At 40.4% G+C, this 72089-nt stretch overlaps 1 protein-coding gene across 2 annotated transcripts; it reads right to left on the minus strand.

The window, feature by feature from the left end:
- Window positions 1-9349: 9349 nt before the first annotated feature.
- Window positions 9350-44218, minus strand: LOC147182234 (neurexophilin-1). Of its 2 annotated transcripts, XR_015090489.1 has the most exons (3): window positions 43712-44218; window positions 9896-13966; window positions 9350-9757 (listed from the first exon to the last, which is right to left on the minus strand). XR_015090489.1 is itself a non-coding variant. In XM_086058941.1 (2 exons), the coding sequence occupies exons 1-2, from the start codon at window positions 43754-43756 to the stop codon at window positions 13193-13195; spliced, it is 819 nt and encodes a 272-aa protein (XP_085915067.1). In that variant the 5' UTR covers window positions 43757-44218; the 3' UTR covers window positions 9350-13192. The 2 variants fall into 2 exon arrangements, 1 of the variants encoding a protein (XP_085915067.1); XM_086058941.1 differs by having other exon boundaries at window positions 9350-13966.
- Between the last annotated feature and the right edge of the window lie 27871 nt (window positions 44219-72089).

Raw genomic sequence — 72089 nt, forward strand, 5'->3', positions numbered from 1 at the left:
GGCCGTTTTTTCTAATGACCATCATTGCCTTAAGCATCAAAGCCTTCTGTATGCTCTAGCATAAAAAACCCGAGGCACGGGCGCCGTAAAGTCGAAACGACCTAGGTCGTGTACGATGTAACAGTCGAGTACTCCCTGTACGACATCTTTGGGAGTATGGTAATATTTACAAAATAACGTTTTTATACATTTTTGAGAGCAAATTAGTTAATTGGAGTAAATCATGTCTATTTGTGGTAGGAGTGAATCATATCCCATAGCATTGTAACTGGCGTGAATCATACCTCATCAGATTGTAAGTGAGGTGAATGATATTGTAACTGTAGTACCTACCAAAAGAAAGATTAGAGTCTCTTCTGTCATCAGGAAAAAAAAGTATATCTCTATCTGTTTCCGTTTTGCAGCAGTTAGAATTAGATTTCAGCTAAGTTTAATCATTATTCACAAATCTGTTCAAATCTGCAACATGGCCCTGGTTGATCTCTTATACTCTGCTGCCACCTGCTGGCCGTTTTTTGTAATAACTACCATTGCTTCATGCATTCTTTTTAGTTCAGAGGCTGCATAAAAGCCTTCTTTATGCTATAGCATTAAAAAAAACACATAAAAAACATATTAATAGAGGGAGTCCTCAAGTTACGGAGGAGTTCCGTTTCTACACCGGCGATGTTACCCCAATTTCGACTTAAGTCGCATTTTACCGTTTAAGTCGATATTTAAATTTAAAAACGTAGCCGTAAGAGCCGGAACCAATATTTCTTGTTTCCGCACAGACATTCATTGCTGGCGGACGGCAGAGTGGAGCTAATTCAACTGTAAAGATGCAGTTTGTCACTTTTTGTCACTCGTGACTGCCACCTCTGGCCCAAAGCATAACTGTAGCATCTGTGTCAGTCTCGTTCATGGTGCACGTGCGAGTACGTGCACAATCTTAAAGCGACAGCCACATTTGACAAAGGAAGACATGACTTCAAATGATGTAAGAAAAACTCCGCCCTTCCCGTCCCCAAAGAAACGGTGGAGTGTGCAGGGTCAGCACGCCCTACTATAAAGGGAAGATAGAAAAAGCTGATAGATGCAGTCAGAGTAAAACAGTCAGGGCTCTTCGTACTCATCTGGGCATTAGTGGAGCGTGCATGATGCAGAAAAGTATTTAATATGACCTTTTTAGATGGCACAATGTACCTTTAAACACAGAAAAGTGAAGCGCCTGATGGACATCCGTTGCTGGAGGTAACAACAACACAACTTTAAATAACATTAAAATGCCGTGATTACTGTGGAAAATTATCGAAAAAGAAGGTGCCGTGAAGTCGAAACGATGTAACTCGAGGACTCCCTGTACGACGTCTTTGGGAGCATGGTAATATTTAAAATAGAACATATTTATACGTTTTTGGGAACAAATGAGTTCAGCTTGGGAGGCAGCCGATCTACTCCCTGAGCCACGAAGCTCCTGCCGTGTGTTAGTATATTGCTCGTGTCAGCTGGTATCTTCCTAACTCTAAGTCAGAGAAACAGTGTAAACGAGTGTAAATACACAGTACGCATCTCTGATTCGCCATCAAAGGGCGCTCGTGACCTCAAAGTCAGCCACGACACCATCAAGCATCCCCCCCAACTAAAAACACCCACATTAAGATGCCGAGCCACGCAAGCACTTAAGTTACCTCTTTTTTGTGTGTCGAAATGTATATTCCATACGCGGCTAGGCCAAATTTGCATTTAAACATTTTCGCCTGTAGTAAAGAGGATGACTGCGAACCCCGCAAGGTGGAATATCAAAGAAGTGCATTAGAATACACCAGCATCTACCGAAACTCAGACACAATCTGTTTCCTCCTCAGGTTATTGAATCGGTGGAGGCTGGTGTCTCGGATCTCACGCGGCTTCGTCTGTCCTTCCTTCCTTTTCTCGGTCTCTCCGTTGGTCTCTTGAGGCCTCCCTGACTTTATGTTTTTTGGATTTGTTGGGGTCTGGATGTTTCTTGGGCTGGGGAGGAGTTCTGGTGGGGGGTGTCTGGTCGGTGCTGGATTTCACCTTCCTTGGTTTTCTTCGGTCCCCTCGGGTCTCCTGGTGTTCGATTTAGGTGAACGGTATAAGATTTTTTTTTCTAATAGGTTTTCTGGTGAGCTAACAAACACACGCACGCACGCACGCACACACACATACTCACCCACACACACACAAAAAAAAAAAAAAAAAAGTATGTATGTATGTATGTATATATGTATATATGTATGTATATATGTGTATATATATATATATATATATTTAAAAAAAAAAAAAAAAAAAAAAAAAAAAAAAAGAGCAATGATGATGACATTTCCGAATGAACAATACTGAGCTCTTAAAAAAAAAAAAAAAAAAAAAAAAAAAAAAAAAAGAATGCTGCAGCGGTGGCGGCGAGGGTGAGCTATGATAATAAATTGCATCTGGATGGACGTGGTATCCAGGTAACAAAAAGCCCATCAGCACTTTCTGTGCCACCGCCGCCGCCGTCGCCATCATTGTGTGTCCGACATGAGCTGGAAGTAGATTGACTGACGTGGGTGAGATTGTTTTATAAATTGACAATGAGCTTCTCGTGTTGCTCTAAAGAAACACGCACACACTTGCAGTAAACATGATGAAAATGTATTTATTTTAAGGGTGAGCCCCCAACACCAAATTTATCTGATTAGTTGGTGTTGACTTATATCTTTGGCACGTAAGTGTAGAAGTATTTGACTAAAAATTAGACTGGAATCTTGGTTAATTACAATATATATGCAAGTCTTGAGTTACAGTCAAACTACATTGAGCGTATCGGGGAATTGTATTTTTTCAATACACACCCATCTGGAAAGGCATGCATTAACAGTATGTGAGTTGTTGGGATTAAAAATCCACAGGACGTCAGCAAATTCACCAAAGGCAAACAATTTACTGCAGCATCTGCTTAGACAATGAAATGAAGATGAGCGGTCTTTATTGTGAACATGAACGATGAATGTCGGCCATAACTACGCCAAAACCAAAACATCCAGCTCGTTTTTCACACAGGCATTCTCCTTTTCCTCCTTTCAGTCGCACCCCAATATTAGTTTCTCCGACAGACAAAAACTTTGGTGTCCATATTTATCATGACAGGACACACAAATAAGTCTCAAAAAGTCTCAAACCATGCCTGAAATTGAACAGGATGAGGTTCTCCCCCAGTCTAGCAAGCTTTATGACCTGTATGTGTGTGTGTGATGAGATATGTATACCATATGAATTGGCTATCCAATATGCGTTGATGCCCTCCAGTATTAATTTAATTCTGGGAATAAAAATGTTCAAAGATGAGACAAGTCCCCCAGAGTTGTTTTCATACTATAATAAGCTAGCAAGGCCTCATACAAGGCGGACTAATGAAGTGTCCAGACACAGGGTGACCCATCACACCTTGATGATATTAAAAATGAGGATTTTAAGGAAATAGATTAAAAACGTCACAATTGTCATGGGAACGGCATAACAGCAGCATCATGTTATTCAGAAGGCTGGCCAAGCTGACAATGAGTCAGCGTCATCCCTTCTGTCTTCTCCCACTCGTTCTCTCTCCTCTCGCATATTTTTTGCACTCGCTACCCCGACAAATGTTGGCTTCCACTTCAAGGTTACCTTCTTATCTGAGCTGCGTTGATATGGGAACGACTGAATCAAAACAAGCTCAAGTACCGTGGTCACGTCAGGTCAAAAAGTGTCAATACTGGACGAAAGGACAGGCGTGTGATGTTACAAATGTAACGTTTGTCATCATGTTTTGACTTAGGCTACTCTTCAATAGTGATGGGAAAACGAAGCTTCGTGAAGCACTTGTGGTATTTTTTGACTCCCCTAGATGGTGCTCTTGGTTTAAATATAAAGGCTAGTGCAAAGGAAATTGATTAAATTTCCACTGCATCTTTCAACCAAGAGTGGCATCTAGAGGAGTCAAAAAATATTACAAGTGCTTCATGAAGCTTCATTTTCCCATCACTACTCTTCAATGCTAAAAACAATCTACCATATGGTAACCCTAAAGGCTCAGAATGAGGCCTGTCACTAATGAATCTTTACACAATCGATTATTCCATCAATTACTCCAGTAATCCCCCCGACCCAACACACCCACACTGATTGCCCAGTTGACTTTTGTTTATCGAAAAAACGTCTGGCAGTGATGAGCAGGCATCTACAAATAACACATTTTACCAAGATTGACACATATTACCAGTAACAATATACCGTACGCACAAGTAATTCATCACGACTGCAATAGTTAAATCGCAATTAATCACAAATTTTATATCTGTTCTAAATGCACAGTAAAATAAAATGTACACCACTTTTTTTTTATACTCTTAACATAAAAGTGGAAAAAATGTTAAACTAATTGATACGGTAATTTTATAATGATGCATAAAATTGAGTTAAAATTAAAAAAGGTGCACTGTAAAAAAATAGTGTGATATTGATTTGTATTGAGGTAATTTTTCTGCCACTAGATGGCATAATTGCATTTGTAAGACGATGACAGCTCAGTGTATTTTCTTTTCATATTAAGAGCTCTTTAACATGAAGTAACTTATAAAATATAATAAAAAATTCTTCACAAATTGTAAAATACAACTTGACCCCACTCTCCACAAATATATGAATTATTATTAAATGTATTACTGCTAAATTTTGACGTGGATGTGTCTGCTGTGTTGCGACTAGAATCCCCCCAGTACAGGCTTTCCAACTAAGGGTCATTAATCGCGCGTTAATTTTAGTGGCGTTAAAGGAACTTTAAATTAACGCACTCATTTTGAAACTCCTGCTTAAAGTAAACAATATTTCTCTATCGCTGCTTAGTAATGTGTTGATAGCGCAAGTTATGCTAAGCTAAGTTAGCTGAAGAATCACCTATCAGCTTTTATCTTCCCTTTATAGTAGCGTGTGCGGACCCTGCACACCGCAGTTTCTTTGGGGAGGGGAGGGGTCGGAGTGTTTCTTACCTCATTTCAAGTCATGTCTTCGTTTGTCAACTGTGGCTGTTGCGTTAAGATCGTGCACGTACTTGCACGCGCACCATGAACGAGCCTGACACAGATGGTGCAGTTGCGCTTTGGGCCAGAGGTGGCAGTCATGAGTAAAAAAGTGACAAACTGCACAAAGATCCTTTAAGCTTGTTTCATTGTTAGTCTACTTAAAAAAAAACACCTAAGCTGAGTTACTAGTGTTCCGATACCGGTATCGGGAGAGACCCCGATACTGCATAAAAACAGTGATATCGGCATCGGCAAGTACTAAGAAGTAACATGCCGATACCATTATTTCCGACGCTAATATAGGACTTTGGATAGAGCCTCTTGTGTCTTGCTCGTGCACGACATTCACTGATGTGTGACATGTTCATTGCATGCCGAGCCAAGATATCCTATTGGCCCTTGAATGCTCTGAACCAATGGCAGGGCAGCTTTTTCATGTTGAAAAAAAAAACAACCTAGGTATTGGTGCGGTATCTGCAAAACTGGGTATTAGAATCAGTATCCAAAAAACTGTATCGGAACAACACTAGTTATTACCTCTTGTAGCAGGCGTCCGGCACATCATCACACCTACACATTCATGTATTACTGTCTCACATCTACTTCAAACGTCATTTTTGTCTTCCTTTAGTTTTTAAGCAACCTCAAAATATGGGCATCATCCTGTTCTTCTTGCTCCATGGAAATCTGTTGAAAGAAGAGTGCGTCCGACAGCAACAAACGTTTGGCCGTACTTTGTTTCCAGGTGTCGCAAATATGGTTTTACAATTATTATCGTTTTTTTTTTTGTGTCAACCAAATTTTGTGGTTGACCACGTTAGTCGAGTCAAGATGGCGCAATACTAGACTGTGTATGCAAATTGAAGAAAGACAGTTGCCTGATGTGACAAACACAAACGCAATGAGGTTTGTCACACAAGATCTTGCTTGGACTCATACAGTCATGCTCACTGTTATTGGCACCCCTTCATTTTTTCCATGATCTCTACAATATATTCGGAAATAAGTGGAAATGTATCCAATTTATATCATCGGGACCTTTTAATTGGATGTCCAAAGTAATTGCACAAAGGAAATCGATTTTCAAATTGCATGATGTCATTCCAAATAAGATATAGAAAACTCAGCATGTGCAGCAATAATGGCACCCCTCTTTGATATTTGGTTGCACACCCTTCCACAGTGACGACAGTTTCCAAACACTTTTCACACATTTCAGCGCATATCAAAGATTTTCAATCGGATTGAGATCAGGGGTCATTGGTGGCCATTTTAAAACCGTATTTGTTTTGCTTTTTAACCATTCCTGTGTGCCTTAGGATGTGTGCTTTGGGTCTTTGTCTTGCTGGAGGACCCATGACCTTCGACTCAAACCAAGTTGTCGAACACTTTTTAGGACATCAACGATCAAGGCCTCCAGTCGCAGATGCAGCAAAGCAGTCCCACAGAATGATGGATCCTCCACCATGCTTAACTGTAAGGAGGGTGTTCTTTTCTGTAAACAAACTGTTGGCGTGCATTGCCGAAAAGCTCTATTTTTGTTTCATCCGTCCACAGAATTGTGGTTTGTCCAGGTACTCCTTGACAAAGGTTAGCTATTCTTTTTTTTAATGTCTGTCTCAGGAATGGTCTTCGCCCATGAAGCCCTGTTTTTGGTTCAGTGTGTGGCGTATGGTGCTTCTTGAAACCATGATGCCAGACTGTTCCAGGTTGACTTTCAGGTCTTTGGATGTTTAACGTGGTGTTTTTTCCACCATTCGCACCAACCGTCGAAGACTTCTGTCATCAGTTCTCTCTTGCTCGTCAAACTTCTTAATAACATTACACACTGCTGAAACAGAATCTTTGGAGATGGCTCTGTACCCTTTGGCGGTCTTGTGTTTGCGAATTATAACCCTTCTGATGTCCTCAGACAGCTCCTTTGCTTACACGATTGTGACAAAACAGGGAATTCTCATTTGTGATTTACCAAAGGTGAGTCACAATGTGTTTCCATACAGATTTACACGAAAGGGTGCTAATACCAGTGACAGAGGACGTTTTAAGGTGTCTATTTTTTGCACCCATTGTTTATTGTTTTAAATTGTTTTGTAATCATGTAATCAAGTTCTCCATAAAAAATGAAACGTTTTAGTTAACTCATTCAGAAGATAATTCCACATTATGTACTTTACCTTCATGGGTGCCAATAATGTTGAGCAGGACTGTATGTAGGGTAAACACAATCCCTAATGAGCCTCCCTTTTCTCTCCCTTTTTCGTCGAAGTCTCCCCCGTCGCTTTATGGCCTAACTGACATTGAATTCAATTTACTTCTTAATTAAATCCCAGACAGGAGTTCAGCTCGGCTTTAAACAAGATAGATTAAGGCGTGGCCGGCAGTGGCGTTCCCAATCTATTCCTTTGCTTCTGTACCCCCCCCCCCTTCCATCCTCTTGTTTCTGAACAGGAGGCCCATCTGGGGATAACCTCCTGATGAAAAAGGAGCAAAAAGATGCAGAACAGCCGTCTAATTGGAGAGGAGCACAGCCAAGTCAAAGGCTTTTTAACCGTCTCTCGCTGCGGGGAAATGACATTTCGGCGTGAGTAATGTTGAGTTGGAGCACGGTCAATTGAGAAAATAACCAGTCGTGGCGCAGAGGGGGATGCGGGGCATGGTGTGCTGTGGGCCAGAAATGGAAAAGTAACCTTCAAGTGGTAGCTGGCACCTGGGAAGAGTGGATGAGGATTTCTAGGACAGGTTAATGATAAAGGCGTCTTCTAAAAGCCATCATAATTGAGCCTTTTTGGCTCTTTAGGGCTACTGTAATGTATGTTAACATTGTGAAAGTCATCATGCTTGACAAATCATGTTACAATTGTCACATTGTGCAACTTTCTTTCTATTTATATGAAGTTTAGTACTGAGTTTCTGCTGTACATACACAGCAAAAATAAATCTTGAAAAGCATTTTGTCTGGCAATTTACAGAAAAATAATCCGAACTAATCAGGCGAGGCGTCATTATGCAACAATATGATGACCCAAAACACAGCTAATATAACAAAGGACCTCATCGGGGGGAAAAGTGGAAAGTCACCAGACCTTAACCCAATGGAGCATGCATTTTACCTCCTAAAGAGGAGACTGATAGACAGGCAAAAATGCTGTGTCAAGATTTTCAAGACTGGTGCCACTTAATCTTCTTCTGGTTGGTCGTTTGTGTCAAAGTGAGAATTTGGGTATTTTGACAACAAGATAAACGAGTGGCAGGCCCCAAGTTGTGTTTGTCACATCAAGCAACAGTTTTTTTGTTTACATACACATTCCAGTGTTGAGCCTTTTTTCCAACACTTTATGGAGGATGCAACAAGAAAAGGAGAGAAGGGAGAGGCTAATTAGCAATTGTGTTTTCGCTTCCCTCCCAGTTGAATTGCTTCCTGCCTGCTAACCACCACTCACACATTCCCTTCATGTTTATCTGCGAGAGCCCCCCGGCGAACGTCATCATCAGCGGAAGAATCAGCAACTCGAGCGTTCCTGACACATTCTTAGCGCAGTAGTAATGGTTTTCAACACTTCAGCCAGCCATTTATTCTGTTCGGGGGAGCCAGAGTCTTTCCCAACTTACTTGGGATGAAATACGGGCTGCACCATTGACTGGTCACCTATCAATTACAGCGCACATATGAAGACGGACAATAATTCTTGTCTTGTATCATTTCGCAATGTTACAACTAAGCCTAGGATGATTTTTAAATGAAAAAAAGCTGAAGTAAAAAAAAAAAAAGTCTCAAACCAGCTGACATATGGTCGCCCTAAAGCATAGGTGTCAAACTCCAGTCCTAAAGGGCCGGGGTCCTGCAAGTTTTGGATGTTTCCCTTCTCCAACACAGCTGATATAATCAGCTCATCAGCAAGCTCTGCATAAGCCCGATAACGATTCTGCTGATTGGAATCAGCTTATGTTGTGGCGATTTTGTCACTTGCTTGTCAACTGAAAATGACATCACAGTTGCTCAGGGCTCAGGTAACAACCAATCACGGCTCAGATTACTTGACTTGACCTGCTCTCCCAGTTTGATCATGTGACATTCGCAAGCTGAGCCGTGATTGGTTTTCTTTAAAGGATAGCAAAATAAAATAAACAAGCTCAAGTATGGTGGCCTTAATGCGTCGCAAAAAGCTCCAAGTTGAGCCTTTCGGGGGATGTAACAAGAAAATGGTGGGAAATGGGAAAGCGAATAAAGTCACACTGTCACTGAGTGGGCACTAAGCCTCTGCCGCCTCCACGGACCTCAAACGAATGAACCATAACACCATCACCGATTAAGGTTTTCAGCACTTTAATGTGAATGTTTTCCCCCCAAAAAAGCACAGTAAATGCCATGTCATCTGCACATTATACTTGATCATCCACGTGACAAACAAAACAAACAAAAAAGCCCCACATTTAAATACCACTTTATTCATATCTGAGTCTTTATATATATATTTATATATTCATATATATGTTTATAGATTTTCTGTTGCTGTCCTTTGCTGAGGTGTCACAGTCTCTAAGGCCAAGTAGATCTGCCAAGCATGGCGTTCACCCCTGGTGTCTCTTAGTCCCACCATCGCAGGTCCGGAGGGTGCCTATTGCTGCTAATCCAAGAAGGTAGCTACAGGGTCCGACTGAAGAAGAGGCTACTACCCGGCATTTCTGCAGTGTATGCGGGAGTGATGCCGGCTTCCCTGTGGGGGTTAGAATTTTCGGGTCAGAGAGGCGTGCGTTTCACATCCTCACAATCCAGTCTTAGCGAAGATACTTTGAACACAGGACAAGATGGGTGCACTTTCATGATGGATGGGAAAAAAAGGATGAGCTCTTACTGCTAAGATCACCGGGGGATTAGCTGGCTCGGCTGCAGTGATCATGGGCGGGTGGGCTGGATGGTGTTGAGGCAAGCACGGGGGAAGGGGGGGTTTGGGGGTTCACAGGCTGGTTATGGGAGGCACCGGGAGGTCAAGGGGGGAATATGGCTGAGGAACATGTGCATCACACGCTCCCCGAGGCGTTGCCTTCTTTCCCACAGTCGCATTTGATGAGACTTTATCTTTATCTCGGCAGAGGTCGTGTTCCGCAAGGGGCTCCACGTGGGTCATCGTTTCATGGCTATGAGGTGCTAATCTTCTGAAACAGCCCTATCCCTCACCCTGAACCATTACCCAGTCCCTAACCCTAAATCTAGCTAATCCCTAAAACCAAACTCCAAATTCCTAGACCTAACCTTATTCCTAAACTTTGCTAACACCAAAACCTATTAAACCCTTACTTCTAATTCTCCTTAACCCTAACCCAAACCTTAAAGGAATACAAGACTTATGAAAGACTAACCAGCTATTCTGTGAAATGGTTCATTTCAACTCTTCCCTGAAAAAATTGTCAAATTATGTTGAGCGATTATGATTTTCTAGCACTTTTTATGAATATTTTTGCATTAAGTACAGTAACGGCCATTTTGGACAGTCACGTGATCATCGCGATGTGTCGCGTGCGTAAAACACGCATAATGACAACAAAGCCACTCACGAAAAATTCTTGCGGACATCAAAGGTGGAATTACGCCCGATAGCAAAGAAGCACTTCTTCAAAAGCAGCACAGCCACGCCGGCCGGCTCATAGCGAGTCGAAGTTGGGGACCGTCTGCAAGTTGCATGTTACAGAGGCTCAAATTATACCAGTCAAGTCACCATTAACCTTATTCACTCTGGAAATGTAAGTTGTGGACTGTAAACATCCGGGTGACTTTTACTCTGCCGGGCCAGCTACATGTTATGTGCTAAGCACGCTTTTGCCCACATTAGGAGAGGCCACCACCCACCGCCCCGCCCCCGCATGGATTGACATGAAACCTGGCGTGCTAAGGATTTTACTTTACTTTACTTTTATTTCCTTGCCCATTATGTCATCAAACTCCCATTGAAATGAACGAATGCGGTTTTCGTTTACGCACGGGATACGTCACCACGATCACGTGACCAGGATAATGGCGCTCACCACGGTTTGTTTTTATTTTGATACTTAATCGGTTGAAAAGAAAATTCAGGGAATGAGATGCCAAAGATATTTTCACTTTTACTCTTTGTAAACAATGCCTAATCCAATACTGGAAAATGAGTTATAAGTCTTGTATCGCTTTAAACTTCTCGAACCCTGACTCCTAGTAGTCCCTAAGTTTCCGAATCGTCAATAACCCTCACTTGTGCCTCTTGACCCCCCCTGACTCGACCCTTATTCCTAATTTTAGCTCCTAACCCTTCCGGCCTGTGACCCTAATTGTTCCCTACCCTCCCTACCACTAATCATCTCTTAACATTTATTCAATGCCTATTAAACATTCCACTCTTTATGAATTAATCAAACTAAATTACAGTAAAAACACTTATTTTCTTTTTGTTTCTTCCTTTTTTAATTTTAAACTGCTGTTGTACTCTATACAGATCGTTTATCTCACATTGCAACGCCAGCAAGGCATTTTAAGGGAGCAAGCCTCTCTGCAAAGGACAATCGTTTTATTTATTTATTTATTTGGGGGGGGGGGGGGGGGGGGTGTTTTTAAGGAAAAAAAGAAGCTCCAGTCAGCAGATATACACCATAATGTATTAGGTTCTTCCTCGGCCAATGCGGCATACTGTGCCCAGACGTCTTTTTTTCCTGCTGATTCTGCCTCAAAGCCACAAAGCAAACAAATGTGTAATTGTCAACAAAGTTCCGTTGATAAACAAAGCAAGCAGTTACTTATCTGGTCAGGGTTTCTGGTAATTGGGTTGGATTTAAATAGTTTTTTGGTGTAATATTAGTTTGGTCATAGTTATTGGATGGAGCCAATCAAACCATTCCGCACCGTAGAAGAGGATCCATATATTTTTTTCATGTTCAAATTAAACCCAAATGGTTAGCAGATGTTAAGTCGTCCATTGCAGCTGAAGGTCCATACTAATTCATTGCTCCGTAGTGCGTTGCCCTCCGCTGTTGTTTATGACAGACATCAGCCGACGGCCATTTATCTTAATGAGAGTGTTTAACTCACAGCTGAACTTGGACCTAAAACATTCCCGCCGTTAATGTCCTGCCAACCATCAAGGAATACGTCCGGGCCCCTTGGTGAAAGCTTAATTAGTTCTAAGGGAGATTAAATTATACGCAATTATTATGATAATATTTTCATTTTCGGGCTGATAACGGGGTGAGCGTTGCGAGCGAGCGTGTTTGTCGGGAGAGAGCAATCTCGCCTGTAACAGTCAAAGTTATCGAGGCGTGAAATCAGAAATCCTGACGGCAACAAAATGTAATCTTTTTTTCCCGCACACACAGAGGGACAAAAGACTGAGCCGCATTCTCTGTTACATCCTACTTTAATTATAAGAGCTAGTTGTGGCGGGCTGCCTGTGTCTATGGCCGCATTTCTACTTTCTGTTTTGGTACAATCCACATTATAAAAGGCCCCAAAAATAACCAACCCTATGTCAATGTGCCAAACAAGGAATTCATTGGATTATATATATATATATATATATTGGTGGACCCTATCATTTGTAACCAGGACTGCGTCTTGAAACAGCGTTTTTGCATTATACATTCAACCGGTGGAAAGTAAATGCTCAATTAGTTCTGCGATCACACGACTCTTTGTCTTTTTGACACTAGCTTGCTGATGTTTAGTGTGAAAGATGCGTAAATGATGGGCTGGGTGGTTGGGGTAGCTCTATGTGAAAGGAGATAGCGGAAAGCCGGGACCAGGATGATAAATTTTGACTTAGACTGCAGACTACTTCAAGCATCCACTGTCCCGCTTCTTTGGGAAAGGCACAGGCTGATAAATCCCGGATCTACTGTGCTACGCCAATTTTGCGGAAACTCTCGTGTGAAACGGGCTGGTGGTAAAGCCAGACTTTTCATGCGGTGAATGGTGCGATGCAGACTGACTAGGGTTGAGGTAAGAACTTGTGTGTTGATGTTCTTGACTGTTTTGTGAGTGCCTCTACCCAACTGCCACGGTATGTGCATATGTATATTGTTTTGGCTTTTGCATATATCTTTTACTCCAGTCAGGCTACACAGTGGCATCAAAATACAACCCGCGATCCAGCTCCACACTACTCCCCCGCCCCACCTAGACAAGTCCCCTATCCCGATGGCAAGTAGGGCATCTCGTTGTGATAGTTGTAGTCCGGGCAGACCTTCTGAACCAGGCGATAGTCTGTGCTGTAAAATGAAATGTAGATGCAGATGACTTTAAAAGGCTTTGAGCAAATCCAGGATACGTGGCTTTGGATCTGCTCCTGGAAGCAGGTCTTGGACGGGTCGTAGTTGCACAGCGAGGTGCGTTTGCTGCGGTCCACCTTTTCATAGTCCACACGGCAGTTGAAGATCTTGGAGTCCTTGGGGTACACCACGCTTTGGCGCTCCAGGTCGAACTCCACCGCCTTGACGGGCGGCACCAAGCTCACTGAGATGTTGCCCTGGCCCGTAGAATTGTGGCGGAAGTAGACGCTAAACGTGCCATTACCGTGATCCACAATCTTGCCGGTGATAAGCAGATTCAGCCGCACCGTCTTGATGTTGGAGTAGAAATCCCCCCAGCCAAACATCTTTTTGAACTTTCCCGTCTTGACGATGGGCCGCCGCTTGACCCGGGAGCCCGAGGCATCTGGTTTAAGCAGGTTGCTGCCCAGCATCTCCCAGAACTCCTGCTTGGAAAACTCCTGCTTGGAGAAGGCGGCCGGCGTGCGGTAGGGCAGCTCTAGCGAGGTGGCGTTGGCGGCCCGACCTCTGCCATGAAGCATCCAGCGGCTCAGTGGCGAGAGGGTTGCCTGGCTGCTCAAGAGACCCACCGTCTTGGAGGAGTCTCCCGAAGAGCTTTTGGTGCTCGAGGAGTCGTCCTCCTGACTCAGGGCCACCTGGACGCAAGGGACAATGGAGGGGAAAACACGGTTAGAGCATAAGTAAGGGACTTGAGTCGCAAAACTTGACTCGTCCGACTAAAATCGGCAAATTTAAGACTTGCTTGGCTTAAACGTATGAAAGACTCGACTTGAGTTTGCTTGTACAACATAGTGTGTCCTTTGTTTTGTTTTTTTGTGTACATGCGCAAGCCTGGCAACCCACCAGTGTGCTGCGATGCGGGGTTCAGAGGCCACCTCATGAAAGCGAGTATCCCAGAGGGAGCTCAGAAGATGATTGCATTTAAATTCAAGGGTTATGTTTTTGAGAAAATTGAAAAAATATATGGCAATATGCAAGGCTTACTTACGTAACTTTGTCTCAGTCTCTATAAACCCACAAAGACAGGTAAGCTAAGCAAGCTTTACAGTTTAGCTACCGGAAGCTGGTCAAATATTAGAGACTAAACAAAATAATGACAGTGTTTTATTTCTAAATTATTTATTTATTATTTTAAAATTAATATCTTTGAAGATAAGTACTGAAAACACGTGAAAAGACTGAGATGTTGAGATGTGGCATTAGTTGTCAGTTGTCCATATATTTTTTCGCGTGGCTAAAACCAAGCACAATTAAGCACTTGGGCTCTTCCCCTTGTAACGCGCACGGGCTGATCGGCCATGGATGGTGCAGCGGGTTGATCTGGTGTCTGGTTAGCCTGCAAGTTAGTTAGCTATTGGCTAGCCCCAAATTGAACATATTTTATTGACAGTTGACGATGGAGTGGGACGTGTTTTCAGCACTTTCAGCAGATACGCCCACAGCATCTGAAAGTTGACAATACATAAAATCTTCACCATTTTTTTGCCCGATTGGGAATGCGTGGCAAAAAAATTCTTATTCACATTAGGCAGGCTTGTTAACTCTGGCTCTTCTCTGTGGTTTGTCACATTTATAAGACATTTTCACTTCACAGGGACTTTGTTGTGAGTTTAATTGAAAGGACTTTAACTTAAAAGGCATTACAGAGACAGGTTTAGAAAAAATTGTGAACGTGTTAGTAGTAGTACAGCTAAACCCCCAGGGCGGTATTGTGACCCGTTTTGGGCTTTTTGACGGTTCTGACTAAGCTATTTCAAAATAAAATAATGCCCACGGATTAACACAAGTTGAGATACTGAGTGCAAAGTGGCCAATATATTGTATGGCTAAGGCAGACTGTTTGACTTTGCTCGATTTCTTGCTTGGCTTCCGCCACAGTAGGTTGAGACGTTTTTTAAAACTTGAAGGTTAAAACTTGAGATGAACTATGTGTCATGGACTGCATATTTATATTGCTTTTATTAGATTTAGCTTTGTTTAGTGTCATGTTCCTGTGTGCTTTTTCATACTCTTTCAGTCCGCTTGTTATGTCTTCTCGTCTTCCCTGCTCGTAGCGTCTAACAATCGCCTCCCTCCAGCCACTTGTCATGTCCAGGTGTGCCTTGTTGTCTCGTCAGTCTCGATTCATTTCCCATTGTCATGTGTTCAATGTCGTGTCACGGCTGCCGTTCAAGATGGTGAGTCTGTTCCTCGTGTCTCTTTGTATTTCAGTTGGTTAGCACTTTGCATGATATGGTTTTGATATCTGATACACCATTACCTTTTATTTGCTCGCTTGCTAAGAGTTTGCCCTGTCGTCCGGCCTTCCTTGCCTGCCACCCTGCACTTGTTTCCACATAGCTTGTTTGCCTGCACACCACTGCAGCGATCACCCTCCCAACCTAAAACGTGACAATATGTGACTTACTCCCATCTCTGGTTATTAGCAAGGGGGTAAGGAACGTGCCACGAAAACAAATGAAAGCTTTAATCAATATTTAATTTACCGTTCACACCTCCGTGGTTGTGTCGGTGACATTTGATCAATGTGATACTGTATAACGTGTATAAATGTTACAAACTCCGGTATTACATTCTTTTGTTGAGATTGGCTGCAAGAGAGAGAGAACAAAAACCTCTCTGGTGTGAGTTATTCCCAGAGCACCCCTGCAATGGAATGCTGGAGATGCCCTGGGGGATCCTGCAATTGATTCAGACAGAAAATCAAAAATTCAAGGTCCGTTAGCCTCGCGGTCTTTGGCGGTTGGGTCGATATATACGCCAGGGCGGGCTATAATCCTGTTAAACAATAAAGCTGTGCTATTAAGAAACGCTCTCCAAAGGTGTTTCTCACACGTCAATGAGCCCGGTCCGCAGGCGCATTTACAAATCTTCATCCCAGGCACCGCTGTAAAATGCTCATAAAATTGATCTTTCAGGCTTTTTTATTTCGTATGTTGCAGTCTTCGGCACACGGCCGTTTTTAGGAGGCCCTTACAAAGTGTTGATGACCTATCACGTCTACAGTGGAGCTCTTTGTTGCCCACAGGAATTACGAGTTAGCCTGTTAGCTCAGTTTTGTAGCCTGGCTATTTGTCTGAATGAAACTTTCATGAGACAAACATGTTAAAACTACAAAACAATAGGAAAATGAACCACAACACTAGAATCAGAATCCTTAGTCTTGTTTCATATCGTATGTATACCACTGTGGAATACGTGGGGTTCATAATCTTATGTCATTTCATGTACCCGGATCAGAAATCAGTTTAGATTCCGTCTCCTTGTGACATGATTTAAAATGTTAATATGGGTCCAAAATAGTAGTTAAAGTTTTAAAGTTGAATTTATGATATTATTTCCTCATATAATCAACTCATGGATAGAATTTGAGATGGAATTTCTTCAAACGACATCAAGTAAAAAACAAACAAGACAAAAAAAAACCAAATATATATATATATATATATATATATAGCCTTAATTGGACGTTTCAAATTATCTCCATGGTGAGTGGCCCAATCTTGATTGTAATTTGAGTGAATCAAACAGTATCCCTTTGCTTTGTTGTTGGAGGCAATTGTGCATCATCACAATTGGAATAAATTGTAATTGTTTGAATTTTATTGTACTGTAATTGGAGTAAACGGCATCGTAATGGGAGTGAATCATCACTGTAAAAAAAAAAACACTAAAATAACAGAAATTCAATGTTTATTGTATTTTACAGATGTTTTCCTATATTTTTAAAATATTTAATTTTCATTTATCTTATATACTGAATGTAAAATAACACGAAATCACTGTAACTGTGAAAACACACAACATTTCTGTTTTTTTTACCACACACCCCCCCCCCCCCCCCACACACACACACACACACACAAACACATTAGAAATACATATATTTATTGTTAAAATATGTTCACAAATGAATCTTAATTTCACAAAAAATTGTCTGTTGTTTGAGGGAATAAACTGTAAAATGCAACTTTACAACTCTGGGGGAAAAAGGCAAAACGTTTAAAATGAATGAGAAATTAAATAGTGATTTTTTGTTTTTGTTTTTTCCAATAAATTCTTTGGTAATTGACTAATGTTTGTATTGAAAATAACTACAATTACTGTAATGTCCTAGATGGTAACAATCATTGACATCATATTAGCATCTTATGAGTTATAAGGAAAGGAGAAAGCTTGAGAGCATGAATGCGCAAAGCAAAGAAGTGGAACGGATGCTGCCTCTGCTTTGGGGCAGCACTACCAACTAAGTATATATTTCTTGTGTTCTAAAATTACAGCAATGACAAAAAACAGTGGTGGCGTGGTTCAGTGGTAGAGTGGTTGTCTAGTATGCCTGAGGTTGTGGGCTCGATCCCTTTTGAGAACATGTCGAAGTATCCTTGAGCAAGATACTGAACTCCTAATGCTGCATCATCAGAAGGTGAATGAGTTATCAAAATGTAAAGCTGTTTGAGAGGCTCGTAAGGTGGAAAAATGCTATATAAATTAATTACCATAACAGTAAGTTTTCAACTGTTTTTTTACGTTTTGAAAGAATAATCACATTGAGGGGTGGGGGTGTGTGTGTGTGTGTGTGTGTGTGTGTGTCGTATACTGTTATATTACTGTACATCAAACACAAATTAATGAAAAACCTATTTCCATTAACTCATTCACTTCCCGCCATTGTCACTGAAGCAACCCCCTTTGCTCCCAGCTGTTTTACTGGATTTTGGTATTGCTATAAAAACATAGAACCTACCAAAAGAAAGATTAGAGTATCTTCTTTCATCAGGATTTTTTTATACATACATTATATTTCTATCTGTTTCCGTTTTGCAGCAATTAGCATTAAAATATAACTAAGTTTCATCATTATTCACAAATCTGTTTAAAACAGAAAATACTTTTTGCAACATGGCCCTGGTTGATCTCTTATACTGTGCTGCTACCCGTTGGCCGTTTTTTGTAATAACTATCATTGCTTTAAGCGTCCTCTTCAGGTCAGAGGCTGCATCAAAGCCTTCTGTATGCTCTGGCATAAATAAATAAAAAAACTTAAAATACATATAAATATGTTTTGGGGATCATGGCAATATTTAAAATAGAAAGTTTTTATAATTTTTTTAGAGCAAATGAGTTAATTGGAGTAAATCATATCTCTGTGGTAGGAGTGAATCATATCCCATTGCATTGTAACTGGTGTGAATCATACCGCATCAGATTGTAATTGATGTGAATCATATTGTGGATGTAGTGAATCATATTGTAATTGGATGAATTGTATCGCATCATAGTTGGTATACACTGAAAAAAGTCATCTTGCACATTTGTAATGGTTACTTAGCTTTAAATTGTAATGTCAACAATGAAAACATTATTTTGGAGTTTTACACCAAAATATCTAATATATAATTATTTTCTTTGTTTAAAACACAAGAAATTGGAAGTTGTCTTTTTAACAAGAGTTATTTACGTAATCTCAGTGAGTCATGTTAAATACACCCATACTATATACAAAAGATTTGTTGTATCTACACAACCGAGAAGTGGGTTGGGGCCACGCGTTCTCGTGACCGTTGCATGATTTGTATGCTTTTTTTGTCTCATTATGTCTTTATGTGCATCATCTTATACCTTTGTTTTATTCTCATTTTGCCTATGAGTGACTCCTTTAGTCCTGATAATTCAACTGAGTGATTTCTGTCCATTCATACACATTTAAAACTGAGAGAAAATTTATTATATTTCTACTTCTGAACTCCCGGGCGTCACGACCCGCCATTTTTGCTCTTCTTGGATGCATTTGTTGACTGAAGAGTGCGCTCAGTGCTGCGAATATTACCTTTGACGGTAAGAGTTATTTAAATTATTTGTTGCGGTGCATTTTGTAAATTTTGTTCATACTTAAGTTAAGTTAAGTTTCGTTAAGTCGACTAACATAAGTAAGTGACTATAAGCAAATGCCTCTAAGACAACTGTAGTACAGTTTTTAAACACTCGTGAACTTTCAAAGTTACGGTAAGGAAAATGGCGTTTTGGTTTAAAAGTCGATAGTTAACATTATGACTGGTTTATAGTTCTATCAGTCTCCAAGTCGCCGTTTACAGCGAGTGTTTGCTTTTTTCACAGCAGCTCTTTTATTGTGAATACAGTTTGCACCTGCAGACAACATAAAACAATTGAATACTCCGTCTCAGCTCAAACTTCCTCGTAATGACTCGCTGCAAGTTACAGACTTTGGAACGACAAAAAAAAAACCTCTGTATTATTTTAAAAGTAGCCATTCGTTTGTTTTTTCGACGACGGGGGCCTGTGTTCGATAGGTTTCAAGGTGAGTTAAGAAATGGGGGCAATAGTAAACTGTACAAATAAGACATGGTTTGGTATGAAACAAAACAGCAACAGATAAGCTACAAATAAATAAATACATCCGAAAATAATGCGACAAATATGTGGGGTTTATTGTATAAAGGTTAAACATATGATTATGTTGCCCATTGTGTATATTTCTTCTATGTCTATATTGTGTCACTGTTTAATGTACCTATACTAATTTTATAATTTTGGTTTGCCGTATTGTTTACTCACTAATATAAAATTATAACTATGCCATTCTATCTTACAGGTAACTGTACCAGGTGAAATTAATCCAAAATTTCAATTCATTAAGGTACGTATGAACATGAAGTAACATGAATTGAAAATACGAACTGTTTAGCACTTTAACCACTCACTCTCATTTCTGTATGTACTGTACTGTATGTTTATACACTATATGTGTATAATAGACTGTATATTTATGTCAATAGGTGTACATATGTATGACAAAAGCAAACTCAAATGATTCGAAAGATTGTGAATGAGAGGAAAACATCTTGGGCAAATGTGCCAGGAAACAAGTTTTGATAAAATGACCAAAACATGTTGAACCCATTTGTGGGCCTATTGTTTTGATCTGATGCCTGTGATGAATCTCAGTTGTAAAACTAAAGAGGAAAATACTACCATAAACATTCACGTAATTAGCATTCTTTACATTACTATACAGGGTTACATTTTTTATTATTTTACAGATTTCTGATGAAAACGATCCCGCAGCCATCCAAGAGGTCCTCAGTACGTTTGTCCTGATCATTTTTGTGCTCAAAACGGGGGACCGTAATCCGTAATGGTCATCGAGGGAACTGAGGTTCTTTTCGGAATCCCTGATGTGGCAAATTTTTGTGCCTTTCTGATGGGCCTTAAGCCCGTATCTTACTAGGCTTGGGAGTAAGGCTGGGCAATAAATGGATTTAATTCCATTAATCATCATTCATAAATCGAACCGTTGAAAATTTGCTAAATCCTGAAATCAAATTGGGTTTTGTCTGCATTATTAAAAGCCATTCTTATGTTCTGTTACATCCAAATGTTATTGTGAGTTGTAATTTTGCACAAGTGGCAGAATGCTAGATGGGTGGTTTACAAGACATGTCTACAATCGCTATCAACTATTATGGCATTTAAGCACAAACTATGAATATTAAGTTTATGTTGAAATTGATTTAGAATCAGGATATTTTATTGTTTGAACATTTTGCACAGGTTTAAAGCAGTTTAAGTAAGATCATGCAGTTTCATTGCCATGTTGGCTATTTCATGTAAATTTGAATTTTATTTAATTCACTGGTTCTTGTGTGTGCACGTGTGTTGGGAGGGGTGGGGACTGAATTCATCATAATTGTGAGGTACTGTTTGTCAATTATTAGATGTCATCTTGTCTCATGAATTTTCCCATACAAGCATTTTCTGCCGTTGGATAACACATTTTGCACAAATTAAAAAAAAAAAAAAGTTGAATGTACAAAACTTTAATTTTTGTCCTGATTAATAAACTTGAAAAGCAGTGGTGTTGTACTGTATGTTTTTATTTGTGACTACAGTTTTCTGTCTATGAAATCCCATTTAGCCAATTCAATGTAAAAAGAAAGATCTAACTTGAAAATTTGTAGTACAGATAATTTTAAAAAGTAAGTTGCTTCTACTCATAAAAGCATATTTTAAAGCTCTAATAAGTAAGTAATCCCAAAGATAACAAGATTGACCTGTGAAACTATAAACTCAAGTAGCATTTACTTGCAAATTTAGATTTTAGGCAATCAAAAACGTATTTTTTTCCCGTGTAACTACTTGATAATTTGATGCAATTAGCTGTCTTACATTTTCTAAGTAGCTTTAGCTCTGAATTTTTTTTCATTGTATGTACTGTATGTGCATATATAATTTTCAACTAAATTTTGGCTCCCAGAAACATCTTCAAAAACAAAAAGCAAACCAAAAAATATGAAAAGAAATATTGGAAAAAACTCTGCGAATGAGTGATTGCCGAAACACTAGTATTCAGTGATGCCCTTTAGTCGAGGAAACATTTATAAAAAATATATATATAAAAAAATAAATAATAATAATAATAATAATAAAAAACATTAAAAAATAAAAATAATAAAAAAAAAAAAAAATGGCCCCTCCATTTTTTTTTTTTTTTTTTGGAGGAATTAATCAAGTCGCCACTCACGGTCAAAAAGCCGCCAGTAGCCCATCCCTGATCTAAAATACCACGTTTTTCCATTCTGTTCACAATAAGATGAGTTCTTTGGAGCTCATTAGAAAATATTTTGCTTGCTGTGAATAGGATTTGGAATCACTGCATGCATTCTGGACTTAAGCGACTTTAAAAACACTTCAAATTTTTTGCTTTTAGCCGCCACAACATCCCAACAGTATGCATACATTTAACGCCAAAAGCGCTCTAACACTTTGTAACGGAATACTTCGGAATACTACTGGAAAAGGTCACTCGAAGATCATCATTCGTTCCTTCAACTCAAATCTCAAAAGAAAAAACTCACAGCTTAATAAAATGCGCAGGGGAAGCCGTTTGTCACCTCAAAATATTTAGCTTTGGAGCATCAAAGCGGTGGAAGATGGGCAGGGGGCTTAGGGGGTTACATACAAAAGGAATAAAGCCCTCATGTCCAATTAGCGCATGCAGTCTTTTAATTAAAAGAGAAAAAGTGGCAGCCGAGAGATGAGACCTCAACGCTGTGCTCAGCGGTGGCTTTTTGAGGCCAGTGTGAACGCCCCAGCAGAGTAATGGGGGATTATTCCGCTGTAATCATCTATATTAGCAGGTAGTTTGCGCTGAAAGCGGCTGTGATGACGCCGTCCTCCGGGAGCAGGACACACGTCTTCTCACTTAAACGATAAGCAAGACAAATACAAGCTGGTACGTGTCTGGGAAAGGAATAGGGGAAACAAAATTCAAATGGGCAGATGGGCCACTTATAGATGAGATTTTAAAAAAACTATTCAATTGTGTATGACAAATTATTCCGCTATTAATTGAATTCTAATTAATACATCTATTATTACCTTAAAGTTAAGGTACAAACCCAATTCCCAAAAAGTTGGGACACTACAAATTGTGAATAAAAACTGAATGCAATTATGTGGAAGTGCCAAATTTTAATATTTTATTCAGAATAGAACATAGAGAACAGATCAAAAGTTTAAACTGAGAATATCATGAGTATAATTTTAAGGGAAAACTATGTTGATTTTAAATTCCATGGTGTCAACAAATCTCCCACTGTGAGGCATCCCCTCTTCTTCTTACAACAGTCTGCAAACGTCTGGGGATCGAGGAGACAAGTTTCGAAAAAGGAATGCTGTCCCATTCTTGTGTAACACGCCTCTCTCGAACTGTTCAACTGTCTTGGGCTTTCTTTGTTGCACCTTCCCCTTTATGATGCGCCCAATGTGCTCTAGAAGTGAAAGAAGTGGACTGCAGGCTGGCCATTTCAATACCCGGCCGGATCCTTTTCCTACGCAGCCATGACGTTGTAATTGGTGCAAGATCTTCTCTGAAAGTGATGATGCCTGGATGGGAGCAGATGTTGTTCTCCAATCTTAATATACCTTTCTGCATTGACGATGCCTTTCCAGATGTGGAAGCTGCCCATGCCACATGCAACCCTGTACCATCACAGATGCAGGCTTATAAACTGAGTGCTGATAACAACTTGGCTTGTCCTTGTCCTCTTTAGTCAGTATGATATAGCGCCCCACAATGTTTTCTGAAAGTATTGCTGAGCCCTTTCTGTGATTTCCCTTACAGTGCACATTCCTGTTTGCGGTGCAGTCACGTTTAAGAGCACGAATTCGGATAATGGGCATCCAGTATGATTTTTCGGCCCTGATCCTTACACACAGATATTGTTCCAGATTCTCTGAATCTTTGGATGATGTTATGCACTGTAGATGATGATTACTTCAACCTTTTTGAAATTTTTCGCTGGTTAACACCTTTCTGACATTTCTCCACTATCTTTCTGCGCAACGTTGGAGGAATTGGTGATTCTCTCCCCATCTTGGCTTCAGAGAGACACTGCCACTCCGAGAAGCTCTTTTTAGACTCCAATCAAGTGGCCAATGGACCTCATAAGTGGTAACAGGTCTTCCAGCTGTTTTTTTATAAGTGCAATTGACTTACGTTTTATTGCTACCCGTCCCAATTTTTTTTTTGATTTGTTGGCACCATGAAATTTACAATCAACATATTTTTCCCTTAAAGTGATACATTTTCTTAGTATAAACTTTTGACCTATCATCTATGTTCTATTCTGAATAAAATATTACAATTTGGCATTTCCACATAATTGCATTCAGTTTTATTCACAATTTGTATAGTGTCCCAACTTTTTGGGAAATGGGTTTGTAAATATGTAACTGACCAATGTACTGCCTTTCGTAATTTAATATAGGCAATTTACCAATAGTTTAATATAATACATATGTGCAGTGGTGCCTTGAGATACAAGTGACCTGACTTAGAAGTTTTAGCCACACTGTTAACCCGAATAAGTTAGAACAAAAAAAAAAATGAGGTAATTGTCGAAATTGTTGCCTCACTTTTTTTTGAGTGGATCAACTCAAAAGATAAAGTTATGCAGAACTTGAATGGTTTGATTACACCAAATTATATTTTTTGATACATAGTTACTTAGATACTTTCTATCTACAGCAACTCAATTATTCTTAGTTACTAACTTATAAATGTTATAAAACCACTGGATTAAGTTAACAGAAGTCCAAACCATGAGTACACAGTGTTCTCACGATGGTCGCAGGAATGCTGGAGCCTATCCCAGCTGTCTTCGGGAAGTAGGCGGGTACACCCTGAACTGGTTGCCAGCCAATCGCAGGGCACACACAGACAATTTAGGGACAATTCAGTGTTCAATTAATATATACCATGCATATTTTTCGGAATGTGGGAGAAAACTGGAGCACCCGGAGAAAACCCACGCAGGAACGTAGAGAACATGCAACCTCCAGCCAGGAAGGCCAGAGGGCCGGATTCAATCTCACAACCTCTGGACTAGGAAGCAGACATGTTAACCTTTCGGCCACCATGCTGCCAGCTATGAGCATATGTTCATAATTTAACATAAATTATTATTAATTTATTTAAACCAGATAGATAACTGAGAACAAATGATCATTTGCAATGTCAACTATAGGGCTAAAATAAAATTAATTAATTAATTAATTAATTAAAATTAATTATGATACATCAGCTAATTTAATTAAGTTACCCAAAAACTAGTATAGTTTAACTCTTTGACTGCCATAAACGTTATAAAACGTTTAGCATAAACCTAGGGAAGGGCGCCGAGGACGTTAAAAGACGTCCCCTATGTTTTTTTTTTTTTTTTTTTCAAAAACGGGTGCAGGAAAGCCTTGGGCAGCTGTGCTGAAAGTATCAGGCAGATATGATTAGTCAAAGACTCGTTTTGGCCCCTAGAGGGCAGCGATGACTCTCTTTGCACAAGGTTGGATGGGCCGCCCACCGTGGGCGTCAGTAGAAGACGTGAGGCGGAGCTAGAGTGTTGAGGAGACAATGGCTGATGAAGCCACAATGGCTGACCAAGCAACCGGTTACAAGCAGCTCACGCTTGAGCATTTTTTTCAAAGACGGAAAGCATCAATCAATACTAAAAAGCGCATTGATGTCAACGATGATGATGACTCCGAGCTCTACGCCAAAGTTGGAAGCTTTGGCGCGACTGTTACTATCATGTAGTAAGCCTCACCGGCTAAGCGCGGCTAGCGCGGCTAGCGCTGCTAAGGCCGGAAAACGCGCACAATAGCCGGCCGGGTACTTCTGCACAAGCGGACATTCGATCGGGCGATGGAGAGTTGGCATCGACCAATGCAGATTGATGATGATGATGATGATGACTCCGAGTTTGACGCCAAAGTTGGAAGCCTGGACGTGTTTACGATCACGTAGTAAGCCTCACCGGCTAAGCGCGGCTAGCGCGGCTAGCGCTGCTAAGGCCGGAAAACGCGCACAATAGCCGGCCGGGTACTTCTGCACAAGCGGACATTCGATCGGACGATGGAGAGTAGTCGAAAAGCATCGACCAATGCACATTGATGATGATGATGATGGTCACTCCCGAGGATGACGCCGGAGTTGGAAGCATTGACGCGGCCGTTATTCTCTCGTCATAAAGCCTCACCGGCTAGCGCTGCTAACGCCGGAAAACGCGGAGCTGCACAAGCGGACATTCGATCGGACAATGAAGAGTACCCCGAGTCCAATGCATATTCATCGGAGGAGCGGGTACAGTCTGATCACGGAGAAGACACTGTTTCTGGACTACGATGCCACCATGAATGGAGTGGATAAAATGGATCAGAACATCTCCTACCACCCGGTATAGCAACTGAAGGACACGGGGAAGCGAGACGTAACGAAACCGTAGCATGATCCTGATATTAGACTTGATGACACACTGCAGTATATACTTGCTATTCCCCGGAAAAAAACGGCCTGCAAGAAAGTGGCGCACGCGAAGAGGCAATCTGTTGTGCAAATGCTGTTGCGTCTCTTTGCACGCAGGAGAGTGTTACAAAAAGAAAAACTGTCGTTGAAACATCCACATATTTGTAAATAGCACCACAGTTGCACACATTTGTAAATAGTTTGCCAAATTGTTGTCAAATTGTTACACTGTTGAATGTAAATAAACGTATTTTGCTATCAAAAAACACTTTTTCATTCTTGGTGGTAGTGTTTTATAGAAGTAAAGCACTATTTAGGTGTTTGTGGCATCATTCATGGACAAAAAGAAGTGTAAAATTCACTAGAATGCATGAAATAATATCGTTTCACTAAAAGCTTGATTTCTCCATATTTTGGTCCAAAACAGGCGAAATTGGATCAAACTAACCATTTTCTATTGTTGATTACTAAAGAACGGAATAAGGTAGAAACAAACTTTTTTTTTCTGATGAAAGATGAAAGTCCAATCTTTCATTTGGTAGTACGTGTGTTTCCATAGTCCAAACAGAACATTTTCTGTGGACCTTGAAAGATCAGTCAAAATGCTTAAATCGGCTGGCACTGGCGGCATCCCTTTTCTGAAAACGTCTGGCAGTCAAAGAGTTAAAGTACTCATAAAAGTATAAATACTTACACCACCTTTAAAAAGTTAAGTTAGTAGTAGTTTTCATAAAACTTTGAATATTGTGCACTTAATCTATTTGATTATTTCGAACGTTCGGGTTTACAGTGCAGAGAGCCATCAATTGGCCGATTTTTGCTTTGACTTGTGAGCACATACTTGAGATGCGAGCACTCTATCACCATACATGCCAGGAGACTTAGCTCAATTTGCAACAAGCAGCAATTTGCAGATATAACTTGTAAATATTCTTCCAAAAAAAAAAGGCTTGAACCTGTTTATTTACATAAAACAAAAATAATTACAAGTTGTGTATATAAAACAGCATCCATTAGCTCAATGCTAATTTACAATGGGAAACACCATTTGCACTTGGGCTAACGATTAGCCCAGGGGTAGGCAAGTTCGGTCCTAGTCATAGTCCAGCATGTTTCCGTAATTAAGAGCTGATGATTTGAAACACCTGGTTTGGAGGCAGGAGACACCGAAAACATGCAGGACTGCGGCTCTCTAGGACCGAACTTGCCTATGCCTGGATTAGCCTCTATGTGGTGTTATTGTTACCTTTTGAGCTAATGATACGTGAACACAAACAGTGCAGCAACACAGAAAGACGAAATAATGAATGAAATCATGAATAATGAAATAATAACTTACAATGGGAAACACCATTTGCATAAGGGCTAACAATTAGCCTCCTTTATGGTGTTGTTACCTTTTGAGCAAATGATAAGTGAACACAAACAGTGCAGCAACACAGAAAGATGAACACTTTTTAAAGAATTACAAAGGAAGTGAAGAAACACATTTAAAAGATAAAACCGTTAATGCCACAGATAACAGGACTCTTCCTTTCCTGATGTAAGTGCGCAGTGGGCCGTATGCAGCCTGCGGGCCATACTTTGCCCACCCCTGGATTAGCAGGTAGTTTGCATCTAATGTGCCGCCGGCCATGATGATGGCGTCCTATGGGAATCCTCACTTAGCTGATGAGCGATGCAAATATAAGGAGAGCGTGCGTGTGTGCGTGCGTAAACCCACAGAGACGATGCCGCAATGCATTATGCATGCAGCTCCATCTACGCTCCTCTTCCGTCTACTGTCCTGACAGCGGCAGCTTCCTCAGGGATGATTAACTCAGACTCGTTTTCATTCCGCCGATCCGAGGCGGCCGGACGGATTTGTTCCGACGCGCCGCGGACGGCGGGTTGCTATCGATTTTCTGTCTTGCCGAAAAAACTCGGGATTTCCTCTCATACCAACAGCGAGGAATTCCCGTCGTTTTGCCCTTTGGTCACAGATGAGAGGATTCACGCTTTTTTTTTCTTCTTCTTTTGTAATGTGGATTTCCGTGAGGCATGGCCTGTCCTCTTATTACCTGTCAATCAAATGGCTCTGCCTCGCCATCAAGAAGTCATAATCAGACTGCTATAAACATAGTGGCCCCTTGTCTTATAAGGGACCGACGTATAAAAATGAAGTTATAATGATACCCAAAACTTTTTAATCTGCGAGTAATTGACCTCAAATATCCCAATTCAGTGAGGACAGTCCAATGATAAAAAAAAAAAAAAACATGGTTGAGATTAGAAATGTAGTCTTTTCTTTTTTATGTTTTAGAGCATAACGCCATTTAAAGGAGATGCAGCATTAGCATGAACAAATTTCAATGTGTCAGATAAAACTCCAAAAACAAGTGTAACAAATGCATGTAAATCCAATATGCTTTCATGTTTAACATTCACAGCTTGTCGTCAGGCTGTGAAGGTCTGATATGCATTGATTTGCCCTGAAGTCGCAGCATTATGTGCTACTCTTCCTTGGGAGAGGTCTGAAATACCCCCACTCAGGCAAGCCAAACAAAAACAGAGGATCCAATTAGCTTGTTTTTGTATGTGACGACGACAAATGTAATCTTGTTTGGCAGTTAACCAACATTTTTCAGAATCACAACATATAAAGGAGAATATTTACACACATCACTATCAGCGAATGAATTGATTTCAGTACTGGAGTTCCACTTAACAGGTGAAACTTGTACCTTATACGATTTCATTCAAGTGTGATGTCAAACAGATGTACGGCAATTTTCTGCGAGTGTTTTGTAGCATTTCTACGATGGAGAGGGGCAAAGTTTTCCAACTTCCTATATTTCTGGAATGCAGTGTCATCATTCCTCGTGGCAAAATTAGCTTTGGAGTCTCGCGCGTGAGCATCTCCAAAGAAGAATAAAAGGCTTTGCTAAGGGGACACCCATGTTTCTCCTTTAAGTAGAGTTTAATTTGCCTCCTGTGCTTTTGTCTTTTTATGTTTCATTTGCATATGTTTGAAGAGTTTCCATCCCCACGGAACGCTGAATCATCTCAAAAAGGTCGGCGCTGTGGCCTGACAACTCCTCTATTTTTTTTTTATTGTTGAATATTACAACGGGCATTACTTTTATGCTTTACATCCTTCCGGAAAGAATGCACACGGCTACAACTTTGTCGCCACTTTGCATTTAAGCGCGGCAGGGGAGTATATGAGGTGTAAGATTTAACCATCAGCGGCACGCTTTCTAACTTTTACTTGTGCAATGTAAGCAAAATGGGATAGGATGGATTGCTTAGGGAAAGAACATCTAGGAAAGCAAACAGTGGAGAGCAGACCTCCGCCATGGCCCTAGTAATAACACAAAAAAACACAAATGTCTCATTTGTATCATACATTTTCAATATTGCTTTTTATAGCCCAATGTCGATTCATAAAACCATGTATCGATACTTTTAATATGGCTTTTTCCAGTAAATTAATGTGCCAGAGGCGAGCACGTACTTGTTCGAAACCTCGTGTGAGCGTTGTTCAAATGTGCCCTTCTATTTTCCAGAGTACCCCAAAAGGAGCCCAGTGCTTACAAAGAAAGGAAAGAACTCAAGGATGAGCTGCTCCGAAATGCTGATTGCTATATAACTTTAAAAAACGAGCTGCGTTTTAATGCAAGCGGATCGCATCGCGGGTCTCCCTCTCGAAAAATACACACATGCAAACGCACCCTGTTTTTTTTTTGTAGTGGTTTTAAATGGCTTACCTTAACTAAAATTCTGCGCCACATTGGAGCCAAAAGTAGAATCCTGATCATTTACTGTGCATCTTGCTGCTCTAAATAGTAAATTAGTCATACTACACTATAACTTATACAAGACTACGGACTACTTTTTCTACTTCCATTTGATGGTTGTCTAAATACTTTTGGTTCATTAGCGCCCCCTTCTTTAGCATAGATACCTATGGCTATGAAGAAGGCCACTGGCGGTAATGCATGACTTCTTCTTCTTTCTTATTGCGGTTGGCAGGTGCTTCTGGTGCATTACCACCACATTATTAAACGGAGTGCCTGCATGTGGCAGTAATTAAACGAAGAAAAGAAGAAAGAAAAAGAAGAAGACAAATACCCCTCCCCCCCCCAAAAAAAAACTATGGTAAGAAATTGGACATAAAAACACAAAATGTGGATGCATAATTATGCACTATGACTGTGTCTCTCATGTTAATTAGTTTTTTTTAATTTATTAACCACTGGAACCTTAGCATAAAAACCGTTGCAGGAATGTGAATGTTGTGATTTGCCTTTCTATTTACATAGCACTGTAGTTGCAATTGATTTAAATAATTATTTATTGTTTTGATCAGGTCATGTTAAATAAAATATACATGATGAATGTAACTGCATTGGATTCAATTATAAATGTAAATATTCATATTTTTACTAATGTTCCAAGTAGGAGAAAAAAGTTTCTACTATTTGCAACATCGGTACTTCTGAGAATGTCTTCAAAATAAAAGTACATTTGGTACTGCATGAAATCCTTAACTGAATTGAAAATCAATGTGAACCGAATCGGGCCCTTCTGAATCAAATCGAATCGATTTTGGAAATCTGAATCGATATCAAGCCCTAATTTTGAGAAGTGTCGAAATAGAAGTATTTCGCAAAAGGGTTAGGGTTTTTGCGCATTCCCTTTAGTCATGTGACCCCCGCCCAGCACGGAGGAAAAAGAAGTAGGAAGTACGGGGCCACTCGCTTTTGTGTCGGAGCTGCCTCCGTAGGGCATAACAAGTCTTTCTAAGCACAAAGCGATTCAGCTATGGAGCCAATATGCCGCCGTTCAATGCACGTACCGTATCGTTGTATGAGAAATGGTAACGAGCAAACGAGCGACATACGGCGCACGTCGTCGTTAAAATCCATCCGTCCGCACCATAACCTAAGTTATAAGTGCGCGCACACACAACATCAACACCAAATGCCCGAACCCGCCTGATGAGATGGTTTTAAAGTAATATTAAAAATTCCGGGCGTCTGCCTTCCCTAAACATCATGAGCACCTCCTACAAAACTGCGAGATCCCGTGAGACGGGACATTACTAGAATTGCGCCTCAGAAGCAAAACGCTTTTCAGTGGAAACACCGGCAAGTTGAAATTGTACTTTATCGAAATAGTTAAATATCGCTTTTATTTTTGCAAAAAACTGTAATGAAAATGCACCTAATGACGGTTAAGGGAAGAAGAAATTTACCACCAAATTGGGCTAGCCTATCTTCTTCTTTGCCTTTTCTGGTGGTCTGGAAGCCCTGTGGCACATTGTTGCCTCTCGCAGGCTAGTCTGGGTACTGCATAAAGTTACCCCCTCCCCCCCACCCATTCTTTTTAACATGAGGGTTGTTGAATGTACCATATTTTTGTGCTCACCTAGACCAATGTTTCATAGCTTTTATATATTACATATTACAAAAGTTTCATGGCTCTCCACCAAGCGAAAAGTATATCTACGAATAATGATCCAGGCTTATTCAGAATGAAACTGGGCCTGTTTAGTTGGCGGTAAAAAAAAATATATATGTTGCACAGATAGCAACAGGTTGTCAAATTTAAATTATTATTTATTATTAATTCTGAAAATGAGTAACGAGTTACAATCTAGTTAAATTTGTGATAAATTGTGAGATCATCATGATTTCGAAAGTGAATCTCACGTTCAGCAAGGAGATAGGATGAAGTGCTGCTGTGAAACACGAAAATCAGGGCATAATTACCTCTAAATTTACCTAATATACCTCTTTTTTTATTTTATAATTACCTATTTTGATAGATTGAAACATAAATATAATAGAAACCGTGTTCCCCAAAATATTTAATATCATTTCAAACCCATTTTTCACCTTTACCCTTAAAAATAAAAGGATTACAGATGATTGGTGCTCGTGTGCATGCATTTTGCGAAAACTCTCCCAAACTTCCACCAACATTTCAGGATAGACTTAGCTCCTCCCCCGACATTCAACGATGTCGTAATGTCAACATACTTCCTTGGCACCAGTTACTACTTTCCTATCAGCCAAGGCGTTGGCGCCATCTAGTGACATATTCGATTATTGTAGGAAGAACACAAATTACATAATTTTGGTCTTTTTTTAGTGAATATCCCAGGATAGCTACACAGGAAAGAAAACATCAATGGTGAATTTGTGAAGTGAACCGCAAATAGATAGAATATTTGATACTCCCTATTACTGCCATGAAAAACACGTTTTGATACAGACAAATAAGCAGGGTTGTTTGCCAAATGTAAATAAGCAAGGATTACCATTAATAATGGGTATAGGTTCCCCTCCAAAAAGGGTCCACTCTGTACTATTTTTTCGAATTTTTGTTTGGTGGTGTTATGTAAAATATGTGCCTTGGCTCATTTGAAGTTGACGAACACTCCCAAGACTACGACACAGACGATACAAAAACAAGATCGTGATTGGTGTCGGTCGGCTGCGATTCCGCCGTTTGTCACATTAGCTTAGCCGCGGAGGCCGCGCGCGAGGCAGGCGACGGTGGCGTCTCCGTCGCTGGCGGTAATTGCGAGTCATTCAGCCTGAGTGAGTGGCGGCCCCCAGGCTCCTATACTCTCTGCGGGGGGCGCAATCTCCCCCGGCCCTCCCCTGGCTCCGGCTGGCGATTACCAGCCTGTTACCGTGACAGCGACAGCGCTTTAATGCCGCTTCCTGTGGCGGTGCGGGGGTCACGCTCGGCATAAAATAGCACGGGCGGGAAGGGGAACGTTTAAGTGGGATCTGAGCCATCATTTCAGCTCAAACAGGTGACTGCTGACAGGGCAGAGTGTCAACCAGTCAAACATGATACATAATTATCTAATTATCACATCATTCTGCAATTAACTATAAGTGTAGTGCAATTAAAAAATAATAGAGTGGCAGCCTGTTTTAGCCGCTCCAGCCCACTATAGGCTATTCTCATCTTTTTTACCTCGTTTGTTTGTGCTATGTTCAGAACTTCAGTGTTTCTTCTACTGTCTAAACATGGGCATGGATGCTGCAATTTGTACTGGCTCAGAGCCAAGGCTTATGTTTATAGACGAGATCAGCTGTTAGCGCTACATGCTAACACAATGACGGCTACAGGCGTGTGACCCGAGAGTGAGCTGAAGTTGAAGAGACGAGTGACGTTGAGCAAGGCGGAGACGATGTCAACCCGTCATCGCGTTTTCTATCATGGCGCATGCTAGATCCATCCTCAATAAGATGGCCAAGCTCGTGGTGCCGACATGAGTGGGACTTCAGGGACACGAACCTGCTGCTTACACAGTTGTGGCTGGCAGCGCTGGCACTGGATTTTCTCCGACTTGGTCGTTTGTGAGGTACCGCATGAACCTCTCTTACCTCTGCACGGTGGGCAGGTTCATGTATGGGTAGCCTACATTTGTGTTTCCTCCTTGCTTAATATTTCTTTTTTTCTCTATTGTGTCCTGTAAGTACCATTTCTGTAACCACTATTGCTGTTGAAACAATGTAAATTTTCCAATTGTGGGACTAATAAAGATTATCTGATGCAATCTATTTGTCATTGTTAAAGGGACAGTAATGTGAAAAATCTACTTTTTGGAGCTTTTAGCCATGTTAAAATGCTAATTCATCACCAAAAACATCAACAAAGTGTTTTTTTTTTACTCCATTCGCCCCCTCAATGAGAAGTTCTAGGTCATTCTGCGCTCCAAGCGATTTATTTCTGCGTTAGAAAAATAGCTAGCGAAATACCTGATTCTTCATAAAAAAATGACATCGCCATGGTGTCAAAACTAAGATTTAATCATGATATGCCTATAGTTAACTGTGGAAAGGCTTAAAATACCGTGATATAGTACCTTTGAAAGGGCCAGCTGCTACCATTAGTGTAGGGTGACCAGATGTCGCATTTTGGCTGGGACAATCCTGTTTTTAAGCATTGGGTCCCATGTCCCGGCGGATTTCGCCAACCTCATTGTTTTGTCCCGATATTACACAGGTCTCGTCCCTGCGTCCCATTTTATTATTTATTTTTTTACCATATACCGTATATATATGCCAATCAAACAGCGATTCATACGACAAACCCAGTAAAAGGGAATGTAACTGTTAAATTCCTTCCAAATTCATGTCTGCATTCTCATTGGCATCCACATCGAATCGGCAGCACTGTAGCAAGCGGTGACCGGAACCAGACCCACTTCCTGTTTTTGCAAGAATCATGGGAAATGTAGTCCCCACTCACTGGTCAGACAACGCAAGCTGTGCTTTCTAGCGGTATATATTTGTACCATATTACAATGCGTGACCCGAGCAAGGTAAACGGCACAGCAAGATTCCAATTGCTGTCGGGACAGAGCAGAAAATTTGGGATAATGGTGAAGGCATTGGCTTGTTTAGTGTTGTTGAACTTCTCAGCCAATATAGCATTTATTTAGCATTAGCTAGTGAGTTGAAATAAAGGCACAACAAGGCAGCTTTATTTATACAGCATATTTCATACACAAGGAAAACTGAATGTGCCTCACGCAAACAAACACAAAACAAACACAACACCTAAAAGCATTTACAAACACGACAGCATTCAGAAGCAAAGCAGAAAAACAAAACAAAAGTGGCTTAATCATACATTGACAAAATCTAAACACATTAACAAAAAACCTTTAAAAGTAAGGGAATTAAATAATAGTAGGTTTAGAAAAAATACTAAAATACAGTACTGTGATATTGATTTGTTAAAAATGTTTAAGAGATCTCAAACATTGGGGGAAAAGCAAAGCTTTTAACCTGGATTTAAAAGCATTTATTGCTCGAGTAAAAGTCCTAAAGAACCTGACATTTACTGAACTTACATTTCCAAAGTAGTTTTGTATTCAAGTATTGGAAGTAATAGTATTTTATAGTGTAGAGGGGAAACATATTAGTACAGAAGTATAGTGATTAATGATGAAGAAAAGGGCGGCTAAGTGAAAATTCAGTAACAGTATTTATACTCTATTACATTACAAGACTGCGATGATCAAAAACGGCACCTCTTTGTGCTTGGTGGCGTTAATAGAGATCAGTGAGTGTCTTAAACCAGCTTTTAAAGCATGATGAAATTTGATTTCAGTAAATCTTGTTATCTCAGGAAAAAAATTAGCTCTACTCATCTTCCCTGCGCAAACGTGTTGCGATAATGATTTAAACGCTATCTGTCGCTTCTTCATATATCTGTAAAAGGAGCAGATGAAGTGATGCGGGCTGACTGTGCCTGGGCAGAGCTGAAAAGCTGGTCCCAGTCCCGGGGAGTTGAATAAGCACTCGCTTGTCGTCTCTGTCGCGCTGAAATCTTCATCTCTAATACGACATCAATTTTTAATTAAAGAGCGGCGCAGCTCACATGTCTTAAGTGTCGGCCCAGCCGCTTTATTCGCTTTTCTCCCAGGCGTCTAATAAGCTAGCCATGGGAGCGCTCCCGTGTTACACGATTAAAAGTCTGAAAACGGCTTTTGCCCTTAGAACTAATTATTCCTCTGTATTGTGTGCGAGAAGGGGAAAAAAAGGTCATTTCAACAGAAACATTTGACTCCTGATGAATCATTTACTTCTTTTTTGATGGTGCGGTGGGGGTTAACACACTCACCACCGTTTTCATTTTCAACTCTTCACCCACCGCGTTCCGCCATTGTGTGGTCCCCGAAGACCGGCTCATTTTGTATGCTCGGCAGGGCGAGCGCTTCTGAATTGGCTATCACGTTTCTGCATGATAAGATATCGACCAGTCGGCGGAGGGCGGGAAGCACGACAGCGGGGTCTGTCCCCAGATGGAAAGCAGCTTTAAATGACACTACGCCTGCCTGCTAACTTATGAAATTCATCTTACAGTATTTTGCCCCATCAGTTTCTATGGCATTGGAAAAATGAGAATGAACGTAAGAGGTGTGAAACGAGACTTGGCTAAATGCCCATGTCAACATCTCGCCGCTATGCTCAAATGCAGAAGTTTCTCAAGAGGCCGTGCTGTGAAAGACACAAGTCTGCCATTTTGGTTGGAAGCAACCGTTTTAATTCAATTTCATGACAAACTCATTCATGAGATTTTTGTCAATGGCAACCAAATTTGAACCACGTTCAGTATCCATCCATCGGCTATACCAGGGGCCAGCCACCTTTCTTGTCAAAAGAGCCGTGTTAGGCTAAACAAATAACCCAAAATCTGTCTGGAGCCGCAAAACATTTAAACATTGTGATGAACAAAACAGTGTGTTGTACTGAGGGTCCAAGAACGTATTAGAGCTGCACCATAACAGAAAAATGTGCAGCATTATATGCTTTGAAATTCATTTTCTTCTGCCTTTCATCTTATGTTTTGGGGGATTTTTTGGGGGGGTAATTTTTCATACTTCATTTTTTATACTTGTTTAGACTCTTCTGCCTTTCTGTTAAATTTCTGATATTTTATGGATGTAATATGGTAATTGCATGCCTCTCTTGTTCCTTTATTAGACATTCTGTGGACATTTTTTTCTACCATTTTTTCACGGTCACTTTTTGGACATTTTTAGGCATTTTTAAAAACGTTTCCGTCTACCTTTAGTTTTTTGACAACTTAAAAATGTTGACTCTATTTTTTGAATATTTAATTATTCATTGCTTATTTAATCAGTAATTAATTTGAAGAATATTTGATCAAAAAATTTAAAACGTAAAAAGAATAATTTTTTCAAAACAATTTTTTAGGGATCCACAGGGAGCCACAGGAGAGGGACTAAAGAGCCACATGTGGCTCAAAAGCCGCAGTTTGCAGACCCCTGGGATATACCATTTATCCTGTTGTGGGTCGCAGAGAACTGAAGCTTATCCTAGCTTACTTAGGCCGAAAGATTGGTCACCAGTCAATTACAGGGCACAAACAACCATTCACACATTTACGCCACCAAAGAGAGGAAATTGAACCAATGCTGCCTGCGGGGAAGTTCCACACACATAATTTTCCCAATGCAATTTAATGGCCGTCCATTACACATGGAGTTTGCTGTTCGCATGTATTTTTGTCATACATCTACTGAGCAAGAGTGTGGTCCTATGTGGCCCCTATATGTAAAGCTGATGAAAAATTGGGACTTTGTTGTCATCTACTCAACGACATTGCTACCAAATTTCAAGGTGCTAAATGAAACAGATTATCTGGGCTGAATTTTCAAATAGGTGGGACATTACGGAGTCAGTGTTGTTGTTGTTTGTATGCTACACAAAATGCTGAGAAAGAAATACATAGCAAGAATACTAACTGGGCAGTTAGCCAATTTGACATTGGGCAATTTTTTTCTTTGTTTATTGTTAAGGGATTTTTTTTTCTACCTATCGATAGTAAATTGATCACACCTTGTGCTCCCCCCCCCCCCCCCCCCACACACTTTAGTACCCCTCTGTGCACTGGAGACACTTATCTACACATCTTTATACTGAATCCCAAAGAGTCACGCAGCAGGTGAGCACAACTGCCGCTGTGCTAATAGAGGAAGTCCTGGCCGCAGGCTAAAACTGTCTGACTCATGCACAACCACCAACCTGACGCTGACCAGATCACACACGCCGCAGAGTGGTTCATACACCAGCCGACTGCTTGCACCCCCTCGGGCTCCCAAGCTGAGGTGTCGCCACAAAAGGAGAGCAGCTTTTGAAAGCCTTATTTACACCCGGTTGGACAGTCGAGTTCAGTTCGACACACTTTGGAAGGCTGAAGCCGCATTGTGTGACATCATAGCATGGCCAAGATGCCTGATTTCAATTGGCAAATTCCCGAGTAGGACGAAAAAATGACATCCGATTTCATGTCAGTCAATGAAACTAGTGTGGGGCAGAAATGTTTTCTGACTTTCTAAGGGGCATTACTGAGGGAATTTGGTGGTGTGTTTTTGTTGTGTGTGCAAATTATGATTTGGGGACTGCAGGTGCTTTTTAATTGTTACCTTTTGAGAGCGAAGCCTGAGGGGGAGTCGTAAATAAAATCACTCTCTCCTAGGGAATATAGTAAAAAAATCCACAGCGGACCTTCCATCTTGAAATTGTGCACACACAACCTGTTACTGCCCCCCTCGTGTTTGGACAAAAAGTAGACTGCTGTCAGCGCCGTTTAACGCCCAAAGACCGACCTCCTCATCTTCCAAGCTGATCGGGCCTGCCTCAAAACAAGCCTTTCCAATTAAAGCGGCGGAGCTCAGTTGGATGGATGACTTTTAAGAGGCGCTCTGGGATTCCTGCGGGGGGAATTGAGGATATATGGAGCAGCGACAACAATTATTTTAAAAAGCCCATTTGAGACGTATTTCGCGGTCCACATCACAGAGCCAAAGTATATACAGAAAGAAAGTATGGATACATTGTCCATGAATCAAAGGGCTCACAGGCTCTCTCTGTCTGTCTTTCTTTTTCTCGCGCTCTCATGCTCGCTCTCTCTTCCTCTCTGTATATTAGAGCTCGGACTCACTCGCAGTCTGCGTTTGCATGTTTATTCAGTGTTTAACCAGCGAATCCCGAATCAACTTGAATGGGTTTCTACAGTATTTGTACTGTTGACGAAAAACTGTCAAAATTCCTGATTGCCACCATGCTCCTGTTAAAAACACATAAAAATGAGCCAATTTCATTTAGCTATTTATCTGTCTGTCTGTATCTATCAATCTAATTTACCTTTTGTACTGCAACACCTAGTAATTGTAGAATGGATCTAGTATCACTTACGGGCAACCTCTGTTTTTCTACCGTCCCATGATTTTTGACATTCCTGTTGGGTCTGAGTGTTTCCTAACATTTACTGCATCAAAGCACCCATTATACATGGAAAAATAAATAAAAATCTCACGGCACACCACCAAACAAAGATTGCGAAATAACGATGATCACGTCTCTCTGATCACGTCTCAGTTTATTCACAAATTTAAAAAACAAAAAAAAATGGGATAGTTTACATTGTCATCCCTTGTGATCTCTCTCATCACCCCGGTTGGAAATCACTGGCTCAATACTGTAAAAATGTGGACTGAATAGCAACTAGTTTTGTAATTGTGACATTTATGTAGAATACAATGCCAAAAATGGTGGACATAGTATGCATCCTTGTAGAACACCAGCGTTTTTTCTACTGTAGCAGCAAATAATTGTGACATTTATAGCGCATAATAAATATGTGGCCCTGGTATATAACATTGCAGAACACTGCCAGTATCAGTTTCTAGGAGTGTCCTTAGTTTATGGTGGTGTTGCATTCATTAGACAGACAAATTTGCACTAAAGTGTAAAGTTACACGCTCAAGTCTATCAGTAAATTATGGAAAAGCTCTCGTAAAGTCATAATTACAGTCCATTTGTATTGAAAAGACTTTCATGCCATGAATGTAAAACAATCAAATGAAAAACAATAAATGTGTCCTATTTGAAATCTTGGAAATGTTGGAAATGTTGGAAACCAAGCGCCTCCTGTATCTTTTTTATGAGCCTTGCAAGGTTGAGGTCGCTGCCAGATAAGCAGAAGAGACCTCAAAATATGAGCCTTATTCACACAGAGTTTCTGGAAATATAATCGAATGCTGATTGGCCGTTTTAATTTGTTTTTAAGTTTAGGATCGTTGCTCAAAGTCACGATTAATTTGTTTAGAATTATGGTTTAATTAAAAATAACTCTGGCTGCAATTTGTGATAGAGTCAAACAAGCACATAAAATTGCCTTTTTGGTTCTGGTACAAACTGTTCCGCTTACTCCCACTGTGCTCAAAACCAAACAACTTTAATTAAGGATAGAAAGTAGAAATATAAAAATAAATCTCGAAGTCTCTCTGTGAGCGTCCTTCTGAACAAACTGTTGCTTATTGGAATATTTTAACATTGAATGCACACTTCACTTAGCAGACATGCTTGATGAAAGACGGCTGCTTTTCTAAGGGGATTTAACGGGCACATCGAAACTTGGTATGAAGTGCACACAAGTAACAGGTTGGCCATTTAAGGGAACATTTAGGATACACGACAATATCACTCATAATAATATCTTGATACAGCAATTTTGCAACAATTGGTGTATTTATAACATTTACAATACATTGATAAGCAATGATTTACCAAAGATCACGATAGAGCACTTCTGCGACAATAAATATATCCCTGGCATCGGGCAGAATCGTCGCATCTCCACAAACAATCACTTTTCATGCAAAAAAAAAACCAGCTTCTTAATTGAGCTATTAACATTCCATCATCGAAGAGAGCAAGCTGTTTTCAAGACTTTAGATGAGTCAGTAATTTGTAGAAATATCAATAGTATCCATTTGTGGAAAAAATATTTTTTAAAAATTAATACAAATTGGCCAAATCTGGAAAAAGAGGTTTTCACCCAACAGTGCATTATATATTACTTGATATTTTGTATGTGTTATGTAATGTGTTTAGTTTCTTTATTTTGACACGGTATTGATTATATTACAGTAAGTAGGCTATACTGTTAAAAAAAAAAAAAGAGTCAATATATGTACAAATTCAATATATTTGGGACGTTTCAATCATTTTCGATCCTCACATCTGGCTAAAAAAGCAAACTATTTAACACTGTTGCTGTTGGTATGCTACGGTACACTTGGATAAGCACAATGCCCAATGAATATATCTACAAAAAGGGAGTGTTGTCGTTATGCGGCAGGATTCCTTAGGTGTACCTAATGAATTGTCCACTGAGTGTGTATTTTGTGGCCATTTGCAGAAGGTCCCTGGAGAGTCAGGGTTTCTTTCGTTCTCTCTCGGGGGATTTGCAAGCCATTGCAACAGAAATGATTGCATTTTAAATCATCCTCTTTTTAATTACTCAATTTTTTTTCTTAGTTGGCTTAATTCATGAATTACTCCATAATTCATCAATGTCAAGGCGCTAATGAATTACCCATCCCCTGCTGATGCGTTCTTTTTCGTCTTGAATACTTGCAGGGTACAAAAAAGTGAGTGTTAATCCTATTATCACGTGAATGTGAGTGTGTCTGCCAATTATTCTTTTTTTTTTTACTATTACCTGAGTATTCACATCCCCCATCTTCCTCTTCTTCTTCTTACCCCTCCTTTCCCTTGGTTTTCTGTAATGAGGCAGCTGAGCCCGCGGGCTTCCGAGCAAGAAGGAGGAGGAGGATGTTTTCAACTTCCCTCGTGTGACTAAAGAGCTGATTTCTCATTAAAGGCAAATTTATTTATTTATTTGTCCTTTTTTTCCTGTGCGCAAGCACACATGAAAGGCTAGTGGGTGAGCCCAATTTAAGACGCAAGAGGGATTAAAAAAAAAAAAAGAAGGTTTTAGACATATTTTTAATGGTATCATACATGCACAATTTTAAACAATCCACATTTTGTTATTACAGCCCAAAAATGGTGTAGCGCCCCAGTCCCCAAAGCCAGTTATATGAAGCAATCATGAATAGACCCACAAAAAAAAAGTTTCAAGAAGCTATACCTGAAAATGAAGTCTGCCCTTTTGGCGATGACGTTTGATTGAAATTTGCCACAAAGCACTAAACTTACTAACTCAATTCAACAACGTTTTACAAATTCAGCCCCTAACGCCTGTCGTGTTGGTTTCAAGCAACTATTCTAAATTAGACAAATTTGGGCCTTTTTCTGAGAGCCCTTCCAGGTGATTTTGTCTGATGGCAATCAAATTAAAACTTAGCCTTCTAAACAGATGGATGATGCCAAATTGTGAAGAATTTTGAGTGTTGGCCATAGTGTGTGGGCGTAGTGGCTTAGCTTGATGACTCGCCATAAAACATGAAAGTGGAATAATCAACTCCCAAGTTGTCCTGTGTTTGAGGATGATGAGAGTCATTGGCGCCCCCTGCTGGCAGGAACTGCCATACACATCACACACTCTATATACTCGTCGTGCCTCCCGAATTTTACACCCCCAAAGACCATGGGGTTAATTGCTTATTCATTGTTGCTTGCAGCTTGAATTCTTATTATTGCTGGTGGATTCAAAGCAAAGGTCACATTGAGTGAAATGTATGTAAAACATGCCTAAAAGTACAGCATGCATACTGTATTTCCTATGATGATAGTGATCACAAGTGCAACGTTCATGATTACATAGCAATTACACGATGCAGTGAGTTCAAATGCTTGAAAGTAGCAGGTAAAAACGCAAGCTTCCTGAGTGCCCTTTGAATACGAATTTGATGTCATTGAATGTAAAACTTTGGCCCGGCGCATTCGCCGTGCGTTTAAGTTGAGGTATTCATGCAAGAAGTGCAAGGGAAAAAAAGTCTGATGGGGTCACATTGAAGCTTATTCATAAGTAATGCAGAGTGTGAAGAAAAGGAGATGACGTGGCAAAAATGAGCAGAGAGTCACATACTTCTTCGCGTGACGTCCTGTCACGTTAGACTATAAGTCATTTTAATTCATTATTTTTGAATCGTCTTCAAAAGCATTTTCTTTATGGACAGTTTGCTTTTCAATGTCATTTTCTTACAAAAAAAAAATGCAAGTTTTCAAATCTATCCATCCATTTTTCTGCCTATGCCAAATGACTTTTGAAGCAAGAGGCATGGGTCAAGTTTAATTGATGATCAAATTCATCGACTGTTTTAATAATGAAGTAGTCGTTTAACAGCTTAAAAGTGTCCAAATCGTCTGATTTCAGCCTCTCAACAGTCATTATTTCCTGATTTCTATCGTCCTTCATGAAAGCAGACTGATTGTTTGTGTTTAAGCAAAATAAGACATTTGCTAACATCGGCTTTTAGTTTAGAAAACAATGAACGAACCAGAAACAGAATCAGTTTCAAAAAGGTTGGTGAGCACAGTATCAATCCTTCTCGTGTGGCATTGCTTAATTGTTGTTTAGTTGAATAAACCAAATAAACAAATATTGGTTAATAAGCAGCAACTGTGAAAAAAATGTGGTTGTAGAGTAGACAAATTGGAAATGTAGGAGGAAAACAGAGAAAAAACACAAGAATATTCAAACACCACAAAACAAATATGCCGAGATTCGTACCTGGATCCTTTTTATTTATTTATATGTATGAATTAACCAAATAAGCATTTTGTTTTGAATTATTTGAAAGGAGCAGGAAGTTGGAGCACCCGCAGAAAACACGCAAGCACAGGGAGAATTTGAAAACTCTGGGATTTGAATCCACAAACTGTCCACTGTGAGGCCAACATGCTAACCAGTAGTCGACCGTTTTGGGCTGTTTGTTTCATATCATTTTATTCATTTTGTTTTGAAAGTTATTGCCCATATATTCTGTTAACAGACTTGTTTCGGTATTCATATAGTCATAGTACATCTTCATATACTCTATATGAATGTGTTGTATATTAAAACACGTCTACGCATTATTCTGTAGTGATTTTCCAAACACTGTCAGCTACTTTGATATTCTTCCCACAAGCTGACTTTGATGGCTCCTCACATTATGTTTGTCAACTTTGTAATCAATTTTAAGCAGCCCCACATCCTTCTGTGCATCATTAAGACCCCCACCACCACCACCACCACCACCAAGGAGTGACTTTGTCTTCCTTACCAAACAAGCGGTTCCGTTGAGGAGCAGCAGGATGAAGCCACGCATTGTTCCGCCACGCTTGAAAAGCCACAACTCTTCCCTCCTAATTATTAAGGGAAACAAGAAATCAGCTCCCGCTTCTTCCTCCCGCTCGTCGTCTTCTTCTACTTCTTCTTCTTCTTCTTCTTCACGAGCCTTCGACGCAGGGTCCGTCCCGGCTGGCGCGCCGTCCCGTCATGTCTGTTTTCGAGGCTGACCTCTCTTGTGCTCTTTCTGTGCCTCAAAGTCCGATTACCTGCAGCTGATGAATTCCATGCCGTTATCATCCATGACAAGAGCTTCCTGCGTAGTGAGCACCCCCAGGAAGGCTGGGAATGGTGGGAAAGAAGATGGCTTGAGATGCAAACTACGGCTCGGACTGAGCGGTGCTTAGCTTGAGAGGAGCCGAAACACACGTTTTAACACCTCTCTCTCTCTCTCTCTCTTTCTCTCTCCCTCGCACTCACTCACTCACTCACTCACGCTCTCTTTCTCTTTCTCTCTCTCCCTACCATCTCGCTTTCTAGCTGCTTTCCCGCCACTCTCGTCCTAAGACCACCTCCTTTTTTGCCTTCTCTCTATCCCATTACGCTTACGGTGATTCTCTCTCTCTCCCTCTCTCTCTCTTTTCTCTCTCTCTCTCTCTCTCTCTCTGTATATATATATATATATATATATATATATATATATATATATATATATATATATATATATATATATATATATACACAACAGTGACAGGGGTGATTACACGGAATTATTGACACACATCCGGGAAAAGAGTGAAGTGGGAAACGAAAAGTAAAGGCCGGGAACGGGATCAACGGCAATTTCCTTAATTTTGAGAGATGATTGATTGGTGATTGTCCAATCCCTTAAAAAAAAAACTGATCTTGTCCACCAAGCTCTGAAAAAGTCAGCCACTGTCCACTTCTGCTGTGAGATGACCAATAGGATTTTAATTTGGATTTCAGTTACAATAGCGCTTTCTGCCACTTGGCGGCAATAAGGCAAACGTCAGTTCCTGACCTGTACACAATAAGTAGAAAAGGAAAACGAACAGCGAAATTCTCAACTAAGTATTACCTGTAGTTATTTTTGTGTTAGTAAACAGGACTCAAGACTCTGAACTTAATTTGATGCAGGAATTCTTTGCCTGTTTGGCATCTTGTTGGATGTCAAAGTTCACACATTAATATATATATTTTTTTTTTTATGATCACATTGTTTCATGTTATTTGATATTGTTACAGCTTTTTATAAGTGTATTTGATTTCATAATTGAATACAATCATAATATCTGAATGGACCATTTTGTACAAGAAATACAGGTGTTTTTATTGTATTGTTTTTTGCAGTTCTTATTTATTATTTGTTTTATTGTGTCATTTACACACATGTATTTGTTTAAAACAGTGACCATTAAACATACAAAAAAAAAAAAAAGTAAATTACCGGTATGCCTTTTCATGGACTAACATAGCACTAATATGGGCTCACATTCACATAGGCAACATGACAAACGTGTCTAAAAACACATCTGCAGATGCGACACAGTTGTTTGTTGATTAAAAAAATATATTGAAGGTTTATAATAATAATACATTTAGGTTTGTGTGAACGCCACAAGTGTAAGCTCTGAAATGTTTTTGGAATTATGTTTCTATCTGCTTCAGGAGCTGAGATATCAGTTATTTAGTAGGCATTGAAAATATTGTTGAATATCCAGGATCCAGGGGGGGTGGCCGCCGGGGGGCGCGTGGGGTGGCCGGGGAGGGATGGCCACCCATGGCCACCACGTGCTTCCGCCATTGAGTACAACCCATTTGTGTTGTTTCACAGGTATTGTTCAATGTACAATAAAACTAAATTGGAACATTAAAGTTGCAGGCTATAAAAACAAGATCAGCAGGTCAGACTTTTTTCAAGATTGGTGATCAGCCAGAAAATGACAACCACTGCATCGCTAATTGCATAGGTGGGTATGATCAGGGCTGGACTGGCCATCTAGCATTCAGGGCAGATGCCCGGTAGGCCGGCCTCTTTTGGGGCTGTTGCAGTGCTATTTAATTATTTTCCTCCACTTTCCCCCAAGAGACCGACCCACAATTTAGAGGGACCAGCCCATGAATCATTTTACAATATAGATAGCAAACTCAGCCAATCAACATCACTCATATGCAGAGGGGGGTTGTAACGAGCTAAATTTACTCCGTTACATTTGCTTGAGTAATTTTTTCCAAGAGTTTTTTAGTTTTAACATACAATAATTTTTTGTTTTACTTGAGTACATGTGTGAAGAAGACTCCGCTATATTGGGCAACACTAGAGTCGTTATTTCCCCCCCATTCATACATTAGATTTACTTTATTTTTGATGCCGACAGTGGTTCTACCACATGACTGTGTTTTACCAATCAGACGTCGCAACAATAATCACATGACTCCCTACCTTATACCAATCAGACATAACAATGCAGTCACATGACCACATACACACACTTTAGCGGCGGCCACCCGGCAGCAGTTGGAAAATGGTAGCAGCAGCTCTGTCCGATGTTGAAATCGAAAAGAACAAACATTCTACGGCCATACAGCTCCTCACCGCCCCGGAGTCCAACTGCCTACCGTCCTCATGTCCATCATTTGAAACGTACCCGTGGCCTCAAGACAAAGCATGTTTCGCGTACACAAAATATATCAACGTTTAGCTGTTGTATTCAATGTACCAATAATAGCATACACTGTACAAACATAAAAGCTTTAGGCTGAAAAGTACACGTTTCTAATTGTTCTACTGAATGGGTATTTTACAGAAATGTAGCGATCACAATATTTTCAGTGTACGCTTAGATTTAATACATTAATCATCACAAAAATCTCGAGTCTCCGGCATGTACACAAGCTGCCATGTTCAGTTGTTTTATACAGTAACTGAGGTTGTTCAAACGGAAGCAGTGAAAAACAGATTTGGAAACTTGAGTTTGTTGTTTCTTAATGTGTTATTTTGTTTAAAATAAATAAATAAAATAAGTTACTCAGTACTTGTGCAAAAACGTTTTTACTTAAACTTGAGTGATTTTTGTAATGACTACTTTTTACTTTTACTTGAGCAATATTATTTTGAAGTAACACTACTCTTACTTGAATAAAATTTTGGGCTACTCTACCCACCTCTGCTCATATGTGGTAGACAGGCAGGGTCAGGAGTCATCCCTAAATGCAAATTTGATAAGAATCTGCCATTACTATATAACATTGGATTCTTGCAAACAATGCCATCTAAATCCATTATTTTCACACCATAGCAAGCAAACAACATGGCTGAGAAAGCATAAGCTAAGAACCTTGCTCAACACATTCATAATACAAGACGGCAGGCCAGCTGGTCAATAGGTGCATTTCCATTACCCTCAGATTTGCGCAAAATGCAAGTTGCGCAAAAGCAAACTGGTAATGGAAAACACAGGAATTTCGAAAACACTCTTAAAGATCGCAAAAAAGTTTTTATGCTTTCATGAGGTGGTTTTTCGCATTTTCAGTTGTCATGTGACGCCGTCCGGTCACGCGTAGTAAAGGAAAAAGGAAGTACAGGGCCACTTGCTTTCGTGTCGGAACTGCCTCTCGAAGGGATATAGCGATAAAGCCAAGGCTCTATAAAGGCAAACAATTTATTGTCGGTGAATGAGAAATGGCCGTTCGCCGCGGTCAACAAGCGATCGAGCGAGCGACATACGGCACGTTTTATCCGTCCGCAGCATACACAACAACAAATGCCCGATCCCGCCAGATGAGCGGAGAGAATTCAGTCATGCTAGACGCATGAAAACAACTGTGGCAAAGCCATTTTAGCTTTTTTTTTCAAGAGTGTAGTTGCGTGCGTTTGTCAAGGCATCGAAGAACAGGAGAGACGACAGTACACCGAGCGATCGCTGCTGTCTGTGTGCCCACATAGACACTAGACAGGTTATAACTCTGCCTTGTTTTTTTCTCTTATGCTCACCCTCGTAGACAGTTTGTTGTAACTTGTTAACATTCGCAGGGATAACTCTGGAGTTGTCGACGGCGTTGGTTAACAGTAGAACCAGAGCGAGGTGTATTGAATCTTAAACTTTGATGCGTTGTTACTCTTTACAAAATGATCAGATTTTTCTGCCTTTCTGGCATTTTGACTTTTCATGTGCCTCTATGTACATTATTCCTATGCTGCCATTGTATTGCATTAAAAAACATGAAAATATTTATATGAGTCATTATTCTTGCACCGCTGACAACGCTGTCCGATTTCCATAGCAACCACTTTTCAGGCACTAAGAGAAATATCCCCATGGGCTGACTTTTTTTTTTTTTTATCAGTAAAGGCATTACATCTGCTTCAAAATATTAACGAGGCAGAGATCGTCCGATCCCGTCGGCGTTGAGGAGAAGACTTGGCCAAAGAATTACTCCCGTTTACATGCTCATTTGTGTTTGATTGTAATAACCCCTTCGGATTGCAATGCACGGACAACGTAATTACGTAAATAATGTCATTTTTGCTTTTAACTTACTATACGTTTAATAAAAGACATTATATTGATGTCACTCACCACGCTAAATAAAGTAGTCGTTTTCCTCCTCGCTCCTTTAGCAAGTAGGACGGAGCTGCGCATACAAGTCCTGACTACATAGACCAAGATTCCTTGCGAATCAAATAAGCCAAGAAGAAAAGAAGACAAAGAAGAAAATAGCGAGCTTGCGCACAGCGAAAAACATTGCCCCGATCGATCGAGATATTCCAAATGCGTTTATATGAGCAAGAATTCCGGTTATGAAAGTTTGAAAACCCCAATAAAAGCATATTCAGGTTATTGCACGTGTTTACATGGCCTTACAAAAAACCCAAATTGCCAATATTCGGGTTTTAAAATGGTTATTGCCTGCATGTAAACGTAGTCAAGGATGGACGAAAGAGGCCATCAGCTAGTGACTTGGAAATAGTTCTTGTTCAGCTTGAATTGGGTAACGGGACATTAGACATGAGTTCTATAACGCAGTCTTAAGGGAGATAAAAGCCCGATCTTTACTAAAAACGTTCTAGATCCTGATACTTTGGGGTAACGTTTTCTAAATGTATGGTTTACGGACTAGGGTCCGCTTAGAGAGGACTGTTACCCCTGGTGGATGTTAAGCAATGAGAATGGCAATAGAGACTCCAATTTTCAATCGCTGGAGTGTCCCAATTAATTTCTAGATCATGAAATATTAACCACGGTAACCCCACAACGACAGGGGCTGGCTTCAAAGGCATAACTAGGAATCACCATGTCTCAATGAATACCGGAGAGTTTCAACGTAAGGGGTGCTGTTATTTGTGTTGTCAGCCAGGAAGTGCCCGTCAAAATCAAGTACTTGTTTAGATTCCTGGGGTACAATATAAGGACGATTAAGGATTTCCATTTGCTCTCATTGACCCTGAGTGAATGAGAGCAGTCACTTTCTTTACTAAATCCAGCGCTTTCTCCGGACAGTTTGAGTTTCTTGTGGTTAGTGTCCAATGTAATGGTTCTGATTCGTGCTCAGGGTACTACTACTCACAATGGTTTCTTGTGCTTGAACGGGTGGCCATGTCCAACACCTAGCGTTGACGGTATGGATTGACGGTGGGGGGGGGTCTAGCCGGGAAGGAGGATACTCGATGTCCGGGTTGACCACAATGGAAGTATGACCGAGTCTGGATGTGTCCTCCACCGACAGACGGCAGAGGTTCCTGAGAGGGCACGATAGCAGGTGTTATCAGACCGGGGTCACCCCTGGAGGGGTGCAGGCTGGACACGGAGGGTCTGGTTGGGTGGCTGGGAAGCTCCATGGCACGTTCTCGCTGTCGCTGTCTCATGCGGTTGTCTAACCGGATGGAGAGGGCAACCAATCCCTCCAAGTCCGTAGTTTCGTCCCGGACAGCTAACTTGTCTTTTATGAGCATCTACCCACCGTCAATCAAGCTGGACTGACACAAACACAACAATCCTGAAAGCAGAGACATGACAGTCCCGTCCATAGTCAACAGTTGGGACACCCTTCCGTCATCATCAATCCCTCAATATTTCAAATCGAACTACATTGTAATTGGCAATCCATCATTCATCGTTCCTTAGCAAAATGGAAATGGCCGTCCGTTTACGTTATTTGTCTTTTAAGTGTGCATTCCGTCATTGACTACAAGAGAAAAAGAGTAGCTCAGCCCAGTCCCAGGAAAGACGTGGAAGTACTCTGCGGTGCGAAGCAGTGGGCATCTGTCAATCAATTCTTTCGGCATTCGACAGCACATTAGTGGACTACTAACCAGGTTATTGATGATTACATTGACGAATGAAAACGGACTTCCAACAATGCTTAGTAAGCACATTTTTCTTAGTTTCTCATCATTTTTTAATAGTCAACAAAATGGGCGTCCATCATTGACGGATTCGCAGACTTTCTGTCACTAATGACAGAATGCCCACCTGCACCTAATCGTGATACCTACAAAAGAACAAAGCTATATGTTGACAAAAGTATCGGGACACCCACAGGATATGGTAGGGATGGGTGAGTACTGATACCAGGTATTAGGGATGTGAATTGCGTAGTACCTGGCGATTCGATCCGTATCACGATTCATAGATCACAATTCGATTCGATGCCGATTAATCCCGATGCAAATCTATAAATTGAATATTGCGATTTTTTAAAAAATTTAAATTTAGGAAATACTTAACAGTAAACTTGTTTGTTAAGGCTTAATGTGCCATTAATAGAACATTCTTCCAAGCTTAAAGTGTGAACCCTATTCCTAAGTAAGACGTTTTGTTGAATATTTCCATCAAAAAATTATGTTTAAAAATCGATTCGGCCACATATAGAATCGATTCGAGAATTGTGCACTGTAAGATCGCGATATATTGCCGAATCGATTTTTTTTTTAACACCCCTACCAGGTATTGATATTGTGCCGATACCAGCCTTATATCACTATCTGTGACTGTTCAACTGCATAATTCGATTGGCACTTTTTCTGGCTACTGGACTAGTATTTATTTATTTAAATTCATTTTACCAGATGTTCTATAAGCATGCTGATGACTACTCAACAATTGAGTACTCTTACTGGTATCAGTCACAAAAAGTGGTACAAGCAGCCCTATTTCATCCCTATCATGTTTCAAAATAAGGCAACGAAAATACGAGAAACAATGATACCATAACACAATACAATACGCATACTGTAAAATGCATACCTCTCTGACAGTGTCAATAAACTGAGCTGTAAAAAAGAAAGGTTAGAAAGGCAGAATCTTCTTCTGACCTTATTAGCTCAAGCGTGTGAACCTAATGATGTGGCCGGTGACTGTATGTGTAATGGCATATACTTCTTAGTTAATAGGCATGGGCGAGTACTGATACCAGGTATTGTTTTGGGCCGATACCCAGCCTTATTTCAAGGTATCGGTACAGTGAACCACGTTGCAACGGTATATGTGCTTGTGGCGGATGGAGATTTTGTTTTTCACAGAGGTCTGTAAGTCTTTCCATTTGTGTTCCAGTTCAGTGGCGGTACGTGTATACCTCACCATGGCAGCAGCATCCTGGGAAATTTTGGCCCAGATTGTGGCCTTTTGGCAAAAGTCAGCCTTCAGCGCTCTCTGACCAAAGTGAAACCGCATGGTGCCTTTTGACACACTGCACCAGCTCTTCAACTCACACCACCTCTTCATCCTTGAAATTTGTCTTTCTTTTAGACATCGTTACTTTCATTTTCTTTGCTCAGATAATGACCAATCACGGCCTCAAGATATCTTGAGACGTCTCAAGATTATTTTAAGATGTCTTCACAAGCCTGAAGTTGTGTTCACAGTTCTAAATATGTCTTCACACGTCTGAAGATGTCTTCAAATGTCTGAAGATGTCTTTTACGGTATCACTATTTTACTGTTCCTCTTTATATTTAACATTTTATTACCGGTACTTTTTTGTCAGTTAAGACCGTGTCTCACTGAGCAGCGAAGGCTTGCGAGGGTGCGCGCATTGCGAGTGATGGCATTTCGTCAGGTCTCTTTCAAGATTGCAAAACATTGCCAAGAGTGTTTGCCAGAACCTTATCACCCTTTTTAATGCTTGCAAACCGTTTTTATAGTCGCAAGGAATTTTTTTTAACATGTTCAAAATTTGATGGTGACAAGAAAAACTGAGCATAAAAATGTTTTTGGAGCTCTGCCGAACGTCTTTGCAACGTTTTGCAGTCTTGAATGAAACTTGACGAAAACAAACTCTCGCTACGTGCGCGCACCCTCGCAAGCATGAGTTGCTGAGTGCGACATGGGCTTAACTGACAAAAGTAATACAATGTAAATTTAACTGATTAAAAGGAACAGTGAATAGCGATACCATAAAATATATTTAATCCTCACACTAATGACTAATGTAAAAATAGAAAAGAAAAGCCATGTTGCACAGTATATACAAAATGCTCATGTTTGTTACTGCTGAACATATTTGGTGAGCATAGATTAATTTGCATCCCGCTACTTGTAGTTGATAGTTTTCTTGTAATTACAGTATTTTGGCTGAACCTAGAAAGAAATTTAACGATCAACACATTCAAATTTAACATTTATTTAATTGCAACATTTTCAACTGTTTGAACACAGAGAATCCAAGATGTTTTTTTCCCTACCTTGTAATTAGACACATTGAAAGCAAGGTGAAACTCGATCAAACCATAACCAAACTTTGATACGCGTTCACAATAATAAAAATAACAACGACAACAATAATAACATATCTAACGAGAGTCAAAGCAAAACTGCTTTATGTGTGTTTTGTCAAAAATATTAGCTAGCTATGGTACAAAAAAGTTTCATCAAAAGAAAGTGAGAAAAATAAAAATATTAGATACTTGTAAATATAAAAATGCAACAAATAATTATTCAAAAAAATGTGCAGAAAATACAAATTCGTCAAAAATAAATATTTTAGACAAAAACATGTTACAGAGAACACATGAGAAACTAATATACAATATTATCAACTGCAAAAATATAAAATGTTACACAAAATAGTTTAAAATACACAGTACAAAATAATACACATTTATTGCATATAAGAAACAAAAATCACGTGCTGTCAACATCAGCTCAGACGATTGTTTTTTCTCTGAATATTGCTCACACTCTCCACACTTCACTGTAACATAAGATACAATCACTCAACAACAGTTACGTGTATTGGCTTTTATAAAAACAAATATATATGAACAAATACTTACTCTTTTACTGATTCTTTAATCTTCACTCTAACTTCAACTTACAAAATATATGTGTGTGGCAGAACACAAGAAAAAAAGAATTGATCACTTTGTCAACAACAATTTGTCATAACTGTATTGAGAAATACTTACTAGTACTGCATCTTCATACTTCACTGTAACTTTAAAATAACATGTATAACACAACACCACAAAAATATTTACATCAGTTCAGCCTACTGGCACAAGTTGGAGTCATCCACGTTGACCAGATTTATGCAATGTAAGCAGCACTGCTATTTTGTGAGCACCAAAAAATTGGACAATTGCCCTGAGTACTCAACAGTACTACACGACATCTTACTGAAACATACATTTGTTTGAGGGTAACTCAAAGTAACCCGACAGAAAGCTCTACTTTATATTGCAATAGCTATCGTTGTTAGCTAGCTATTAGCCAGAGGGGGGTGGGTGGGAGACAAACTTTTTGATTCCCTTGCTGCTGCCTCGACTCGAAAACCACGTACGTAACCACAAGAATTGAAATGTGTTCGTTTGTAGCCCACGTTAAAGCGATAGAAATGCTCACTTTTGCACTGACCTAGCATACTGTACCTAGCTAGCAAACAGCTACGGTGGTGCTTTGACAAACTTTTTTCAACACTCGACACTGCCGCAACAGTGATGGCAGCTGTACCTTGCACTTTGTTATCCCGGGGTATTTGAAACAGATACACAGTATGAAGAAATTATTATTTTATTCATCTTTCCTTTCGCCGTATAGTTGCCGTCTGGATTGTCGAACAGCATGAAAAACAAAAGAAAAAACGATGCCTCCTTGACGCGTCTGATAGTCATCAGGTGTCGTCCGACATCCACCTGTGGTAGTTTATTCAAATCTATATTTTTAGTTGAATGACATTTTATTTCATACATTATGACATATTGTTGTAGTCATCATTAATGTATTGTTATTGTATATTTAAAATGGATTATTCTTCGTGTGATATTAATTTAGTTCAATAAGTAAGCAGTTTAAAAAACAACAACTTTATTTCATTTCCAGTTTATCTTCATTTTATTTTGAGAATATTTGTTGCAGGGGAAAAAAATCATACTGCATCACCATATCCTGTTCCATGTGAAGCAACATTGCTTGTTTATTCATAACTTGTTTAGTTAATTATTCTTAGTTCGTGCCATAATAATTCCATTACACAGGGCTCTAAATTATAAATAGTGTAAGTTAAATATGGGGGGGGGGGGGTCATTTAATTATTATTTGACACTCCAATAACATTATATAAGTTTTTACAGCAAAATATCAATAGATCATTATCATCATAATACTGCCATTCAAACAAGATAGCTTGACCATTTATTTGAGTCATCCATATCATGTCTCAAGACACCTTAAGATGTGCATGTCTTAAGTCAAAGGAAATATGTCTTAAGCTGTCCTAAGACATTCAATGTCTTCAAGACACAAACATCTCTTTGGGGGGGGGGGGGGACATCGCATGTGCTGCTCTGTCAAGGAATGGTGTCTTCAAATGTTTGTCTTAAGACGTCTTGATGTTCCAAAATGTCTTGAGATGTCTTGATTTTGCTTATTAAGACATCTTAAGACATCTTGAGACACGTTGATGGCTGAGTATGAAGTGAAGGTACCACTGTACTGTATTTGCTTTTATTCCGAATGGAATGAATTAGGATGCATGACATTTTGTGACATACTGTGCCTGTCAGGTTCCTTCCACAGATATTAAGCTCTCCCGGAGAGTGTTGAATCTCCTCCCAGCAGGTCCATGATGAACAAAGACAGCAGCCTAAAACTGCAGTTCATTAACGGCAGGTTAGCGAGTGTCTACGGCTCAATTCCGCCTTAATTAGAACCATAGACGATCTTTTGTTTTGTCTTGTACTGCCCGTGGGGAGGCATTGACATGGTCGGTCAGGGTCGTCCACCCCACGCAGAATAACCTTCTCGTACCTGAGGATCAGACGCCGCAGTGCTGGGTTAACTGAGGCCAGGTCGCAGGTTAATTGGCTCAGCCTAACACCAAGAGACACCATCCCGGGAGATCAAAGCCGAGAAGGGGGCAGAAGCCTGTGTTTGCCATTCCCTGCTCATAAAGGGTGTACAGGATCTTCCAACAATGTTACAATTTAGTGCATTTTACCCCAGAACTATAAGAAGTCTAACTTGAGAAGCTATCTTGTGAATTGACTTGTATTCCGTATTTTGTTTTTGTTTTTAAATCATGGGCCAAGGTTTGCAGAGGTTCAGAAATATGGTTTGTGTTGAAACATGATTGGAGTCTTTTAGCTCTGGTGAGTCCAAGGGGCTAAAAGAAGTAAAGATTCAGAAAACTGTTAGTAGAAATCCTCTTGTATTGTGCTATAATATTGAGCCCTTACTGCCTCTTCCTAATGGTTATATTTAGTGAAAGTGAGGTCTTAAATTTGATGGAAGTGGCTTTAAATTTGTCTCCCTGATACCCAGTCATTACAACACAGGCGCAAGATGCCAATCATCTCCATTTTCCCCTCCTTTGTCTCCCTGGCGAGATCCTTCCGGAGGCTAAACGTGTGTGGGAATAATTCCAGTCCGGGGAATGGGGGAGCTATTTGAGAGAGGAAAACATTGAGCCCCATAAAGGGAGATGGAGCTCCCCGGCCCACGATTGGCGGCAAAGGCGAGCCTAATAAAAGGCATCCTAAAACGCCTCACGTTCTCGCCACACACTTTCACTTTGGCACATAATTGCCAGGCCGTAACTCACTTTGCGCAGCCTCCCGGGAGCGCCCCCTGCTTTTCCACTCACTCGCAAGAAATTATTTATTTGTGTGTGTGCAAATGATTGTGTCCCCATGCAGATATCGCCAACGTATCGTAATCTTGTATCCACGCAATAATAAAACAAATAAAAATAAAAAACGCGGAAGGCCTGTTTTGTTTTGTCAATTCCCTTTAAATTATTGTTGCTCCCCGCGTAATCCGATTGGACACACTCATTTGCATTTGAATGGGAAGCTGCAGGCCAACAAGATGTGGCAGACGGGGACCACCTCAGTGTTAATGGTGAACCTAGGGTGCCATCTAGTGGAGTTTTTTGAAAATTCAGCCTAGGATGCCAGTTTGAATGAGCAATAGAAAATCTTGTAGGCAAACCATGTGGTGCTCACGCCCTTGCCCCGCGTCTCCTTCCCCTGCTGCTCCACCCCAGCCAGGTAACTGTGTTATGAATCCAGTGTTTTGTTTCCCCTCTATTCCCTACCTATAATCATTTTGTTGTGAAGTAGCATGTCTCATACAGCACAAACAAGTGACCATAAATTAGCCGATATTAGCCACCTAGTTAAAAATGCTATATGCTAATTCAATAATAGAGACCGTGATAACCACCACATAGTAAGACGAATGACGGTGAAAGGAAGCTCTCTGTGATCCGTGCATTGAAAAGCATTGGACTTTGGATCATTGTAATTTCATTTGTGGGGATTATTTTGACTTCAAAATGTGATGAACTCTTGTTTGTGTCTGGTTTGTATTATGCTAGTAGTCAAAGGCAAAAACAATCCAATACGTCGTCGGTGATCGAAGCATTTGCATTGAGTTGCATTGTGGAAATATCAGAAATGCCCGAATGTTTGGAATTGTCAATTGCTTGTGAAAAATACCCTTTTGCCTTCTTGTAATGACAACAGTCAGTCTTATTCAGTCTTATGCCATTGGTCTGTTTGGTTACAATTTGTCTATTTATTCAGTAATTGTAGCATAATGTCTAGAAAGGAGAGGCTGAAAAGGGAAAAAGAAAATGAGTCAGGGGAAGCATCTTCTGCTCTCTTGGATGAAATCAAAGACACATGAAGATGAAAGGTCAGACTCAGAGTCAAGCCCAGAGAGAGTCATGTTAACTAGAGTTAAGCACTTTTTTTTTTTAATTTCCCGTTATAAAATTGATTTGCTCCTTAACTCTTTGACTGCCATAAACGTTATAAAACGTTTAGCATAAACCTAGGGAAGGGCGCCGAGGACGTTAAAAGACGTCCCCTATGTTTTTTTTTTTTTTTTTCAAAAACGGGTGCAGGAAAGCCTTGGGCAGCTGTGCTGAAAGAATCAGGCTGATCTGATTAGTCAAAGACTCGTTTTGGCCCCTAGAGGGCAGCGATGACTCTCTTTGCACAAGGTTGGATGGGCCGCCCACCGTGGGCGTCAGTAGAAGACGTGAGGCGGAGCTAGAGTGTTGAGGAGACAATGGCTGATCCAAGCCACAATGGCTTGACCAAGCAACCGGTTACAAGCAGCTCAGCTTGAGCATTTTTTTCAAAGACGGAAAGCATCAATCAATACTAAAAAGCGCATTGATGTCAACGATGATGATGACAACGAGCTCTACGCCAAAGTTGGAAGCTTTGGCGTGACTGTTATGAACACGTAGTAAGCCTCACGGCTAAGCGCGGCTAGCGCGGCTAGCGCTGCTAAGGCCGGAAAACGCGCACAATAGCCGGCCGGGTACTTCTACACAATCGGACATTCGATCGGGCGATGGAGAGTTGGCATCGACCAATGCAGATTGATGATGATGATGAAGATGAAGCTCTACGCCAACGTGACTGTTATGAACACGTAGTAAGCCCCACCGGCAAAGCGCGGCTAGCGCGGCTAGCGCGGCTAGCGCTGCTAAGGCCGGAAAACGCGGAGCTGCACAAGCGGACATTCGATCGGACAATGAAGAGTACCCCGAGTCCAATGCATATTCATCGGAGGAGCGGGTACAGTCTGATCACGGAGAAGACACTGTTTCTGGACTACGATGCCACCATGAATGGAGTGGATAAAATGGATCAGAACATCTCCGACCAACCCGGTATAGCAACTGAAGGACACGGGGAAGCGAGACGTAACACCACCGTAACGTAACCGTAGCATGATCCTGATATTAGACGTGATGACACACTGCAGTATATACTTGCTATTCCCCGGAAAAAAACGGCCTGCAAGAAAGTGGCACACGCGAAGAGGCAATCTGTTGTGCAAATGCTGTTACGTCTCTTTGCACGCAGGAGAGTGTTACAAAAAGAAAAACTGTCGTTGAAACATCCACATATTTGTAAATAGCACCACAGTTGCACACATTTGTAAATAGTTTGCCAAATTGTTGTCAAATTGTTACACTGTTGAATGTAAATAAACGTATTTTGCTATCAAAAAACACTTTTTCATTCTTGGTGGTAGTGTTTTATAGAAGTAAAGCACTATTTAGGTGTTTGTGGCATCATTCATGGACAAAAAGAAGTGTCAAATTCACTAGAATGCATGAAATAATATCGTTTCACTAAAAGCTTGATTTCTCCGTATTTTGGTCCAACACGGGCGAAATTGGGTCAAACTAACCATTTTCTATTGTTGATTACTAAAGAACGGAATAAGGTAGAAACAAACTCTTTTTTTCTGATGAAAGATGAAAGTCCAATCTTTCATTTGGTAGTACGTGTGTTTCCATAGTCCAAACAGAACATTTTCTGTGGACCTTGAAAATCAGTCAAAATGCTTAAATCGGCTGGCACTGGCGGCATCCCTTTTCTGAAAACGTCTGGCAGTCAAAGAGTTAATTGTTAATTGTATTGAAAAATATATTTTTTAAGTAGTTTGTACTAAATCAGCAGGCATGAAGCTATTATTAGCAAAATGATTAGCTATTATTTAGTACAAACCATAACTGTAAGTTACTTCTATGCTAGTAGTGCCCTAATAGGCTTTCATTAAAATTTGCTGTGGGGTATTATTATTTTTTATTATGTGTGTGTAATGTTTATTTAAAAAGTTTTACTGACATTTCCGAACATCCGGGCATTTCTGATATGTCCCCAATGCAACGCAATGCAAATGCTTCCTTTATGTGTAATGTTATGTGATTGTAATGCTTTTTCCTGTGACTACCATACAAATGACATCTCATCACATTTTGAAATCAAAATAATCCTCACAAATCAAATTACAACAATCCAAAGTACAACGCTTTTCAATGAGCAGATAGATTTCGTTCACCAAATTGACGGCCCCCCTGGACCACTTGCCCCCCCCCCCCCATCTCTTTTCACGGCACTGATATCATGAGTCAAACAACAAAATAGTGTAAAAAAAAAGAAGCCATGCCTGACCCAGGATTTCTGCCGTCATTACATTTAGTAAAGCATGGCTGCAAAGTTTGATGACTTACCATAAAACACAAAACGAAAAACTCAATAATATCAGCAATGTGTGAAGTAGATGCCATCTTTGTGGAATTATCTCAAACACATGGAATGAGCACTTCAAACTAGATCTGAATGTTTTTTTTAAATAATATAAAATGTAATTTCATTTTTTCCCTCTCTCAATATTGTGATTGTGATTTAATACACAATTGTTTTTACAGGGTTCTCTTACCATGTTAAAAAAAACACACACACAAAAAAACTAATACAAGCAATAAATTAATCTGTAGGTTTGACCAGGTTTAGTTGCATCACTTATACTTTATATATTTCTTGGAATCAATGCATCATATAGAAACAAAATATGTACCAGATGAAAGACCAAAGTCTTAGGTATGTTTTTTTTTTTTTAATTAATTTCATTTTCATATTTTGTGTCAGTGCAGTTATACAGTAAGCCATCAAATAGAGGGAGTGAACATGTGACATGTTACCCCACCAACCGGTACGTTGTTACATTATATAGGGTAAGATGTCACACTGGAATTTGCAACTAATAAAAAAAAATATTATTTTCTATTCTATTATTTTTTCACAACCAGACAAATTCTTAATCATTGATCTTAAAAATTCACCATAGTCATTGAGCAAAAATATTATGAAATGTGTACTGGATTAAAGTATTTAGGAACTTCTGGCATGTAGGTCATAGCTCAGCCTGTTTTGCTTCCCTTAAACTGGAAATTTGAGGTTAAATTGAATTTCAAAAAATAAAACATTTTGGTTAATGGATGGATGAATGGTTCATCATGAAACTTAAACCAGTCCTGAAATGTGGACATATAGTTCCAACAAAACAAACAAAAACCTGTCAAACAAATTTCCTCACTCTTCAGACTCATCATGCAAAGAGCGATTATGGTGCAGTGTTCCCTCTTTATAACGCGGTTCACTTTTCGCGGTTTCGCTGTTTCGCTGATTTTTTTTGGTGTAATTTTGCATGCTGTTTTTTTTTTTTAAAGGCCTAGATACACCAATCCGACGTCGGCCAAATGTGACCGACGCCTACCCCCTGTGGTCCAAACGGCACGTCACGTAGAAAAATTGGCAGCGGTACTCATTATTCCTAAAGGCAACCGGAAACCTCTTCATATATATAAAAACCTAAACAATGCATACCGGTTACTTTTAATTACAAACTGTTGCTAGACTTCTCAAGTATAAAAGTCGCGTCCCCGTGTTATGCCATAGTTTGGCTTTTATACCTTTGTCGGCATACCCTTTAACGGTAATATCATACAATGCAGGTCCCTCGAACCAAAGAGACGAAGACATCTTCTCGATCTTCTGTCCAGAAAGACATTGTATGCTCAAATGCGGAGGGTACAGCAGGGTGACGATGCACAAAATGAGCAAGAAAAAAAAATGGTTCAGGCTTTCCATCAGTGCTGTTTATCCGCGTTCGTCACTTCCTCTTCTTGCCCCATGCGCCGATTTGCTAGCTAACAGCCAATCACAGTGATCAAATGTCCCGCACCGATTCAACATGTTGAATTTGCTGAAGACTGACTTTTGTTTATGTCACTCTTGACACAACCCGTGTACTTGAAACTCATTATTACAGCATTGAGTTGTACGCACGCTTCCTCGAGTGGTATTCAAAAAAGTACATTTAAGTTGTACTTTTTTGAATACCACTCGAGGAAAAGTACATTTAAGTTGAAGCGGTACAGAAAATGGATGGATGGATGAACATTTAAGTTGTATTCAATTTTAGTTTTTTTGTGCAACATTTGAATAACAATAATAATACCGTATTTGATGAACACTTAAACCTACTCCTGTACTATATTTTAAATTGTGGCTATGAGTCAGTAGCTACAGTACTTTAAGAGCAAAGTATTTTTTGTAGATTTTTGTAGGTTGTGGTTAGTGAGAGAGAGAGAGAGAGAGAGAGAGAGAGAGAGAGAGAGAGAGAGAGAGAGAGAGAGAGAGAGAGAGAGAGAGAGAGAGAGAGAGAGAGAGAGAGAGAGAGAGAGAGAGAGAGGTTACCGTAAGCGTAATGTTGCAACTGTGTTTGATTGCAGGTTGCAGAAAGTAACACCGCTGGCTGTAACACCTGCAATCAGACCCTTCTTTAATGTTGTGGCCAGTCAGTGTGTGGTGTCACAGCCGCCAAAAGGGGGAGCCATAACCCAGGGAGACCCACACGCAGTTTTTTTTCTCCAGTAAGGGAACATCAACATGCATTTATTCCCAACCACATTAGCTCTGACAGCCTCAACATGAAAAATAATGTTTTATAATCAGTCATGATGCCAACACATATTTCTTTATTGTCTTTCAAGTTATTCTAAATTGAAACCACAGAGGGTAAATTGAGTTGCAGGAATGCGGGATAAATGATACACATTGTGTTTTCCTCTTGTGTTGAAGAGTAGGAGGAGGAAGAGTGGATTACTTCCCCTCAGACGCAGAGGTTTCATCCAAACGTTGCTCCAAATCTGTACACCTACACTCGTCTTCTCAGGAGTAGGTTCAGGAATTCAGTGTAGCTTGTACCTAAGCGACTCATCTGCATCAATGCACTTGAAACAGAACAAAAAGAGGGGGAAAAAACCCATAGACGCTTGATTCTGCATCTGTTCTGGATTAATTCCAGTTCATTTTCTTGCTTCGGTCTATCACAACATTTGTCTCGGCTGTGGGTGGTTGAACATGTCAACGAGGCAGCGGGTTCACACAGCCAAGCATCACGATCGCATAACCTAAGGTGGTGGCCACAAATCCTGAGAATGCCTTGTTGTCGTTGTCTTTCTCACGGGAAACAAAAAGAAAATGACACTTGGAGAAGAAGCCATTGGAATGTGTCAAACATTATCCCCAAACAGCCCCTTGCCACCTCCCTTTCCCCAGCAACCCAGATTAAAAACAGACAGCCAAATATAACTTTCACTGGGCCTCACCTCTTCCTGAACTCCAGGAATTAGCCACATCCTAGTGATTTTCCCGCATTTCCCCAGTGGGGATAATGATGGAGAACTTTATGCATGCAGCTAATGCAAAACAAAAGAAAATTAAATGCTACCAGAGTCGTACATCGACGGCAATGCAGGGAGCTCATAGGCAGATAAAGACCACACAGGAACCTAAACAAACAAGAAAAATGATCAAAATGTTCTCAATCCCGTTATGTAGGGTGCTGCACTTCCATTCCATTCCTGTAGGTCGCGGTAGTGCACATTACAAAATATTGTTAAAAATTCGCTTTTTCCCCTACCGCATCTCACTAGCCCTATTCTGCACATAGATAGACTTCCGATGTTGCCCCTTTCATACAGAGTTTCTGCAAAATTGGCACATCACAATAGTAAACCATGCAGACCTCAAACTTCCTTGCAGGGAAGCGACGTTCACGCTCAGATCATTTTCCCGCCTCAAATTTGCTCGATTTTGTTCTGTCTCACATAGTTTCACAAAACTGGCGAGGAACACTTGTTTCACATAGAGTTTCCGTAATCTAAATTTGGGAACGTAGCAAGGTGGGATTGTGCCCAATATGTGTGCACTTTCACATGGCAGCACAACATCCCAATGACATATGAAATATTTGTTGGGAAATGTTAGTGTCAGAAACTCCACACTCCGTCCCAGCATTGCCTTACAGACAGATAGTGATGGGAAAACGAAGCTTCGTGAAGCACTCGTGATATTTTTTGACTCCCCTAGATGGTGCTCTTGGTTTAAATATAAAGGCTAGTGCAAAGGAAATTGATTACATTTCCACTGCATCTTTCAACCAAGAGTGGCATCTAGAGGAGTAAAAAAATATTACAAGTGCTTCATGAAGCTTCATTTTCCCATCACTACAGACAGGCCTCTTGTTAGAGCTGTACTTACAAAGCAAAATATTAGTGCATGATCAGATCCTCATTTAGTATTGGTGCCATTTACTGTATGCAGAACACTAATCCGGTTTAAAAAATGGAAACATGTAGGGAAAAAATAACAAAATACTTGCCCTTATTATAAGTGGACTGTAACTCTGGACCTGCACCAGAATGGAACAGGTTGTTCCTTAATTTTTGAGCTCCACATAGCAAACAATCAAAAAGTCCTTGGTGGAGGTAATAATAGAAGTTTGCAATTTGTGGCCCCCAATGGACTTGTCTCAAGCTGTTAGCTGTTTATTTGGCTTCCGACGACACGAAAGAGATGGTGCCAGTGACTCATTCCGGCTGTAACACCTTCTCCATGCTTGCAATTCCCCCACCCCCATCCTCGATACTGAAAATAAACACATCCCAGGGGTCCGGGGTTCCCCGCCAAGAGGCATGATGGAGCTCTCCGGCTCCACTTTCCAGTGTCAATCAAACAACAATGTTGTATTTCAACCTTTAACCTCCGGCAGGTCCGCCTGTAAACATTTAGTGGACCTTTGGCAGTGGGCTAGCATCGGGGTGTTCCAGCTCAGCGGCTTTTATAGAACAGTGGTTGACAAACATTTTACACAAAGTACCTCCTATAAAAATATTTAGTAATCCAAGTGCCACCAATATGATCAACATGTCTATGTAAGAAGTTAATTTAATATTAATCTATTGTATCGCTTTGTTTGAACATTAACACACACAGAAAAAAAACCTGTCCTCAAGTATTGATATTTGGCATCACTTAAATAAAATTATACTTAAAAGTTTAAAAACAAACAGCTCTTAAAGATTAAAGTTAAATATAAGTGAACTGTCCTTACGCTGTAATTCCTTTGCATACCATTAGAGGGAGCCTGCGTACCACCACTGTGAGAATCTCCGTTCTGGAACAAACGTATTTATGCGACATCATACTAAATTGGTCAAAAATATGATCTGGTCTCCATCATGTCACAACACTAGAGAAACACAATCTACTTGAAATAAACCCACACAAACAATGGTGGGTTTTCATGTTTTTATTGAACACACCATGTAACCATTCACAGTGCTGGTTGAAAAACGTAAGAGCTAATCTGAGTCAAGAGTCAAAGTGATTGGAGGTGTTGGTTGAACCTGCCTCGACCTATAGCAAAAGCAAAAACAAGTTTTTGAGTTTTCTGTTCTCTAGATGTGAACCATGCCTCTCACAAAAGAACTCTCAGTATTGGCCTATAAATGGGAAACCATTGTCAAAGAAAGTGTTCCCATATTAGCAAGAAATCATGTTCATTATGACAAGGTGCATGGAAATCTTCACAAAAGCTACACTTTGAAGGGCACAGGTCGTCGGCCATTTTGGATGGGAGGTTTAAATTGCCAAGCCGCAGATGACCGCTGTTTTTTTTTGTAGTCTAAATGTAGATTGAATGTGAGGCCAGGGGGTGTTCTGACAATGACTGCGTGTCACGCGCTGCTGCTTCTGCGACTGTTTCTCACTATGAAAACGTTGATTCTGTGTAGAAATCTGTGGCAGCTTTGTGTGCTGTTATATGACTGCCTGCGTTCATTTGAAAGGTGTATTGGAGTCAAATGTTAATAGTGCTTACATTGGATTGGTGAAACAGAGTCATGTGACCGAAACCGAGGCAGAAATCCTAGCTATGCTTTACCCAAAAATGTTACTTAAATAAATATAATGAAGTAGATGTGGTACATTACTACTACACACCTCTGTTAGGTAAGTCAAACATGGGTGGACCCACAGAAAAAGTCATAAGAAGCTATGACTGGAAAGACGCAGGATGTCGTCCATTTTGGTTTGAAGTGCCTATTTTAGGGTCATTTTAGCCATTTTCAGGCATCCTTCTGTAAGACTGACAGTGAGACATTGAGTCTCTCATGCTGTCGTGGTGCATTTGCCTGACTTCGGCATCGGCAGCGTGGGCTCATTTTTCACTCGACGGTGTGCTGTCAAGTGTGACTGGTTGCCTGTCTCGACACAGTATGTATGTACCCTGCGCCTAACTGGCAACTAGTTCAACTGTTGTCCACTTTTTGCACCAAATCAGCTAGGGTAGGTTTCAGCTCCCTTGAACCCGCACAGGATACGTGTCATAAAAATGGATGGCGGGAATGGTTGCTACCACATTTGAACTACAACGATGTGTAACTCACAAAAAACAAAAAAACTAGTCAAAATGTGTGATTTTTTTCTATTGCAGGTGGCAAAAAAAGATGCTATGCATTTTTAACATCGAGAACAACATCCAGAAAGTTGCAGGTGATGTCATGATGAACGCGCCCCGCCACCGTCCGGCGTCGTGACTTGCTCGACTTGGAGTCGTGAGCACCCCACCACCACTTGCCATCAAGTGCCCCCACCTGGCGCTGCCAGCAGCAGATGAGTCAGAGGCAGAGTGGGGGGGGATTAATCAACTAATATGAAAAAATAGAAGGTAGCCATTAGGGAGCCTCCCTGCCATATTTGATTTGATTGTCTTTTAATCCTGCAAAGACAACTTTGATTTTAGAGCTTTCTTTCCCCTCCTATCTTTCTTGGCAGGTGACTTGTTTTTCTTCTAATTGCTTTAAGTACTTCCTGTCCAGAATAAGAAGGCTTGGCTTTTAAAAATTCTCTGGTTATTTTCATGTAATGTTTTGATTGCTTCTTTTAAAGTTGGATGTAATTCTTATTGACTATTGAAAGTAAGTTGTCCCACACGACATGACGCGTCCATGACCTGGGCCTGACCCACCATTAGCGAGCAGGTGTCGTAGGACTGAGCATGTGCGGTGGCCGCAGTGATTTCTCATCCTGACCTCTGCCATGCTGCTGCTAATAATACACTTGCTGGTTAATGGCGGCCATCATGGTGGATGACGAGAGCGGAGGCCCGCAGGGGTTCTACTCCAAGCCGCCCGACGCCTGGCCCGTTCCGTAAAGGGAAAACAAGGACGCGCTAAAAGGATGAAGCGAGATCAGGATCAAATGGCACTCATCATTTTACAGTCAAGAGGTTCTTTCAACAATGAGTCATTAGTTTAGTCACATAGTCGTATTTCTTTTCATCAAACACATGAGGGATTACAGTTTCACGCTTTCTGCATTTGATTAAAAGCCACCCAGTGTGCCAAATCTATAAACAAATGACAAGAATTCCATGGCAAATAGTTTGCCACCAAGCTCCACTTACACCCAATGATAAACACACTTGTCTTTAAATTTAGTGGTGGCCATGTTAATTCCATACATGGGGTACACATACAGTACACTTAGCCCAATTTCTCCCTTCAAACCAAAGTCCAGCACGTCAAGTCTCATGAATACCAAGTCAAATGCCGTTTCTCAATATCAAGAACACAGAATACGTTCTCTGCAAGGCCGGTCTCAAGAACGTTCTTCCCAAGCATGCATATCTTGCTGCCGTGATTCATCGCAGTTAGATCATGTGACTAGCTTTCAATGAATTTTACTACTATTTTGAAGTTTCAAAATGTGTTTGTACAACATACATTGTTTAAAAACCTTACTTACATCCTTGTGATCTCGTGAAAGGTCATCAATGGCGGCCCAGGTACTGTTCCAATCAAAAGTACACATAAGCCAAGACTATGGAGGTAAATTTGGTGCAAAACTAACTTGTGCAAAAAATTTGTACCTGTAGAAAAAAGTCTAAATTTGTATCTGTAAAAGTCGTGATTTGTATCTGTAAAAAAAATGTGTGCCTGTAAAAAAAAAATTGTGTCTGTAAAATAAATTTGTACCTGTAAAAAAAAAATGTGTATGTGTAAAACAAATTTGTATCTGTAAAAACAAATTTGTACCTGTAAAAGTCATGATTTGTATCTGTACAAATAAAAATTTGTACCTGTACAAAAAGTATAAATTTGTATCTGTAAAAGTTGCGATTTGTACCTGTAGAAATGACAACTTGTAGTCAAAGAAGTCGCCACTAGGAGTCACAAGTGGTTTTTCTGCTGCTGTTCAGTGACGTGAGTTTTGCCCCATTTGTCGCGCTACAAATGGAGCAAAACTAATTTGTACTTGTAGAGCGCCGTGATTTGTACTTGTAAAGAAGGGGGCGGGCTCTGGTGTAATGAAGGGTTGTTTTGACCAATCAAGTGAGAAGGATTTGAGCGGATTGGAGCGCAACCTCATTGGTTTAGCGAACGACGGTGGCGGGACTCGCGGAAGGATACAAGCAGGACACATCGTCGCCAACCAACATACATATTAAGAATACTTCTTAATATGTATGTTGAGGAAGAATACTTCAGTATTCTTAATATGTATGTTGAGGAAGAATACTTCAGTCGACTTAATTCCCAGAACCTAAATCCCATGTATAATTTCAAATGACACTTCTTTAATATATTACTCATACTTATATAACATCTAGTCACGTGGTACATAGTTACGGCAATGTGTCAGAACCAGGAAGCTCGACGTAAGAACAACATCCGGGTAGTCTGTCCATTCTTGCTTTTGTTTTTTTGCGTACTTTCCATTGAAACAGTACTTGGGCCGCGGCTGATGACGTTTCACAAGATCACAAGGATGTAAGTACGGACAAGAACGCATATTGAGAAACTACGGAGCCCCTCTGGTGCCAGGGTATGATTTTTTTTTCTTGCTAATCTGTACCCACAGTTTAGCGATCTGCTTGAAAAAGGTGCCTGATTTCCATCTGGAAATATCCGATTTCTTCCATTTACTCTGACACCTATCCCAAGTGTGCCACTTGAGAGCAAACATTCAGAATTGTGTAACTTTGAACCATGTGGCGTAAATCCACCTTCCCAGTAAAAAGTGTGCAAAAGATCAAAGGCTGCTAAATCATTCAAGTAACATTTGAGGTTATTTTTTTCTGACGGTAATGCAGTCTATAGTTGCGTTAACGAGCAATCCATTTCCTTGGGCTAGCTGGTTAGCTCTCATCAGGTGCTTTGTTTAGAGCAGGGGTGGCCAAGTTCGGTCCTCGAGAGCCCCTATCCAGCCTGTTTTCCATGTCTCCCGCCTTCAGCGCAGCTGAATCTAATGATCAGCTCATCAGCACGCTTGGCAGAAGCCTGATAACGACCCTGATCATGAATCAGGTGTGTTAATGGAGAGAAACATGGAAAACGGGCTGGATAGTGGCGCTCGAGGACCGAACTTGGCCACCCCTGGTTTAGAGCAACCAGTTCATGCAATCGTGCTGGATGGCGTTCCTGCCTGTGATGGAGCGTTCGGCAAAGCATGTTTATTTTCCGTCGGCAGCTGTGAAGCCGCACCTGTCCTTGCAGCCACGCGCCGTAAAAATAAACCAAGTGGCTCCATTATTGCAGTCACTTTGGACCCGACCACCGGTTATCCATGCTGGGCCCTGAGCTAGACCACTTCTTTCTCCTTGACAGCACGATGGCGTTGAAAACGTCTTTCCCAGATTGCAATTGAGTCGGATCAGCTGGGACATAAATCACACGAACGGGAATGGGAACAAAGAGCAAGTGCAAAGGCGGATAAACCGAACCCCTCCTCTTATTTTTTTAAAGTCTATCACTTCCTCACTGTAAATCAAGGACTAATCCCGGAAATGAGCTCCTCCCACCAATGCAATCCCCTGCTTCCAATAATCATGGAAGAGGGGTCAAAGGCAGGTTTTCCAACATGATGGATCTTGGCAGAGGTGGGGACTTGAGTCATTGCGACTTGGACCTGAGTCACTGTCTTGACTTATGACTTGAGAAAAAAAGACAAGTCAACAACTGTCAAGTCTTGCCTATCATACCAATATCTGACCTTATTGGTCTTCTCTTTTAATGAAGACCAGACTGCATTCATAAGTTGACTTGACTTGTATAGGATTTGATGTGAGATGGCCAATGATTTGGCTCGACTTGACTTTTAATACAAAATGACTTGAAGAGTCTCTGGATTTCAGGATGCATCGCAAGAAGATTCCAAGGTGCTCGTATGTCTGCTTGACTTCCCCGAGGTATTCCCAGTCGTTTGGAAAACCTGCCGGTGGGATTGGGCAAGCCCACATGGGAGAATTGAAGCAGGCTGTTTCTTTCAGTATCAATCCCTCCATGTATAAAGCGCATGGCGGAGGCTTCCACGGACCACATGGAAGCGATAAAGATCCAAAAGCGAGTGCTACGGAACACATGTCAAGCGGTGAGCACAAAAGGCAGATCACGGGGGAGGCATATGGCAAAGCCAAGTCGACCATTCCAAAGCAGCGGGATCGTGTTTCACCCAGAAAAAAATCCCCCGCAACAATCGTCTCTGTTCTCGCGATCCTGTCCTGGGAATGACTTCTTGAGTGGGTTTGTGATAGCATGACATTGTCCATTAAATCACTTCTTGATGTTAACCCTTACAAAGCTTGTTGACATCTATATCGTTACCAGGATAAAATGAAGTGTCTTGGGACTTTGCTCACTAAAAACAGATATCACTGTTGCCGAGAAAGATGAAACTAGTTACTGTAAATGTCTCAAGGTTGTACAAATTTGAAATTTGACCCCAATTACAAAAATGACGTCACTTAAAGCTGCACAACAATCTAGCAAGTAGGATCAGAAGTATCTCATGCCAGACAAAGGTGGAAAAATGACGGACATGCAATTTTGCTGGATCTCTGTAGCACCCTTCACACTGCCCATCACTGCTCAGTGTGAAAGATACTGCCACTGAATAGAGGGATGAAATCAACCCGGCAATATTTTGTTTGGTTGCGAAAGTACGCCCTGGATCGATGGCAACACCTTGGATTCAGTTTCAAATTGAATTTAGCGGTATACACACTAAGTTAATAACGTGGGTCAGACTACCCAAGTCATATTGGGAGCCATTCGGGAGCTGCGACCGCTCAGACACACCCCATCAATCAGGGAGTGAGAAGTGGAGGAGTGGGGGAGGGTCATCCATGGAGCGGCCCATATTGATGGACTGGCACAAGACTCAATATTGTAATCCTAATGAGTTGTCTTTACATCAGGCAGTTAAAAGAATTGCAATGAGCTCTAACAAGGTTTTGTTAAATGGTGCGTTACGGCTAAAACGCCGTATCAATCGTCCTCATCTGCTCTTTATTGACGTCGTCTGCTTTGGCTTTTTCTGGTTCAGTCAGTCAGCAAATGACTGTTATGGAACCTCAGAGGTTCCGATGTAGTGCTAGACCACTCTAAAAAAAAGTAGAGATGGAACAATATCCAAACATCACAATACAATAAATATCAAGATATGAACCACACAATGTAGGAATACCACTTTTTTTTAGACCGATACGATACTCAAATCTTCAGTATTCACCAATACGATACCATTAGTGCTTATGCTGCATAAAATTTCAAAAAAACAATGACAAATATATTTTTATATATCCCAATTATAGCAAATTTTCTTAAAATTGCTTGAAATTAATGTCAATCTTATTTTTTTATTTGCTCATAAAAGTCATTTTGCATAGAGCACACAATAAAATCTATTTTAAAAAATTGATACATAAAATTAAACAAATAATCCAGTGGCCAGGGGAAAAAAAGTCCCAATCAAAATATATTATATATATATATATATATATATATGTATTTTATTAATATTTATTTTATTTTATATTTTAAGGAATACAGTGAAGTGCAAAGAATTAAATTCAATACAATAGTGCTTCAAGTATTTTAGTCATGTCTACCATGTTAAGAATTCCTCAAGCTGTTTAGTGTGTGACGTTTAATTTTTAAATCTTGTTTTGAAATCCATGCTTTTAATTTGGAAGGCTGTTCTGTATTTCCGTTTCCTGGTTCACCTCCGTTTGTCATTGATCTCATAGCAGTGCAGTAGTCAATGAAGATCTGTCTGCACTTCAGAGCTAATTAAGTTGTTGAGTACAACTTATGTGCTCTCTTATCGGATCACCCTGTGGCGGTCAATAAATGCAAAATAACCATTTTAGCCTTTAGTTACTGACCAAGAAAAGGCCACAAGAGCGAGTGCCGATACCGTATTATATTGTGGGGAGGTGGGTGATATAAAAAAGCTCATGGTAATGCATAAAAACTTGCGATGTATAAAAACAAAAAAAACATATTGAGAAAAAAACACTATTGTGTTTTCGTACATAATACAGCAGTGACAGGGAAATTGGCTGATTTACAGGAGTAATAACTGCCGCAGTGGCCAAAATATGCCTAATTATAATTAAACTGCACTAATTAACTACCAGACAATGCGAGAAATTTACAAATGGAATGCTACTTTGCCTTTTTAACAGATGTGCTGCTTTAAATATTGTGACAAGACGACGACGATATTGGGGCAATTATAGTATTGCAATCTCATGATATTGCCGTTATCGTTAAAGGGGAAGTCAACCCCAAGGTAGTCCTCTAATTACGAACATCCGAGTTACGAACATTCGCAGATACGAACAAAGGCCGACTGATGTTCATAAAAGCTGTGTTTTGCGTGCAAGTTAATATTTAATTGCGCACCACATCATACATTATGGTACAGTATTGTACTGTAGTTCCCCTCTACCACAAACCCGCTGAGCAGCACCGCGCCATTTATGCATTTCAACTACCTCTCTGTCCGGCAATGAAAATATTGCCGCCACACTGTGAGTACATTTTAGAGGCTCTCTTGGAGGATATTCATGAAAAGCAACCCTCAGGTGTCTTCTTTATCGGCGTAGTAGCAAAACGTACAATATCTCTTCAGCTTCGAAATCTATTCAATCTGACTCGGTGGTCGCCATCTTCACTTGTCATACGCACCAATCACAATTCATGTGATTCACTTCAGGGAAAGTCTGAAAACATACTTTCCTGAGACCGTTACACCTAATACGTAATGCATTCCACTTCAGCCTCACGTGAACTCACTCAACTCAATAACTCCACCATCTATGTACAGTTTAAAATATTGATTTTGTTTTTATTGCATTGTATTGTGTAAAATTTTAATTTACTGGGAGGAAAAGTGGTTGAGATAA

Source organism: Leptonotus elevatus, chromosome 1 (genome assembly GCF_054856555.1).
Source record: "Leptonotus elevatus isolate MCC_2025b chromosome 1, RoL_Lele_1.0, whole genome shotgun sequence".
NCBI lineage: Eukaryota > Metazoa > Chordata > Actinopteri > Syngnathiformes > Syngnathidae > Leptonotus > Leptonotus elevatus.

What these genes read in the sequence shown, in the direction of transcription:
- LOC147182234 (XM_086058941.1), bottom strand. Translation starts at nt 43,756, where the DNA reads ATGCGTGGCTTCATCCTGCTGCTCCTCAACGGAACCGCTTGTTTG. An exon ending in TCAACGGAACCGCTTGTTTG is followed by an intron (nt 13,967 to 43,711) that starts GTAAGGAAGACA and finishes CCTTGCGTCCAG; the next exon opens with GTGGCCCTGAGTCAGGAGGA.